We start from the raw sequence: 72,089 nt of genomic DNA, 5'->3' as shown, positions 1-72,089 counted from the left end.
CTGAAAGCAATGAGATGATACGACACATTGAAGATTAAAAAAATAATATGTATTGAACAGCAAATAAGAAAAAACACAAAGCAAATCAAACAAAACAAGATGAATGTCCAAGAAAAAATTCTGAAAATTTAAAATAAGCCAATTAAGAAGATCATCCTGGGTCCATGAGCCCTACCAAATTAAACCTAACTGACTACTAACTAAAAAGTGAACTATATACAAAAAAGTGGTGCATTGTCCAATCGCAACCAAAATAAAATCAAAAAAACAAAGGAAACCTAACCCTAACTATACAACTATATACAAAGGCAGCGGGCTATTCGGACGGCTCACTGGTTGTTGTCATGGGCCAGGGCATCATCGAACTCCTGGTCAATGGCTTGGAGGCGGGCATGTTCCCTGGCCCCGAGGTCCCGCAGGGATAACGCAGTGTCAAGCTCAAACTCCCTGCGAAGACCCTCGAGGCACTCAGCCCGCCTCAGCGCCCTCCACATGGAGTCCTCCGCCCTGACCATCGTGAGCCGTTCCTCCTCTGCCCGCTGCCGCTCCGCACCTATCCGCTGGCACAACCTCTCCCACACGGAAGCCACTCCCATTCCAGGGTTCTCCTGCCCTCCGGCCGATGCCTGCACCCCTGATGTTGATGGCCCCGAGCCATGATGCCTCCCACGTTGAGCCTGCTGCTGCCTCCGACGCAACTGCCTGTGCCAGCACGACGGCATCCAGGCTGATGGAAACCACCGACGCCGTCGTGCACGTGCCCTGCCCGATGATGCCGTCACATCCTCCATCTGCTGGGGTCCACTTGCTCTGGTGTCCACCCCTGCTGGATCTCTGACTCCCGACTGTGGCAGGGATGGGATCCCCACCGAGCTGGCTGCATTGGTCGGGGCAGGTCCACAGGGGGCCCTGGTGGCATCTGGGCTGGAAGACGGCAAGGAGAACGACTGGTGGATAGCCTGCACAGAGGAGGAGAGGGCCGCCACATTGGCCAACACATGCAGGAAACCCCCGAACATGGCCGATCCCAATTGGGCCACGTCGGCACGGTGCACTTCGTGATGACGTGCGTGCTCCTCCCGGGAAGCACGCACGGCATCACGAATCACAGCCGTGCGCATCGCGACCCCAATCAGGACCTTCTCCGCACGGCCAGGGGTTCCCACGTCCGCAGGTGGAGGGGAGTCAGGTGACATGGACATCCCCTCTACCTGCGGACAGGCCTGGGACGGGGCATCCCTGCTGGTGCATGGTGGTGCACTCACAGGGTCAGGGACAGCGACATGCACAGGCCCCTCCACGGTGACCTGTGCTGCCTCCTGCCCCTGGCCCTGGACTGCACCACTTGCACCAGCAGGGATGCCCCCACCAGGCCCCATGTGTGCCCCAGTGGCGGCCTCCTCCTCCTCTGTGCAAACCACCAACCTGGATGGCTCCTCACCGTCTCCCACCGTAGCAGGCCCCTGTGGGGGCTCACCCACCCCTTCCGCTGCAGCCGTGGGGGCATCCCCGCCGCCTTGCTCCACAGCACCGTCTCCGCCCTCTTCTTCACTAGCCGCTGCGTAGAGGGAGACAAAGAACACAAGCATCAGGGCACTGTACAATGGTCCCCTAGACAGGAAGCAATAGCAGATGAGCACCACTGTCAAAGTACACTTCCATCATGTCCCTCCACAACACATGGGTCAGTCCAGGCAAAACACACACAGTAACAGGCATGGTGCATGCCATGGACATTTCCATGCATGTCCAATGGACTCTTGAAACATTCAATGATATGTAACTCACATGCATCATGCCTCATGCCCATCACATGCACACACTTCACCTCAGTCACATCCATCTGGCCCCAAACACACCAAACACAGCGGATACAAGGGTAATTTGGCTGCTTTACTGAATCTCTGCATTGTCACACACATGTGTCATGCATCCATGGCATGCACAAGTCACAGACACGCAGGTCAGGCACACAGACATGGCTACCATATATGTACCTGGCATCAGCACCCATCCCTCACCCCCACCCATGTCCAGGTACAGAGACTGGCATGCTCTCATGTTCAAAATCTGAATAGGGCTCCCCATGCGGCATTTCAACACATGCAACAACCATGTGCATCACACATCACTGGTCGCACATGCATTACCATGATGTCCCTGCACACATACATGCATACATGGCCTATGGCACACATACAGGCAAGTATCATAGAACCAGCACACCGCAACATGCCCTGTCTCACACAGTAATGCATGGACACTTACCGCTCAACTCCAGACGGGCCTCCCTCTCAAGGATCTGGGCGTGGAGCGCTGGGCGTACGCGTTCCAGGACCCTCATCTGGATGGAACTCATGCGGCCCCGGCCCCCCTCCACGAGGCGCCGGGCCTTCACAAGGGTCCTGGACCTCAAGTCCTCCCAGCGCTTCTTGATCTTCAGGACGTCGCGGGTTGCCACCCCCTCCGCGTTGATGGCAACCACACAGTCGGCCCAGATCCTCTGCCGTCCTTCCTTGCTGGCGCGGGACGATCCAAAGAGGGCATCATACTGCCCCAGGACATGCTCCACCAGGACACCAACTTCGGTGACAGTGAAGCTGGTGCCCCTCTGCCCCTCTGGCCTGGGGTTGCCACTGGTGCCAGATGTGGAAGTGCCCGACATGGCAACCCCAGAGGCAGGTGTGGGTGGGCAACTGGGTCCTGGGGCTGGGCTGTGGAGCGATGTAATACCAGTCGGGAGTCTTCAGTTCCAGCAGGGGTGGACACAGCAACTGGACCCCTGCAGATGGCTGATGTGCAGGCACCAAATGGCAGGGCACGGTGGCAGCAGGCAGGCAGGCAGGCAGCAGCAGATGGCACATGGGAGGCTGCTCGGGGCACTGGGGGGCAGTAACTCGGCCTTCTGGGCAGGAGCGTGGGCTTCCGTGTGTTTTCGCGTGGCCAGCTTCATACGGAGTGATTTGGCACGTGAAAATCCTGCACGTCAGCGTGAAATCCGAGGAAAGGCCCTTAGCGCGTAAGCGCGTCAGCACGCATACGCGATTCTATTGGACCAGAGTCCCTCAGCGCGTAAGCGCGTCTGTGACATGACCCGCACGGGTGTTCCCCACTCAGCACGTGATGACGGGGCACACGTGGAGATACTGCACGTCAGAGTGTCATCGCGTGTAATTGGACAAAAGTGCGCGTACACGCGATTGGCCTATGTACGTGTATTTAATGGGTGCGCGGCCACTTACACACGCAAGTACGTCAGCGAACCTGTATCACGTGGTGCGTGTGAATTTCCGCACGCTATTGGACTGGGAACTGGATTCCAGGGGTGCGCGGGTCACACGCTGTATCCCGTGGTACGTGTGAATTTCCACACGCTATTGGACTGGGAACTGGATTCCAGGGGTGCGCGGGTCACACGCTGTATCCCGTGGTGCGTGTGAATTTCCACACGCTATTGGACTGGGAACTGGATTCCAGGGGTGCGCGGGTCACACGCTCGCCTAGAACACGCGCTAAGCATAAATTGCGGACTTTAACAATAACAAGCTCAGACGCCAGGATGAACATACCGTTCCTAGCAGCAGTGGCAGTGGGCTACCAAAGGAGGAGGAGGAGGATAGTCAGGGCCAGAATATTCACACCCAGAACCAGCCTTTTCGGGATGCCTGATGACCAGGTGTATGGGAGGTACAGGTTTCCACCACACATCATACTGGACCTGGTGAGTGAGTGGGAGGATGACCTAACATCACCCACCCTGTGCTCCCAAGCACTCAGCCCCCTGGAGAAGGTCCTCAATGTACTGCACTTCTTAGCCACTGGATCATTTCAGCGGACAAGTGCCATAGTGGGTGGGGTGTCACAGGCCACCCAGTCACGCTGCCTACACCAGGTCTTGAACATCATGACTGCACGCCCATCAGTCCGCAGGCACATATACCTGCCCAGAACACCTGCAGAAAGGCATGCTGCCGCCCTGGATTTTTACGCAGTGGCACGATTCCCCAAAGTGCTAGGTGCCATCGACTGCACCCATGTGGCTCTACGTCCCCCCAGGGCATCTGAGCACATCTATAGGAACCGCAAGCACTGGCATTCCATCAACGTGCAGGTAGCATGTAATGCCAAGGGAATCATCACCTCAGAATATGCCAACTATCCCGGCTCCACCCACGACAGCTTCATTTACCGAATGTCCACCCTAAGCCGGGACCTAGAAGCTGGGCGGCATGGCGATACATGGCTGCTTGGTGAGTATGTACGCCACTGCACATGCATGCATGTTGGATACTGAGCAAGGTCACAACCTCACCAATGATACCAATCCCCACCTCCACAGGGGACAGTGCCTACCCTCTCAGCCCCCACATGATGACGCCAATTCGGAACCCCACCACGCCACCCCAGGTAAGATTTAACACAGCCCACATTACAACCAGGGGCATAGTGGAGCGCACATTCGGAGTGCTAAAGTCACGCTTTCGCTCCCTTGACCGTTCTGGCGGGCAGCTGTTATACGCTCCCCCAGTAGTGTGCAGGATCATAGTGGCAGCATGTGTCCTGCACAACGTTGCAACACGCCGGGGCCTGGCCGTGGACATGGTGGTGGCCCCACATCCCCAACCACATGCACAGCCGCTGCGCATGGGAGGGGAAGGGCACGGGGGGAGGCAGCCCGTACACAGCTAGTGGCTAATTACTTCACATAGAAATCACACCCCTGTGGAGTGCACACTGCCCTGGCACATTCCATCTGACAATCAATGATGACTCAACCTGACACTGATCCTGAATGTGTGGAGAATGAACCGGGAATTCCATGTCAGCCTGAGATTGTTCACCTGGAAGTGTCACAATGTGTGCATCCCTACCCACACAGACACCACCAATGCAGTTTTGTGAAGTTACACATTGAAGCAGCTAAAATGAATACCCACTTGCAAAATGCAACAAGAGGACAGTGCCATGTCAGCCAACCCAACCCCAGCACTGCCACACGACACACCGTGCCATGTCATGCTAATTGCAGGTAAACAAAGTAATCCCCACAACATGACATCACTCTCACTATGTACAGTGGCACTATTAGAAACCTGCAACACCTGAAATGCACACAGCAATGCCGGACCAACAACATACTTGAGCACGTAGTACCATTAACATGACATCAAAAATGTTACATATTAGTAGTCTCACCACCTGGAAATGCCTGCACTCCCACCACTACCAACTCTGCAGTGTTGGCGCCATGTAGAGTTGTAGGTGCACTGCTGCCAACATGGTCCCCATCGCCAGACTAGAGGTCCTTGTGTGGACTTGAGGAAGGGACCTGCAAATTGGGAGGTAGACACATCAATGCAACATGCAGTGTACAACACAACAGCAATATGCACTATGAATGTATACACAGTATTGACTACAGACTGGCCACACAGCTCATGGGAGTCCAACGTCACTGTGTAATTCACTGTCACTTGGGCACACCCTTTGCAAGCCCATGGAAACGGGAAGCAGGAGGGGTGTGTGTGACTCAAACCCAAGCATCTGAACCAAATACATTACAAGCCTGCATGTGCCCAGCCACAATGCAGCGTATGCCCACAGGAACCACGGAAGCCAACACATCGAAGCCAACACATCGGAGCCAACACATCGGAGCCAACACATCGGAGCCAAGACATCGAAGCCAACAGATCGGAGCCAACAGATCGGAGCCAACAGATCGGAGCCAACAGATCGAAGCCAACAGATCGAAGCCAACAGATCGTCCCAAAAAAATTGGGAATAAAAGAAATCAAAATAAAAATAAAAATAAGAAACAATCAAAAATGGCCATTGATGGGCCCGGGGGGGTTGGGGAGGCCACCCAGGAGGTCCGGGGACAGGATGCACACCAGAACCCACCTGCGTGGATCCTGGGAAGATAAAACACCTCCATGGGCTCATGGCCCACACGGCTACCCTATTGTGGGAGTATCACTGCTGTCGCTATTATCACCCTGTGCAGCTGCATCCGGAGGTGGTTGCACTATGGGAGGCAGCCCACGCAAGGCCCTAGTCTGCTCCTCCATGGCTGCAAGCATGCGGGTGTGGTAGGTCTGGTTCTGGAGGATGAGTGTGCGGAGGTCCCCATGCAACAACTCACGGGATGCCCGGACCTCCGCCCTCGTTGCCTGCATCTCAGCTGAGAGCGTACGGGTGAGACGCTCCAGCTGCTGTTCTGTCCTTTGGTGTGTTGAAGCCTCAAGCTCAACAAGAGTCGTCCTGAGGTGTAGGAGCTCCTGCCTCAGGGCTTCCCTGTGGCCCTGGGACTCAATGGAGATGGCCTCCTGCAGAGTCGCCAGTGCCGCCCGCCTGTCCCTGTTGGACCCCAACATGTCCTCCCTGTGTGACTGGCAGATGGAGTCGGTTGCCTGCTCTAGTCGCTCCATCAGCCTTTCTGGGGGGACAATGGAAGTGGCCACCCTATCCATGGCCTGAGCCATCATCTCGGATGATGCAGCCTGTTGGGTAGCCATACCGTAAATGGATTGCTCCCATGCGGTATTGCCGGGTGGCGTACGGCCACCACGTCGGCGGGCACCACACCTGTCTGGGGCAAGGCGAACTGCGCCTTGCTGTGCCGGCACTGCCTGAGGCTGCAGGACTGCATTCCCCCTCTGATCTGCTGGCCCAGGAACAGGATCAGATGTCGCGGAGTGTGACCCTGCATCCGTAACCACCGAAGGCGTAGCTGCCAACACTGACATCCCCATGGAGGGTACTGACCCTGGTGCAGGTGGGTGAGACAGAACAGAATCCCTCCCTGGAACACTCACCTGCGACGGCACGTAGGTCTCATCCGAATCAACACCTGAGTACAGCTCGGGGGAGGTGCAGCCAGAGACACCCCTTGAGAGCACGACCTGCAGCACTTGTGGGTTCTCCCCCACCACCACACCACGTCCCTCACTGGTGGTTGGTCGGCCCTGGGACACCTCCTGGGTCTGCACCATCTCCACAACCCCAGCAGTATCAGGTGCGTCTTCCCCTGCAAAGACATGAAAACAAAGTAATGGAAACAGGCATTAGCACCATGGCACACATTGAGGGCTGAGAAGCAAGAGAACCAGTACTTGATTGACACATGTCCCACATGACTAAAACCCTCCCATGCATGCACCCTCACTGCGTATGAAGTGCAGGCAAATGGCACACACTGATGACACCAAGATGGAAGATGAACAAATTTTCTGCATGCTGCCTGGCAGTGGCATCACACATTGGCCTGTGATTGGCAGGTGAAACACACATGCCATCACACAGATGGCATGTACCATTGCTATTGAGTGAAGATGGAGAGGAGGGCAGCACCTATTCATTCAGTCCAGTTCCCGCATGTAATAGCTTTTCTGATTCTAACAGGTCAGATTTTTCACCTGGAGCTGCCAGTCTGAAATGGTCAAATTGCACAGGGACATGTGTGTACAAATGATATCCAGGTAACAAAGTCACTCCACTTTACCATACCCATGTCAGACATGTGACTAGTGGACAGCGACATGCCTAGTGAAAGTGGTGGAATGCAAACAAACTGACTGAATGAACAGTGAAAAATAAGCAAATATGTTGTGTCAAGGTGACACTTCAAGGGCAACTGGCGTGCAGTTGTGCTAGATGTCTACTGTTGGCAGAAGGGATACTGCTATGGCCAAATGCAGCTGCGCAGGAAGTATTGCATGAAGCACATGGCTGACCCATACGACTGAGGCGCACACACTCTCACCTGGCACCCAAACAGAAGCCCTCACACACACACCATGCACATGGATGACACACACATGCATGTGCACTCACCGGACAATGCCTCGTAATCAGCCAGATCTCCCACGCCTTGGATCTGTTCCTCCGTGACGTAGGTCCCAGCGACTGACTCATGTGGAGTGAGTTCCATGTCTACTACTGGAGACCCACCTCCAGTCACTAGAGTTGCGGCATGACTTGAGGCCAGCTTACTCTTTGCCCTGCGCTTTAGGTCATTCCAGCGCTTATAGCAATCATTGGCTGTGCGCCTCACGATTCCAAGGGCACTTACGATGTCCGCAACGGTCTGCCAGTGTGCCTGGCGTTGTGCAGGTGTGGTCTTGGATCCTGCAACAATGACCATCTCGTTGTCATGTCCGGACACATACTCGACAAGTGCATTCAGTTCGTCATCCGTGAAGCTGGGCTTCCTGGACGGGCCGGACTGTGTAGCCGTGTCTGGGGCATCAGCCTGTGCCGGACGAGCACTCTTCCTCTTCCGCTTGGAAGGTGGTGGTGATCCTGAGTGTCCTGCGCCGCTCTGGACACTAGGGGCAGGAGCCCTGGTGGACTCTGTATCAGGAGTGTGGGATTGCACACTCAGCATGGGAGTTGGTGCAGGCATTGGCTCTAGTGTGATGGTGTCAGGGGGAATGTCAGCAGCATGGACTAGGACCGACACTGTCCTGGCTGGGTGTGTGAGGGCTGGGGTGGATGGAGCCGCAGCTGCCCCTGCAGCCACTCCGCCCTGCCTCCTTGGTACAGCAGATGACCTTGCTGCCCCAGATCCACGTGGCATGATGGCATCAACGTGCACCAGCGCACGTGTCGTAGCCCTGCTGACCTGGAAGTCAGCCATGGAGTCAGCCAGGTCTGGTGCCACAATGGGCTGGTCCAACAAGGGCTGAGCATGGATGGTGTCAGCCACTTCAGCCTCAACGGGAGGGGGGAGGGGGGGGAGGGGGGGGATGATGGGTGCCCTTGACTGGTCCTCCACACATGGGGGGACAGGCTCACCCTGCAAGTTACGACCACGTCCCCTACCAGATCCACCACGGCCACCACTTGTGGCTCTTCCACCTTTGCCACCCTTACGGAATCCTCGCCTCCCAGCCATGGCACTGATATTAATGTGCGTATGGGAGTGGCTGTAGACAATTGTCCTGGGCAATTGGGGGTCAAAGGGGTTGGGTACCAGATGGTAATTGTACCCTAGTGCTCTAGCACGGCTGATTGTAACCCCTGGGGAAAGATGACGGGTCACGCAACGCACAGGAGGCCCAAAAAAGGGAGATGACGTGCACGCAACCCCTCCTAGACCACGTGTGCAGAAAGAAAAACCTGCACTACGCTGTGGCACCCAGTAACACAAGAATGAACCTATGCGTGTCACACGCAGCCTAGAATGACCTCTGAAGGGGTAGGCTACACACGGGGCAAGCACAGAAGTTGGATACGTGCGTGACTCACCGTCTGCCAGGTAAAAGAGCGTGAAGAATGAGCGCGTTTGGCTGGCTAAACCCCCGCCAAAAGAAGATGTGTACGCTGTCTGAGAAGACAGGACAACAGTAGAAGGGGACACTGTTTGAGGGAACAGGCCCAGGTAAACCAGTAAAAGAGAAAAAAGAGAAAAAGCTGTCAGAGGTAACAGGGAATACGAACTGGAAACGCCGTGAAGTAAATCGCGTGTGAAACGACAAGAAGTACAGAATTCACCCACTCGCTCTCCACGAAAAGCACGTACAAGGAAATGGTGTTCTACATGTACCTTATATACAGGCCCACACGTACAGCGTCACTTACGCGGCGTGTACGTTCACCAATCACACGCTTTGTCACTCCTGCGTGTAGATTCATTTTCACCAATCACACGCTTTGTCACTTCTGCGTGTAGATCCATTTTCACCATTCACACGCTTTGTCACTTCTGCGTGTAGATCCATTTTCACCAATCACACGTTTTGTCACTTCTGCGTGTACATCCATTTTCACCAATCACACGCTTTGACACTGGGACGTGTCACGCAACAATTTCCTGCACGTGCAGGTGACTATAGGCGCGCATATGCTGTTGACGGGTTTACGCGCTAAGGGCCTTTGCTGACGTGTGGGATTTCACTCCCTATCAGGCTGTCCACGCGTTCACACACGAGAGACCATGCTCCTGGCCAGGAGGCCAAATTACTGCCCCCCAGAGCCCTGAGCACGCTCCCACCTGCCATCTGCTGCTGCCTGACTGCCTGCTGGCCACGTGCCCCACAGTGCTGGTGGGTGGGGGTGTTGGGAGACATGGGTGGGGGCCTGGTGGAGGGTGCCCCTGCACTGGTGGGGGTGGTGGGAGACATGGGTGGGGGCTTGGTGGAGAGGGCCCCTGGTGGCGGGGGGGTGGGGGTGGTGGGAGACATGGGTGGGGGCCTGGTGGAGGCTGCCCCTGGTGGCGGGAGGGTGGGGGTGGTGGGAGACATGAGTGGGGGCCTGGTGGAGGCTGCCCCTGCACTGCTGGGGGGTGGGGGTGCAGGGGGACATGAGCAGGTGTGCAGGGTAGTCCCCTGTTTTGTAGGCTGCCTGCAGGGGCCGTGGAGGGTGTACAGGGAACACCTGTGAGGACCCACCCAGCCTAATCGCGTGTGATGATTCCCACGAACCCCTGTAATACACGTACCCTGGCCAATCGCGTGTTAATCTTCCCGCATACCCCTGTAATACACGTACCCTGGCTAATCGCGTGTTAAACTTCCCGCGTACCCCTGTAATACACTTACCCTGGCTAATCGCGTGTTAAACTTCCCGCGTACCCCTGTAATACACGTACCCTGGCCAATCGCGTGTTAAACTTCCCGAATACCCCTGTAATACACGTACCCTGGCCAATCGCGTGTTAAACTTCCCGCGTACCCCTGTAATACACGTACCCTGGCTAATCGCGTGTTAAACTTCCCGCATACCCCTGTAATACAGGTACCCTGGCCAATCGCGTGTTAAACTTCCCGCGTACCCCTGTAATACACGTACCCTGCCTAATCGCGTGTTAAACTTCCCGCGTACCCCTGTAATACACGTACCCTGGCCAATCGCGTGTTAAACTTCCCGCGTACCCCTGTAATACAGGTACCCTGGCTAATCGCGTGTATAACTTCACGCGTACCCCTGTAATACACGTACCCTGGCCAATCGCGTGTTAAACTTCCCGCGTACCCCTGTAATACACGTACCCTGGCCAATCGCGTGTTAAACTTCCCGCGTACCCCTGTAATACACGTACCCTGCCTAATCTCGTGTTAAACTTCCCGCGTACCCCTGTAATACACGTACCCTGGCCAATCGCGTGTTAAACTTCCCGCGTACCCCTGTAATACACGTACCCTGGCTAATCGCGTGTATAACTTCCCGCGTACCCCTGTAATACACGTACCCTGGCTAATCGCGTGTATAACTTCACGCGTACCCCTGATATGCACGTTACCCGCTTTGCGTTCCTTGTTTGGCAGCCCTGTAAACTGGTCCAGGGTTAGCGCAGCCCTTTGCGATGATTTAGCGATTTTGATGGCTTTTCCTTGCGCGAGGGCGTTCTTGGGGGCGTTACTGGCGCTGCTGCAGGGTCGCTGCGATACTCTGCGCCACGGCTGGTTTGGGAGCATGAAATCCATGAATACGCTGTGCGCGGAAATCGGTTTTAGCGCACCTGCCTGGCGCAGTCAATCGCACGCGGACACTCTGCGCCAGCCGCTTGCGACACTTTTCAGCGAAATTCTATGAATTACCCTGATAGTTTTTTCGACCAACAAGATGATCTCCGATTACGTAGAAAAAACGCGTGACATCTTTACGCAACGTAACGCATGACGCCATCGCGTTGCGCGGTGTGATGATGTCACGCGTAGCGGGCCCGCAAGTATAAATAAGAGGACTCAAAACACTTTTCATTATAACATGGATTGAGAAGGACTGAAGGCAATCGTACCGGGATACATAAGGTGAGGAGAGAAAACTAAGGGATACTGTATGTCACCGAAAAAATAGGGTTTACTTAAACTTAACCATAGCCTAAAAAATATTATTTTACTTCTGGTTTTTATAGGAATCCCAAAAAATTGGTTTGGAAGTTAAGAAAGGACAATTGTTTATTAAACTAAAGGGAAAGAAAAAATTGTAATAATTGGTGAGTATGATAAATGTATATTGGTGGCTTGCCTCGACCACCAAACTTGTTATATACAAACAATACATTGTAGTTTATATAGCTAAGGAAGAAAAAAATGTTTTTTTTGTTGTTTTGTAAATAGAAAACTCTCCTGATGAACCACGTGCGTTAAACGTGGAGAAACACGTGTTGAGAGACTGAATGGATATAATTATTTGAAGAAGATAATTCTGTTTGAAAGGAAATAAAAAATCAAAGATGTGTTTAATCGATCAAAGATGTTTCTCTGTTTGATTTAAAAAATTTTGAAAAGGAATACCGGAAGCGCACTCTAAGGAAGCGTACTAATAAAAACAAAAATGAAATGTCACTGTATTAATGAACTTTTTCTTCCGATGGATAGAAGTGGATGTTAGACATTTTTAGCAATGTTTTCTGGAGGGAAGTTTTTTCTGACACTATATTTATTGACAAAGGTGTACAATTGTATTCGGAAACCATGACTTGGTCTATGAGCGATTGTGCTATCAGGCATAACCAAGTTCTGCTTTACCATCCAAATTCCAATGGCTTCATGGAACATCACAACAAAGTCACCCAATAATGTGTGGGATGGGCTTTTGCCCATAAGACTAGCATGGCAGTGGCTAGTCAGAATAGACTCTGGGAACATCATACCACCATCCTTATGCTTATGGTGGTGAGACCATTTGGCTGATGAAAGGACAACAGGTAAAACCTTTTTTCTGCCCTGGATGGATGCAGATGGTATGGGGGGAAATATTTGGGCAATTTGGAGCTGCAACCCATGAAAGGATAATTCCAGGAACATTTGCTAAAAGGACAGCACTGAAAGGGTATATTGACAAGACAAAAAGAGGCAAAACATCAGGGTGATTGTTGAAGATTGAATTTAACACGTGGAATCCAAAAGAAATCTTCAAAGGCAATGCATTTTCCTTGCCCAATTTTGAATCATTGAAGTATTTTCCAGTTATCAAGTAGATTTCCTTAAATGTTGCAATCTGAGATTTCAGTCTTTGCTGAATGGTGGGGACAGGAATGAGGGTGCTGTGCATGGAGAAACCTTCAGAGATGAGTGGCAACGATGATTTAGGGGCGTATGAGTACAATGACAGACAAGTAGGTAATGCTGATGCTACTACTGATGTCAGGAACCAAGCAAGAGTGGGTCAAAGGTGAAGTGGTGCTAGTGTTCTGGAAGGTACCATTAGCTCTTTGGTGGCAGGCAGAAGGTTAGAGCATTTGCCACAACAAGGTAAATGTCAGGCTGTGAATGCAGGGGAAGAGTAGGGGTAGGAGACACCAACGGAGAGCAGTGGGGTTGAGAGCACAATAATTGAGCTCAAGGGGTAAGAATAGTGGGTTAAGTGAAAAGGAAGAAGAAACCCGTGTGAAGGGAGGGTTGCGGGCAACCACAATTGGAAGGATCATAGATCAGTTTGGCCACATCAGGGAACACAATGTTGGCGGACACATGTAGGCTAGCAGTGGGCACCAGAAGGATCGAAAACAGTGATGTGGGAGGGAGGAGGAAGTCTTACCGGCTCATTACGGTGCAGAGATCAGAATGCATGCTGCTATTAGCGATTGACAAATCCAGATCCAGGCAGCCTCCAGGCCCGGATAGGGCCAGACAGGGCACTCTCTGCTCTTTGTAGGAGACCCTCTGATGGGGGCCGGCATTCACCTGCCAACTCCTGAGCCTTGCAGTGATGTGTAGGTGCCAGCAATCAATCAGTCCACACAAGGGAGGCTGGTGAATGCCTCAGAGGACAGCATGTAGCCCTGCGGCCATGATGAAAAAGGCCCAGGCTGGTGACATTAATGCCAACCTCGAGGTCCCAAAGGACTTTGCAATACTCTGACCTGCCGGAAAGTTGAAAAGAAGGAAGCTGCAGACAGGACAGTCGCTGCCATTTGAAGGAGGCAAATACTTTGAGCATGAACATTGTTGCAGAGATTATTCCCAGTCATCCCCAGTTTTCAGACCCAGAGTGCCTATCTCATCCTACAGTATACATATTCTGTGTCTTCCCTTACAGGAATGGGTTATTGGGGTTTGTATTACTGTGTTTGTATTGTTAGTTTAATTGCAGTCTCCTTTTGTACAACCTTAAATGGGCCTTGCCTTTATTTTGGTATCACAGTACCATTGATGCTAGTTATTTCACCCCTCCTGAAGAGTAAAGCCTCCCGCCGGCGGTCCGAATTACCACAAAAGAAGGTATATTTGTAGGATTGTGCCTGTTAACTGCCATGATTGGGATCACTGCTGGTTTAGTAGAAGTGTGGGGTGAATAGCAGTTTTATCAACTAATCATCCCTATACTTCTGTAGCAAAGTAAAAAGCCCAGCATTTTATTGAAGCTTTGAGTCTGATCCACAGACTCAATACCTCTATCCAAGTAAGTACGGGGGCATGGGCATACGGGCAGGAAGGACGTTTGGAAAAGCAGATTTCTAGCCACGCCTTATGTATGATGTGGGTTGCATTATTTAAGGCCACACTTTATATATAATTGCAGGAATCAAAACGTGAGGCTGCACCTTACATGCCGTTCCTGTACCTCCAATGTGAGGAATTCACTTTCATTCAACAGCAGTTCTGAGAAATTTGAGGCTGCAGATGGCGTATGATGTGTTGGGAGGGACTCCCAGTTATGCCAGAGTATGGCTCGAGGTCCACCGACTTCAAGGGCCCAACACCCACCCCTGATCAAACGGAGGACTCAGCCAATGGCAAGTAATTCTGCGATTTATTGCAAATAAAACCAACAGGGACCAAAACAAGAAAAATGACCCTATAGGTGTTCTTCTACTGGTCCGTGCATGTCAGGTGGCTGGCCTGTCCCATCCCCAAGAAACTATATTATGAATTGTTGCAGAGTAGTGGGCTTGCCGTTGGTTCATGCCCCTTACCATCCACCCTCGGGTTTCCAGACTGTGATTGGTTAGAGCTGATCTCCCCAAGCCTCGGACTCGATCGAGTTCTCACCTTGCTGTGCACCTCTTCAAGGTAATGTGAACGATTATGTGTCTGTATTGTAACTTGTGTGTACCACCTTTGCTTATGAGAATGTGCTCCTTACCTCGCAAAACTTGTTGGAGTCTGTGTCTGGTTTGCGGGGATCAGCTCCCCTTTCCCACCATGGATGACTGTCCATTGTCTCATTTGGCTGTACCACTTGTTTAGGGCCCACACAATTGAGCTCTTCAGCTTGCAATTATGAGGATGTCTTCAGTTTCTCTGCAGCTTGTCCCCTTGTCCTCTGAGATTGGAATGTGTTTGCATATCTCTGACCTTGGCTGTGAGTCTGCTTCATGCTCCATGCAGCCTGAATCCGCTTTGCTCGTCTCATGCTCAGTGGCTTGAGGCCTGATGTAATTTTCCTAACCTTTATAATGAGGTTTCTACATTGTCCATGTTATGCTAGGTTCTTTATCTGTTAGTCACTTGGTCCTATCAGGTTCTATATATATCCCTGTAGTCCCATAGGATTATTCGCATTAAGAATCTGCAAGCTTGCTCAGGATCTCTTGTGTCTTGTGGTTCTGCATTACTGCATTTCTCTTTTTTAAAACTTTTTTTATTGGCAAGTAGCAGTAGCAGGCATACAATACAGTACATAAACAGTGGGTATTATACATTAGGAATTAGCAATATGTAGAGGGGGTGTCAGGAGAGGATGGGCTTGCAGCCCGTTAGACTTATTGCAGTTAAAGGTCATAGTTTAACCTGTGCATCAGGCAGGGGGGAAGAGAGCAGTTCTATGTCATATTTATTGTTCAGGTAACTACAGAAGTCACATTTTACGGGCGAGATTTCGCGGGAAGGGAATTGATGTAATCCTCCTCACAACTCTGTGTCCAAGTGAGGGCCTTCAACCACATCTCAAATGATGGGGGGAACGGCGCTTCCAGCACTGCTGTATACATTTTTTTGCCACCATAGCAGCGACATTAAAAACATTTAGACATTTTCTTTACGCCAGCCCCAGCCCAAAACCAAAACAGTATAGCCAGCGTATCGAGGCCCACTTGGGTCCTGATTATCTCTGATAGGACTTCAGTTACTGCTTTCCAGAATGCCCCCAGCGCGCTGCAGGACCAAAACATGTATATGTGGTCTGCTTCCTCAGATTTGCATCTCGGGCATGTGTGGGACTGGTTCTGTGCAAATTTCCCCACCCTGTGAGGTGTGTAATATAGCCAATTAAGGAGCTTATATTGCATACATCTAAATCTGGAGTTAAGGGAGAATTTGCGTGTGTGCAAGCACATTTTGCTCCACATAGCATCTGTAATTGGTAGTCCCAGTTCGTCACTCCATTCGTCCCGCAGTTTTGGAGGGGCGTCCTCCGATTTTCCGAGCAGGATCTTGTACAGAGAGGACGTTATACCCCTGCAACCAGTTGAATTGTCTATGTAGTGGATCTCGGGTGAAACAGGGGGCTCTTCTGGATAAGAGGGCCACATGGCGCAAACTGCCACTCTTAGTCTGAAGTATTGCAGCAGCTCCAGCGCCGAACCTGAGTGGCCAGGGCGCCATGTATGCGGGGTGATGAATTTTCCTTCAGGGTATAAATCTGACAGCGCCTGATATCCCAGGTCAAGCCATTGCTGCATGAGGAGTTAATCGTGGGTGGGGATGAGGCCCGGGAAATGCCAAATGGGTAACCACTTGTGGTATGGGTGATACTCAGGGTGGGACTGCAGCAGTCGACTCCATGCCATGGTCGTGGTGGCTACGGGATCTGCTGGGGCATCAGTGTGATATGGGCGACAAAGGATACGGGACATTATGTTTAACACCTCACTAGCTAGCTTTTGAAGTTTCACATGGGGGGGCGCATCCAGATGTTTTTACCAGTTTTTACTAGTATGTGGCATGTTGAGCCTGTGTGGCTATCCAGTACCGGGTCATATCGGGGGCAGTGAAGCCCCCTCTCTCGTAAGGGAGAGTCATATGTTGCCACTTCTTGCGAACCGCACCAGAGTGCCACAGGAATTTTGATTAGGGATAGTTTGCCCGATAGGGAAAGTGGGAGGTTGCGTCACCTTGACATTTTGGACTTTGCGCTGTAGCAGTGTAGTTGTTGGCCAGTAGGGAGGATCTAGATAGTGATACATGAACCCCAAGATATGTGATACCACCTTGGGACCAACGGAGAGGGAATTTGCATGCTGGCTGTTGGGTTGCCCCTGTGAGTGGGAATATTTCCGATTTGGAGTAGCTTAGGTAAAGCCCGAGAATTAGCCTATTTTTGTTATATTGCGGATAATCAGATCTAGATGCGCAGATGGGTCCCTAATATAGAGGAGTACATCATCAGCGTATAATGATATTATTTCCAGTGTGTCCCACAGTCATATACCCTTGCGGGTGTGTCTATCTCTGATGCTATCAGCCATGGGCTCAATAGCTAGCGCAAATAGTATAGGGGAGAATGGGGAATCCTGGCGGGTGCCCCTGTGGAGCGTGAAGGGTGATGACGTTAGGGAGTTGACCAGGACTTTGGCCACACGATCTGTGTATAGGAGTTTGATATAGGATATCATGCATGGGCCCATCTCCATCTTCTCCAACACTGCCCACATATATTGCCAGGACACCATGTCAAACGCCTTTTGAGCATCTAGGGTGACCACGACCGCTTTGGCTTTAGGATCAATTCTGGACATTACATTAAAGAGCCGATGGATATTGAGGGCTGTGGAGCGACCGGAGAGAACAGTTATGAGAGCTTCACGCAGGGATTGGGGCAGAGTGGCCAAGCGGAGTGACTCAGTCCAGACTTCGTGTAGTCTGGGTGCCAGGATGGTCACATGTTCATGGTATAATTCTGAGGTGAGCCCCCATCCGGACCAGGTGCCCTGCCCTTGGGAAGGCCCAAGATGGCCTCAGCAATCTCATCAAGAGTGATCGTGGCATCCAACAGCTCTCTGGTGGCTTGGGAGATGTAGGTCATGGGGATATGGTCAAGGAAATGATTTATGTCCCGGGCAGTGTGCTCCTGCTGGGGAGAATGCAGGGCAGCATAGAATTTCGTGAAGGTGTCCAGGATATGTTGATCAGACCAGTGTTGGACACCACTTGCGTCTCTAATGCTGTCAAAACGGGACCTACTCCCGTCTATGCACGCCAGTCTAGATAGGGTTCTCCCCGGTCTGTCCCCCTCAATGTACTTCCTGGCTTCCAGAGGTCAGGTGTAGTACTGTACCTCCCTGAGGGTTTGGGATTCGAAGGTTTCCAGCTCCGATCTTATCCGTGCAAGTTTTGCTGGGGAAGGTGCGGTAGCGTATTCCCGCTCGAGTTCCTTAAGTATGGTCTCAGAGTGTTGTAGACTATGCTTTATGTCCTTCAGTATGCCGGCTCCCCTTGAAATGCACATGCCTCTAATGAAGGCCTTGAATACCTCCCAGCTGGTCCCCTCTAGGGTGTTGTGTTGTTTGCTGCAGTCGAAAAAGGTATTAATGTCAGCCAGAATCTCTGCCTTGAAGAATATATCCCGCAGTGCCTCTGATTTGAAGCACCAGGCGGAGTGGGTAGGTAGGCCGGGCCCCAGCTTGATGTGTAGTGTTACTGGGGAGTGGTCTGAGAGTGTGCGTGCTAGTATCTGAGTATCTATGATCTTGCCCATTAGCTCACTCGATGTGAGGAACAGATCTATCCTAGATGAGTTGTTGTGTACAGATGAGTAATAGGTATATTCTCTCATGTGTGGGTAGAGTGCTCTCCATACATCACAAAGGCCCATTTAGTCCATTTGTGTGCATAACCGACTGGCAGCACGTGACGTGGCTCTGCGGGTTGTGCCAGTTCTGTCCAAGTCCATATCTAGGATCAGGTTCATGCCCCCCCCATATAATTGGGACTCCAATGTTTCTCATGAGTAGGGTGATGACTTTGTCAAAAAACTTGGGAGCATCAAAGTTCGGGACATATGTGTTCACAATCATACATTCCGTATTGGCTAACACACAATGGAGGATTACATATCTACCCCCCCGTGTCTATGTAACTAGTGTACAGTGAGAATTCCACTGATTTGTGGATCAGAGTTAGTACACCCCTGGACTGAGTGGAAAATTTTGTGTAGAACCTGTTAGGGCCCCAGGTCGGTGCAAGACATGATACGAGGTGCCCCAAGGCATGCGTTTCTTGCAAGAGGAGTATTTCTACACTGTGTCTCTGGGCATATGCGGTTATTCTGTGGGCTTTTGTGAAATTGCTTAACCCCCGGACATTCCATGTCATCAGTTTAACGGTCATGATGTAGCATTATGGAACATCCCAACAGTGGAATCCGACACCATTCAGCACTGTGCGCATCGCTGCGACACGGTCATACCACATCCCAGCCTCAACCACCGCTTCTTTGCCTTTTTTCTTATAACATTCCCCAACTTAGCCACCCCCTTCCCTCACTGCCCTCCCCCAACCAGCAGTGTAGTGATCCCCACCCAAATAGCGGGCTCCAGCATGCCATTCCCAACTTAGTAGCGCCAGCCCGCAGGCCCAATCGGGGCACAACTGAGAACAAACCTCCAGAAAAGGCATTGCAGCTGCAATGGGGGTCGCAGCTGCCATGTAACCAACTTTGCTAATATTTCGGTGCAGCAGACACCATAATTCGCTTGGCGGCAATGTATACCCAAGGTTGCGAGATAAGCTATGTGGTGCATCGTGAAAGATAAAAGGGTAAAAGCATAACAATTGAGGCATGCATATTAGGGGCCTGCCTGTGAGTCAGAAGGTGGGGGGAACATATTCAATGCGTATGATAGTGAAATTGAGGATCAGGGGTGTCCCCTGCATCAGGCGAGGGTAGCCAGAGGCTATTATCTTCAGGGCTCAGTTAGTGTACAATGGTGCCAACCTAGGGGAAGGAGGGCCGTGTGTCAATGAGCCAGGATTCGCCCGAGAGGCCCCTCTGCAAATGGCAAGTGTCATCATCCTCAGTCATTGTCCATAAGATCGTCTGCTGGATCCCTAAGCGGAATCTGTGATTCGATGAATTTCACTGCTTCATCTGGAACCGTAAAGAAGTAGAGTTTGTTGCGGTGGGTGAATTTCAGGCGGGCCGGAAAGTGCATCACGTATTAAATTTTCCTTTCCTTCAGCATCTTCTTCACTCCATTGAACTGTCGGTGCTCCATCTGGACCCCCACGGAGAAGTCTGGGAAGATTCTGATGACCTGTGAGTCTAGCCTTAATTCCCCAGTCTCACATGCCAGATGAAGTATGTGATCCCTATCTCTATAGCTAAGGATCTGAGCGATTATTGGCCTGGGAAAATTGCCCGGTTTAGGTTGGGGGGCAGCGCTCTGTGCGCACGCTCAACTGTGAAGAACGGGGAAAGTTGAAGATTATCAAGTAGGTCCTTGAGGAGATTTTCGACAACCAGTTCCACCAGGCCCTTGAGTGCGGACTCAGGGACACCCATGATGCGGATATTGTTCCTGCATGATCTAGACTCTAAGTCATCACACTTGGCCTTGACATGCTTCATGTCACGCACTAGTTCTGTGACCGTGGTTTGCAGGGCGTGCACTCCATCCTCGTTGGCCCCAATTTTGGTTTCTGCCTCGGCAATCCTAGTTCCGTGCTGGTCCAGCTTGGTTCTCAGTGAGGCCACATTTGCGTTCATGTCATCTAGCTCCTCATGGAAGGATGCAAAGATTTTAGCCATGGAGTCCATCATCACCGTTAGGTCAGGCTGAGGGGGATCTGGCGGAAGTTCCATGTCGTCCTGGCTCGTGGAAGAGCCCCCTTGCTCAGGTCTCGACGTCACCTTGGCAAACTTGTCCATGGCCCCAGCCTGGTTGGCTCTGCGTGATCTGTTCGACATCCTGGAGTTGGGTGGTAATCTAGGCTGGAGTGGCCAGTTGCCGCCTGTGTACCTGGGGGGGATCAAGCCCTCTCAGCACTCGTGTCGTGGACCAGATGATGGGGAGAGGAAGTATCAGCTGTGTGGATGAGTACAGCACTCTTGAGGTGACGCCATACCTAGGGAGCTATTGAGAGCGGATCTGCTGTGTTCAGTCGACAGGAGGACCCCTCTGTCGCACCCCGGTTACGCCCCAAGGAACGGGGCTGCAAAGGCAGACAGGATATGATATAGCAGCTGGAACTGGTGCGGGCTGTGTTGACAGCAATTCCTGGTACTCTGGGCAGTGGTGCTGGGTATGGGGTCTCAGAGAAGATCTGCGCCTACCTGGCCGCAGTCTAGTATGTGAGGAGCAGTACTCAGGCTTTTTGGCCCATCATGGACCTTTAGGTAGTTCGCTGGGAAGGAGGTGCAGTAGATAATGGGCAGAGGGAGAGGATGAGTCCAGGACGTCCGCTGCAGCAGAAACCAGAGGGGCTAATGTCCTTTGTCAGCGCCTGCGTGCAGCAGGTGCGTGGGCCATCCACGTGGCGTTGTCCCCTGGGATGTGATGGCAAATGGGGACCAGTAGAGCAGGCCAGCACCCGAGGGGGGAGCCAGTTCAGCACCTGAGTGGCGGCGTATTCAGATGTGGCAACTTAGCCAGTATTCAACACGGCCACTGAGGGGGGCTCCAGTCAGGCGGAGATGATTGCCGTAACACGGGCGGGGGCCAGAGGCACAGAGCATGTGTATGTGGTGTCTCCTAGGGTCCCAGAGGAGCAGGATGGTCCACAATGGGCAGCGTAGCCGGGCCACGCAGATGAAGTGCAGTGCCACGAGGCCGTGGCCGGCGCAGCAAGATTAGAATGTTTCAGGTTCTAGGAGCGAGCAGCCCCAGCCGGCAGGAGGCAGGCACTCGCAGCGGGAAGGAGCAGGGCCGCGCAGCAGTCATATTTTAGTCCAGGGCAGAGAGGGAGAAGCCTGCCACTATCAGCCTGCCGCTATCAGCCTGCCACCGGGGGAACGGGTGTGCATCAGTGGTCCTCCCCGTGGGCCAGCCTCAGCTAGGGCCTGCACTCGTCACGCGCTCTGGCATGTGAAGGTATAAAATGCATACGATCACTGTATTTTCAAATAGGAGTTATCACTTGGAATGTGATGTCAGTACACTGACATGACAGGTTGCACCGTACATATTGATATCACACATATCAAAGTGGCTATAACAGACATATGATGGCAATATCAGCATACAGAAGGCTATCCTTGATATATTCTGGCAGCAACTTGGTGCATTAGGCTGTATTTAGCATATGATTGTAATTGGTGTGTAAGGCTATACCTGAGAAAAGATGCTAAAGGCTGGGAACATCTGTCTGTACTGGTATATAAAGACAGAGCCCCTGCCTGTTTTTTAAAAAGTGTATGTTATGCCTGCCATATCATGAGCCAGCCATCGCATTTCAGGGCAGTATCATAGGTAAAATACAGTCAGCAGCTAAAATATTATTTTAGCTGCTTTATTAAGTAGTTGTTATACATAAGCCACTAAAGAGAAACACTTAGCATTCAAAAATAAATTGAAGAGAAGAGCACTTCTTTGTCGCTGCGTTGGCTCAACCAGGAAGTGCAAAGAAACAAGTATTTGCAATGTGATTCCTCCACAGCTCATTTTAAAAAATGCCTGCTTCAACAGACATTGGCGATCTTCACTTCGTTTCTGTTGCCCCTCTAACCCTGCCCTTGCGTGGTGGACACCCCTGCAACCCACTGTAGGCCCCTCGTCTCTGCCACCCCCATCCTCACCCTTCTCACGTTCATGGGACACCCCCACGCAAGAGCCTGCTCGGACCCCTGCGAGGGTCCACTCCTTACCCTCCCACAATGCTGCTCCCAGCAGCCTGTCCCTCTCCCTCCTGCATGGCGATTGTTACTTTCTCCTACCTCCCCCCTGCCCACTCCTTCACTTGTTTTCCCCACCCGCCACCGCTTCTGTTAGTGCATGAGCTGTTTCCAGCCTGGCCACCGCTCGGGAAAGGTGGACTGTCAGGATTTGTCTTTCGATTGAAGGCTACAGTTCGGAAGCAAGTAAGTGCATTATATTTCAGTATGCAATCATACTAAATCACCAATAAAGACTGTTTTGTCTTTTTGCTCTGTGCCTAACAAAAGAAGATTGGCCATCGTGGTACATTAAAAAACTTTTACGTAGGTCATATCCCTTTTAACTGTGTGCTATAAATACTTCTATGAGCAAAATAAATACACAATACGCTCTGTGCTAATAAAAAGCCACTCCTCACGAGTTAAACTAGGGAGCAGGTCCTGATCCTTTGTCTCTTTATTTTAACATACAACACAAACATTTCCCATTCAATTACAGTAACAAACGAGCCTAGGTAGTCATTATCATCCGTGCCCTTCCCCCATTCAACCCAAGTTGCGCCAATGACTGCATCTTTCACACAACCTTAGCATGCAAGGCTACCAAACATATGGCACCCTGGAGCCCGCAGGCACGCGTATAAAACCTATTTTATTTCCTGAGTGTGTGCTGCCAGAAAGCGCAGCGAGCTCTGAGTGAGTTATAGTTTGTAATTGATGCAGATGTTTTATGAGCCTTCTAGAAGCAAATTCTCTTTGTACATTGGAAACAACCATTTGTAGCCACCAGGCTCCAATGTCACATTGTCAGGCATTAAATATCAACGTGATGGATGGCCCGGAAAAACATTTGGAATGACGCTTAAAATAAGAAAAAGAGCGGCCGCAATGATTCTCAGTGTCCAAGGTCTATAAAATATAGACTCCCGGGCATTTGCTTTAGTTAAGGTTTATAATTGCAGAGGTGACAAAGAGTTGATACACCAGACCAATGCCTTGGCTATTTGTCCTGGTACTCTGATTCGTTGTCTTATTGTAAGGTCAGAATTGTGTTCAGAAAAATTAATTGCATTTCTTTCATTTACTTTTACATTTCATTTTCTCACAAAATTTCTACTGTAGTTAGCCATATTATTGTGAGAACTTTTGTGATCTCACAAAAACCTTAACGTGTTATTCACCTATGTGCTAGTGAAGTGTGTATGTGTCTATTGTAGAGTGTTTTTGAACGCTTATGATTCCTTGGAATGCCTTCTTGATGCTAGAGATGATTTGTCTGTGCTTTAGCACCTTGAAGGGTCTCATGTGCTAGATGGAATAATCATCTCGGACCAAAATAACCCATGCTGACTAAAAAAATAGGCCAAGTACTACTTTATTATTAGCATGAAAATAAGGTAGGGCGATCAGCTGAATAATAGGCAGTAATTCACGCACTCACACCCAAGTGTGATTATACAAAGGTTTTATACCTCGATATCTGTCATATATATATACTACAACCGATTGAAGGGACGGGTTGGTAAGGGAACATATGTGCCTATAGTATATATAAGTGTTAATAATTTTATTGGCTGCACCTTATCTAGTGGACAGGCCTTGAACCACCTCTTAATATGTATAATACTGATTATAGCGTGAAAAATTGCAGTGGGTTGGTCTTTGCGACATTGTATAGCATATTGCTATATAGACCCTCTGATTGGTTGGCATGCTTTCCCAACCTTCGACTTTTGGCTCGTTAGCAGCACATAAGCAAAACAAAACTCAGGTGCCACAAGCAACATCAGAATACTCCCCACTTTGCAAATTAGTCCATCGTCTGTCATTGGTCATGCCCCAAGCCAAGGCTTCTCCTTTGTAGTTGACCTCAGAGCGTGTTCTCTGTTCTGGCACATTCAAGGGAGTGTAGGCACACCGTTATCTTCATTTGGGCTTAATGAATAGCCCTTGTTTTACGACCTCTGAATGACGTGTGAGGAGACCACAAATGTATCCATCTCGACCACTATTTACTACTATTTGATTCAATTGAATTGGGTGGCATTACCCTTCTTGGTCTCTAGAGACTTGTTCAATCCATATTACTGTCACAACCTTAACCCCAAACCATGGGACTCGGGCACCATGTCCCCTGCCACAGTACTTAAACAAGGCTTGAAAGGCCCACGCCGGCCCGTTGCAGGTGCCTTGGACGTAATCCTGGCGCCGTTGGCACCAGGCTCACTTGGCAAGCATGAATTCCAATGGACAATGGGTGAAAATGGCTGCCCCCACGAGGATCATCGAGGAACTGCAACAAGCGGTCTAGCATCAGGGGCGGGGCCCGCCCCTAAGGCACCTGGGATACCTGCTGGGTATTTAAACCACACCTGACCCAAGGCACGTGCTTCGCGTTATTCTGCTCTTACAGCGTGACGTTCACCGGGTCCTGCTCTGCATCCTGGCCTACACGGGCGAGAGACTTCAAGAACATCGCCATCCTTACCTGTTCAGCTCTAGCTCTTACATCCAGTCGGAGCCTTCGGGGACTTCTCCATCGTCCTCCTGCTACCCTCCTAGGAAAATAGGGAGAAGAATCAGAAGCTACTTACTCAGTTCTTCTGAAGGGCCTCTGCCATTTCAAACATCTTCTTCGGCTTTTGGTCCCCATCTATCGCCACTTCCAGGAATCCTCAGCGACCTGTAAAAGAACAATAGCACAGGTCAGACCACTTGGAAGGACGCTTTCTGCGCCGCATCAGCGCATCCTTACCTTCTCGAACTCAGCCTTCAGCCTCGGCCCGCTCGCTCCATCAGCCTCTGCAAGACAAGAGAAGAAGGTTATTGGAGCATTCATCCATACAGACATTATTCTAAAACCTCTAAAAGACTTGCTGAAGGGTGGAGTGGCAGCCGGTCTGGACTCCGGGCAATCGCCAGTGAAGTAACTTGGCGGCCAAGCCAACAACGATGCACCCCTGCCCAGCACAGCAGGACGAAGAGCGCAACATTCCGAAAATCAAGGTGAGAGAAGACCCAAGGGAAGAACGCAAGGGGAACATGGGGAGGTGGGTCCCTGGAGGGAAGGAGAAGTCGCTAAAATCCACCTCCTGTCTTCTAGAACTGATTCCTGGCAGAACGAACGCCGGGGAAGGTGCGGTGTACCCAGAAGCGTCCCAGACCAGTCGAGAGGTGCCCCTGTGGATGCAAGGTGAGCGTTACAATTACATAGGTTTTCCATAGCTTTAATTGTGTAAAACTTGGCTCTTGCACACGTTTTTCTCCTATGCTTAATCTAAGAGAAATATGTATTACGCACATGGCTTATCCTTTTAACTCCACGTGTGCATTGCAATTGTTCCTTGAAAAAGCATCCTCGATCCCAGGCCAATAAACTCCTCTTTAGTCCTCACAATATGCTGTTATTCCAGCGTCTCCTGACTGCAGCCCTGGTCTGTCTCTGAGGTAGTCCGACGTCCATCTTTCCATCTACCTTGTATTTCTGCGTATGTACATGTATTAGTCAGCAGGTTATTTTATCTTCTTTGCATATATCATTTCTTCATATTTAATTACTTGTTTCTCTTGTTACTTCAGTTAAATATTTATTTTTTGAGTATCTGCATATCATTTAAGTGAGTCTCAATATTTTTCCTCTATGACATCACTTTGGTCTTGTCAGAGTTAATTTATAGGTCTATGATGTCCAATGGTGTGTGCATACATTCTTCCACCCTCTCAGTGCGAGGATACATTCAGTGCAAGGGTACATTTGATACAGTTGTCTGAGAGCATATTGTCTCTCATACACTCAATGTGGTATTGGGATGATACCTGGTGTCCCACATATGGCTCTTCTCCTACTGTTCCAGTATGACAGAGGTGAGGGGGCGGGAGCAAGGGATGACATGTCCACCTGCTCCTCTACAAGTCAGTTGACCTTAATTGAGAGAGCAGATGAGGGGCATTTTTAGCTTATTTTCGAATCTCACTGCATACTAAAATGGCGTGAAACTCAGCTGCAAGGTTTTTTCAAGGCAGGTAGTTCCCACACGGAAAAAGATCAGCCACCAGTTCAAACTCTTTTAGCCCTTTGACTGTCGTGGTGACAGATATACATATATACATAAAAAAGAAGTGGCATGTCCAAATTTGCAATGAGAATGATTGTATTCCTGGAAATGTGGTCCCCTGACCAGGGGATTGGTGGGGGGAGTTGGGGATATGTCGGACATTGAATAGGTTAACTCTTGAAATTATGATACTACTGGGAAGCCGATATCTGGGGAGGTTATCAAGCAGCCAGCAATAACAGATACCTATGTCAACAATGAAGTCAGTGCCCCACTCGTGAATTTGTAAATATCTTTTGTTGGCTGAGCCAACAAATGACATCATCTCATTTGCAGACTGACAGAGAGTCAATGGCATGGATGAAGGTGACACATGGCCCCTCCCTTTCAGCCTAAATCGGGAGAGATGCATCTTCAAATTATATTTGCTGGTGTCTCATTTGACTTTGGAGTGGCAAGGGTTAAGTTATCATAAATTATAACGGCACAACATGAATAATATCATGACTGCAACATTCTGATGGGGAAATACTATATAGGTAAAATATTTCCACAAGTGTTCGGTGGTGGAATCTAGACTTTCCCACAACAGAGACTTGATGGTCAGAGGTTAGAGCACTGGAATTAAGTGGACATCATGAGTTTGAATCTGCGCCCTCTATCAAAATCTGTGTTTTCGATGCAGCGATTGCGATTAGTTACTGATGTGCGTTTGAATGTCACATAGACCAAACAGAATTCCAATGAGATCTGGGCATCATTAGTATAGCTGTAAAATTAAAAGTCATAGGACATGATTACATGATGTGTAATCAATATAAAATCGAGCATCTAAGGGCAACTGTGTATGTATTTAGTTTTTTAAAATTGCTGATTGTAAAAGAAAATCTTTTCAAGGTACACACTGATGGGGAAGTTGAACAGGTTACGCTGGAATTTGGGTACAGACAAACTGCTTTGGCCTGTAGAGTTTGTACGGTTTGATCTCTTTGTTCGTTGTGATTGAAAGCCTTTTTGGAGAACCATCTTGAATTTTGGAGGGTCTTCTGGTAAAGTAAGTGACATATTGTTTTAATTGATTTCATGTCCCAAATGAGCCCATATTCTTCCTCCATTAGTTTTGTGGATGTATGAGACGAGACTTCTTTTGTGGGTGAAATGAGAATTCTCATGGGTTTGCTACATATATCTCCAGGCTACATTCCTATAGTGGCCTGTCCTCCAAGCTTCAAAGAGACCCTGCCTTGCAGTGGCGTGTGAATTGGGGAATACATTGAACAAGGGGGAAGGTCAGGGTGAATCCATCAACCTTTTCCCAAAGTTTACTCTCCCCCATATATGTATTAGCATTGTGATCAGGGTGCATACAGATACATTCTGGGGCTGTTCATCCACCCCCAGTAATGGAACTTCACACAGGTGCCTATGCATGGCCTCCTGTCCATATGGACTCACTGTCTATCTGATCCTTAGTTTTCCCATTAATACATTGCTTTCAGATGACCATCATGCCAGTATGTTAAGGTATCTGAATTCATACACTCCCTTCACTAGCTTGTTTTTTGGGGGTTATGTAAGTGCAGGTACAGTTTGTAATAAGTGCAGAAGGTAGGGTGCAATGTTCTTTCCAACCACACATACACTCCAAAGACAAGAATTGGAGATTGTGTGGTATTGAAATCTGTGAGAAATAAGCCTATCCGCATTGACATTTATGAGTGCATGTATTCCCAGGTAGAGAATGCTTTTAGAGGAGTCCTCAAACAAATATTTGCGATTTAGGGTCTGGACCTCATCACGGTCCTGGGAAAGATGATGCAAGTCTGATTTGGTTGCCTTTTTTTAAAGCCAGATACCTTACCAAAGTCATCTATCTCTGCTAGGAGGACTTCCATGTATTGCAAGGGGTCCTCTATGGAGATCAGGTTATCATCCATGAATAGGATACTTTTATGCCTTTTGCCCGCTGAATTATATACCCTTTATATCTCAACTAAGCCATATAATTTGTGCCAGTGGTTGTATTGTGAGTGTAAAGAGAAACATGGACATGGGTAACAATGTCCTGCTCCCCTCTAAAGAGAAACTCCAGTAGACTAATACCCCTTAAGGTTAATCTTAGCTGTCAGTGTTCTGTAATTGGCCAAAGTCTGGCCAGGGTATGCATACACAAACCCTGTTTTATCCAGCAATTTTTGCCAGGAAACAGCTCACTCAATCAAACAAATTCGTGGTGTCTGTAATGGACAAGCTGATACCAGGAGTAGAGCATCCCAATTACAGGGGATTGTCTAAGTCAAATATATGACCATTCCACACTGTTGTGGGCCTGAATCCCCTGAATAAACCCTGACTGGGTGAACTAATTGAGTTATGATGCATTTGATTCAGGCCACATCACCCCACCATGTTCTGCAAAAAGTATCCTTGAGTTTCAAGTGGGCTCACATGGCTGATGATGGTGTCTAATGGCCTTGGTATCCTGAGAAGCTGTATGCTTGCCTGCATGCAGGCTAGTGTATCTGCAACCAGATGGATGTGGAACTAGTTTGTCAAGCGCTGAATTCCATAAGAACCGGAAAGGCAAACCTGTATCTCGTCGCAGATGTCAGACAGAGAGTCAGACTATGTGAACAGAGAAATATTGAGCAAAAGAGGAATGTTTTTCGTTTTTTCTAAAGGATCAAAAGCGCATCCACCTTAAGAATCTCCCAGGGAAGCTTGTTCCCTCAATTTGCAACCAATAACCGCAAAGTATCTGTAGCCCGTGGAGCAGCAGTGCGTGCGAGGAACAACCAGAAGATTGCCATGCAGAGATTTCAGGAACCTCTCCGGCTGATACCATTTCAGCAAGGCAGTAAAGAATGGGTGGGGGGATCAAACCCACTTTGCACTTAAAGACCCAGCATAGGATTTTAAAATGTATCCTGTGCTGGTTCTTGAGCCAATGAACTTGTCGTCAAAACAGTGTTATAGCGGAGCCTTTAGGCAAGTGACAAAGCAGGCAGACTGATGAGTTTGAAATCCTTTGGAGTCTACCTAGTTGGTAGTTTAGTAGGCCAGAATAAAGCAGATTTCCATAATTGTTGTAACTATTCAGAGTCCCAGTGACCAACTGCCAATATTCTTTGGGGATGAAAGGCAGGGATCCTTTCAATAGCAGGAGGTGGAAGAAAGCTCCTCTAGAGACTTCATTTATCTGGGAGGAGAATGATAGCCCCAATCCCATCATATCCCCAAATGTCTTACCTTCAAACCAAAGGAAGTGGGATTGCGGAATGGTTGTGGAGGGCTACAGGTATGGGAGGGAATGTTTAACAATGATTAAGTTGAAGGTGGTTACTGGTCAGCTAATCACAGCCTCTTGCTAAACCTTTTTACCGAGGCAGTGAAGGTATCGGATGGGACGGAAACATTAACACAAATGTGCGTGTCATCTTCATATGCCTGATACTGCAGCAGAATCCCTGGAAACATTGTCATCAAAAGTTGTATATACAGATCAAACATAAATGGTTACAGGGGTGAACCCTGAGGCACTCTGCAACCTAATTTAAAAGGCTCTGAAGTAGAAGGAACAATGTTGAGCCTTTGTTCCCTATCAGTGAGGAAACCCCTTAACCAGTTAACAGTCCCATCAGACATTCCTGTCAAACTATGAAGATGAGTTAGCAAAGTTTTGTGATTCACTGTGTCAAAAGCTACATTTAAGTCAAATATATTTAATAGGAAGCTCCAGATACACTCCAGTTCAAAGTGTGGTTTGACATCCAAATTCACTTTGCACAGCGTGGGCGCGAAGGACTGCGACAATTACCACCAAATGCTTTTACTGTCATTGTAGATGAAAATGGCCACAAATATGCCAGCCTTACGTTCAATGAGATCACCAAAAATCATCATCCACTACTAGAACGACATCGCAGTAACTTTCGTGGGCGTATATATGCAATTCCTGATGCCCCCGACTGCCCAGTTCATTCCTTGCTCCAATACATTTTCTGCCTTCCATCAGATGCCCCTTGTTTCTTCGTCGCTACCCGCAACCTCACCAAGGAACAACTATGTACCGAACAAACATGGTACTCCAAAAAACCATTAGGAAAGAAAACACTTGGCACATTTATGGTTAAGATTAGTAGACGTGCTCATTTACAAAGTCACTATACAAATCATTCCATCCGTGCCACAGCAGTGCAACTTCTCTCCAATGCCGGGCTTGAAACATGACAGATTATGACTGTGACTGGACATCGCAACCCATCCTCTATTGAAAGTTATTGGAAACCCAATCTGCTGAAAAAATGAAGTGGTCCACCATCCTCCATCACGGATCAAGCAATATATCCTCTTCACCACCACCATCAACGAGTTCCGCCACAAACATTTTTCCTCCAATATCAAAGTGCATTCCCTATTATACCGCCACCTCATCTGTCACCTTCCAAAACTCTTTATGTTCCTCCAATTCCTTCCCCCAATTTTCAAATTGTTCATTTACTTTCCATGTGAATGCGCAATTCAATTCCAAGTAATACTGTTCCATGTTTTTTTTTCATCGGCTTTGATGTTATGGCTTGATAAAGCTCTCTTTTCTGAATATGCAATTCAATGCCAAGTAATACTTTTCCTTGTTTTTTTCATCAAAGTTGATGTTATTGCATGATAAAGCTCTCTTTTCTGTATGTGCAATTCAATGCCACGTAATACTTTTTCTTCTTGTTTTCATCCAATTTGATGGTATGGTTTGAAAAAGCTCTCTTTTCTGTTTTTGCTTTACTTCACATCGTCCCTCCCATGTATTCATCTGCCTGCCCCCTACCAATTCTATGGTTTCTTTGCACTATAGAACACTGCTCCTTATCTTACTTTAATGTCCCCCTACTGATATCTCTCCCTGTTTTCCAGTGGCAGGTCAGACATTTTATCCCCGTTATGCTGTTCTGAATGATTCTAAATGAAAGTAATTTTCCCAACCCCTATTTGTGTAATATGTCTTTTCTCAAATGCAACCATGCATGAGGGTACCATCTGGTGGGTTACCAAACTTGAGTGCAAATCAGTCGCTTATATGCATAACGAAAGGCTGCATAATTGTTCATGATTGTGAAAGCATTTTTTCTAGCAATTTCACTGTGCCTACACGGAGACAAAATCACTAATCTGGGGCAGTACATTGCCAATTGAACGCCTTGCCCCCTTCCCAACGTGTCCACCCGCCGTCCCGCGTCACGGAAGACAGGAAAGTGTGCAATTCTTCTGCCTCACCATACTCAGCGTTGTAACATCCCGAAGGCAGACACGCAGCTCCGATGGCGCGCGCAACGCTGGATGAAAAGGTACGTTTAAATAAAAGACAACATATTGCTTGAAATGTTCTGGACGTAAGTCCGGAATACTAATAGCAATATGCCCCTCGTGGCAGGGGCATTACCGACTCAGGGAAGGCCCCCGCCACTCGGTGCATACTGCTTTATTAGTGGTGGATGCCCTATCCATATTCTATTACAGGCAATCTACTTGCATTAACCCCCTTGCTTATGTCATGCATCATGTGACTGCTCTACCACTGTGATACTCTACCTCTTACATGCCATGGTGGGTCCTCAGTCAAGGGACCGCTCCACATGAATGGCATCTCAGGTTCAGACGTGTAATGGGAGTAAGGGGGCCTCCAACATTGCATTAACTGCGTGGTCTCGGGGGTGGCAGAACCAGCAGGGCTTCTCACTGTGCTTCAATGCCAAGCCAGTACATCATCACACCACTAGTTTCAGCAATGTTACATTTTTCTATGGCTATACGGAGCACAGAGGAGGTCCTGGGCCAGTCAGATCGGAACCACCAAGGAGGAGCTTAAGGGATCCACTTCTGCTAACCTGAAATGCAGCGCTATCTGACCTTTCATTTTCTAGCCTAGAATGATCTTTGCAGCTTTGCTTTACATGTATCGAAGTTGTTTGCTCATCTGCATTAAGTAACCTCTGAGTAGACTGTTATAATAGCTCAATGTAGAGATGTTGCAGACATCACAGAAGTGGGCTTCCGAGTTGTAATGTTTCAGATGTAGATATATTGATTACATAGTCCAAGTGCATACTGAACTAATCCAAAAGGAGAATATACCCTTGATAATGTGTGGGGTCTTAAGCAAAACACAATGAGTGATGGCTGCAAGGTTTCAAATTTATTTATTTATTTATTTATTTATTTATTTATTTCTGTATTATTTATAAAGTGCTGGGACAGAGGCAGATAGTCATAGAACCCCAGACAGGACACATGACAAATAAGAAAAAGGAGCTCAGAAAGCTTTAATCTTCATCTTAAGGAGTCTGGGAGAAGGATGATTCATTCAAACAAAAGAGTTTTGAGTTTGCGTTTGAAGGTGAACAGTGCGGCCCAGGACCTCGGGTCTGGGGGAAGTGAGCTCCAAAGGCGAGGTACAATCATCAGGAAGAAGCCTTCCGATACAAATGAAAGTTTAGCCTTATGAACTAGCCGGAGCCCAGAAATGTTGGACCGTTGGGTGCGTTTCACTGGGAGTCAGTCCAGCAGAGAAGAGAGATACTTCGGGCTATTCCCAAACAGACATGTGTGCGCTATGCAGAGAGTACGGAACAGGATTTGTTTCTTTATGGGCAGCCAGTGCAATGATTGACTGGATGTTGAAACGTGGTCACATTTCTGTGATCCACAGACCACACAAACTGCATTATTTTGCACCACGTGAAGGCGATTCAGCTCTCCTTGTTGCAGGCCTTGAAATAAGCTAGGGCAGTAGTCCAGACGGGACCCGAGAATGACTCAGGCCACTCTGGCACAACTGATATGGCAAAATAATAAACGAATTAGGGCAAGAAGCTTCAGAGAGTGAGAGGAACGTGACACGAATCGACATGCGCTTTCATGCTCAGTTCCGGGTCCAGGATGACACCCAAGGTCTTCACTTTGGGTAGCGTTTTAAGAACGCAATGAGCCACTTTAAAGGATTTATTAGCTGGGTCTAGATTGCAAAGCCTGTGTATTTTGCCCAAAACCATGATTTCAGTTTTTGAGTTGTTCAGTGCAATCCATCTGCGAATATGGCTATATGGCCCGGTTAATGTTAAAGAGTCCTTTGCATAATCACCTGTGAGAGGGATGAGACACTGGGTGTCATCTGCATACTTTGCAGACATTATTTCCATTAAGTCCAGCATCTCGAACAGGGGCAAAGTGAAGATGTTACACAAGGTAGGCAACATACACCACAGGGAAGCACACAGCCTCCTGTAGATGCCTCCTCACAGTGCACCTTGGCTGATCGGTCAGACAGAAATGACAAAACTCAACTTGCGGCTTCTTGGGAGAAGGCAGCAGATTCTTGAAGCCTGGTTAGTAGAGTGGCATGATCAACCAGGTGAAATGCCGCTGTTAAGTCAAAAAGCATCAGGCGGGTGGTCTGGCCTTTAACTAAGTGTTGCAAGATGCTAGATTTCAAATCCAACAGCATGGACTCAGTACTATGATGAGTTCTGAATCCTGACTGTTGAGGGCCTAAGATGTCATACTGGCCGCAAAAATCTTGGATTTGTCGGTGTGCAGTTTTGTCCACAATTTTCAACAGAAAAGGCATGTTGGTTATGGGGCAATAATTACCAGCCACTGTGCGATCCAAAGATGGTTTCTTTAGCAAAGGGGTTATCCAGGCCTGGTTAATGGATGGTGGAACGTAGCTTTCCTTCAAGAAAAGATTAACAAACTTAGTGATCAAAGGAGCAAGGAGGCTAGCGCAAGATATGACAATGCCAGCCAGGCAGAGGTCGTCTTTACAATTAGTAGGCTTCATATTATCTAATGTTTCTAAAACAACAGCATCCGTTACTTCAGAAAAAAAACAAATGGAGCTAAATGCACTGTTTGCTTTTTTGGACTACATGCAGACTTGTCGTCTGGCAGGGAAGACACATTTCTTGCAATGTCTGTCTTGATATCCTCAACCTTAAGATGCATAGACTTTTGGATGCTCAGACATCAATGTGCATCTTTCTTGAACGTAGAGGGAAGATGACATCGCTCCTTTAATTCTTGTAGTATTTTAAACAGCTCCCTAGAGTTTGAGGAGGCACCATTGACCCTTTTCTCATGGAACAACATCTTTGCCTCAAAGATAGCCTTTTTGTGGATTTTAAATCGTAACATCTGGCATTGCTCTGGACAGACATCCAGACCATTGCACTTTAGCCTACCAAGCCACTACAGTAATGGGAAACCCATATCCAAATAAGGTTTGGTCCCACCTGAACTGTTGCAATAATGAGAAGCCTATGTACAATGACGTTTATACAAATCATTTTAATTTTATAACAATAGCCCACATTTCAAAATACCAACAATACTTTTCCTCTACACGTTTTCAGATGAGAACATTCTGTCAGGCCCTTTCCACAAAGAAGGGGCAAAGTAAGACTAGGTAATGTAATGTTAGCTAATGTCATGTATTTTGGGTTTTATACTGCACTCTGCTGCTCTTTGCATAGTCTCCTGTCACTATGCTGGATCTGACCAAATGAGAGGGTGGATGGGGGTTTGGTGAATTGTGAAAGAGGGAGAATACAGGACAGGCAGGCTGCTTTGTTGATGCGTGCAGTTAGGAAGTATCTGGGTACTGCAAGAAGATCTGCTTCTAGGTGTTGAGGGAATGAAGGCAACTTTGTCCAGGGTGGAATACCATGTGCCCATAGTGTGAGGATGCAATGGCCAGGAATGTGGTGTGTAAGTGGGAGAGAGTAATGCAGTATTTTGGCGTTTGATGTCTGTAAAAAGGTATATTCAATTGCCATGTGTGGGTGGCTTAGTTGGTTTCAGTATTTGTGTTGGAATATAGACGTTGTGAGTTTTAATGCATACATCCATTCATAGAGTCCCTGAGGGATGCTCGGAGCATCAACTCACTCTGGCTGTGGAGGTATCCTGGCAGTGTTGCCAGAGACCTCAGCACTCATGCATCACAGGTGACTCTTGCAGAGATGGAGGATGGGTTCCACTGTCACAGAGAGCATGCTGAAACTCAACCTGGTGGTGGCTTTGCTGTTTGTGGGTCTCTATTTTCATGACTTGGCTTCATTGAGAGCTGCTAATAACAGTTCAGGTGGATACAGCCAGGCCTCTAACCTCAGTGGAGCCCATTCGAATTTCCTTCAAATACACGGGAGTCATTTTCCACGAAGCTGACCTGTACTTGTCTGCTCCAGATTGTAATGAGCCTTCTTGGCTGGGCCACAAAAAGAGCTGAGCACCATGGATGGGACTCCTGCCCCGATGCTGCAGATCTTGCCACGAGCATACCACACCACTGTAAATAAAATAATCCAAAATCCATCAAAGAGGTAGCAGGAATCCTCCCATTGGATTAGGTGGACCCATCTGTGCTCATCTGAATCGCACACGTACGGATGCAGTTCCCCATGGATGTTACTGGGGAAAAGTTGGAGGATCCAGGTGCAGCTCTATTTACCCCTCCCTGTTTACCTGCAGCCCCCCATCCACTTTGCAGACTGCCAGATACACATGCTAGATAAACCCCAAGACAGCAGAAGACCCCAGGTGCCAGAGGAGGCCTGGCTCACGTTCATTGGGATCCGCAAGCATTCACATTTTCAAGCGCACTTTCTTCACCTCTGATCTGTCTTACTTCTCAACTCCACTTCACTTCACCAACATCCCCTAGAATTTGAAATGTAAATGATGAAACAAGAATTATATGTGTGTGACTTAGGAAACTGTGGTCCCTGGCATGAAAAATCATTGCGTGAAAAATCAGGATTTGAAAGCTGTGCTATCATGCATGTGGCCTGATACTTTAAGCAGCTAACGACAGCCGTGGGAGATATGCTCTACTCTGCCTGTGGCATCCTCTGTTCTTTACAGTATTGGAACATTCATTGTATATGTTATGTCAGTTATTGGACGGGACAAACAACTCACCTGTCTAGTGGCAGTTCTGCCAATTATCATTTGGTGCTGTAGTATCATAGTTTGGGCAAATAATGTTCATTAGTATACAGGGCCATTAATGGACTTTGTGCAGCCCGATACATCTCATTATTGCCTCTCTAATGTATATTTGCCAAAGCTGCTCTTAAATGTCTTGGACCATTTATACTGTGGGGTATTTTCAGCACCAGGATACAAATGCGCTGCAGCTGGCTAGAGAGGCCCACAGGTGCAAGAATATGGGAAGGGCATTGTGAGCTGTCAGACTAAAAGGCCCCCATTTAACTTTCAACTGTCAAATATCCCAATATGGTCTACATAAAAATAAAAATTAAAAATATTAATTGCGCCCTGTGTGAGTGACAAGGCTGAAAGCTTGACGCCTAACTCCTTCTACATTACAGAGACACTGGAGTGCAGTTTTGCCAAAATAGAGCTGCCATGGAGAAATCTGTGAACTCTGGATCCCGGGAGCTTGAGGCCCCTTTTTCGCCCACGCTACCTTGTTTCCCTGGACCTGGAGGAAGAAGACGAGTCCAGGCAGCAGGTGATGTGGGTGAGTGGCTGGCTGGGCTTAAGTTATATTCCCGGCATTTTGTGCCACTTGGTTGAGGGTTGTTGTGGAGCGGCACATAGGGAGGAGAACTGATTAGTATGTCTGCTCCCCTCTATTGTGGATGGAGGAGTGGTGGGTGAACCATTGACACTACCCCTCAGCTTGGTATTGCCCAGTGTCTGGTACTGTTTGCAGCGATCACTCTCCTTGTGATACCTCAACTCTTAATCAACATGCCTGCTGCTAGAAAGACAAAGCTGTGCAGTACTGTGCATGCTGCTTGTAAACACGCTCTGTCTGGGAAAAAACAGTTTAAGACACCGGTGAAAACTGAGATCTGATTAGGCAGCAATAGGTATAATAATTAGTGTAAATGAAAAGAGTGGTACTGAAAGGAAATCACGGCATACCTTAAACCCCAGAAACATATGAGAAATTAAGCTATTCCCCTGGAAGAGAATGGTACTACTAGGGTAGCTACTGAGCAGAATTGTGAAGATATCTTGGCGGCACTTGATCCTATTGATAATAATTATCTTCTTAATCTTTGCCTCAGTTTGCAAAAAGAATCCACAAGTGTTTTGCCAGTAAACCCCACCAGACTGGGAATGTTGATAATGAGTGTGCCAAATGCTGAGGACCGTCACCTTTTCCAACTCTTTCAAAGTAACCTGGTACCTCCCTGCCCTTCTCAGACTTGAGCTGGAACTCCTTAAGTTCTGGAAATGTCTCAAAACTCTTCTTTTCTCTACCTCTTTCCCTCTCTTCTTGCCCTGCTAATTTTCCCCCTGTCGCTGAGACTGGTGGACTGGCCCTTCAGGCCTTCCACGCAGTGGACACCAGCGCCAACCACCCTCAGCGCTGCATTCCTGGCCCCCAGCCGAGCAGCAGTGCATCCCCCGAGGACGCTGCCGCCCAAGCACTTAGCCAGGGCCCTCCTCCCGTGGCACCACCTGGCACTTCCCCTTCTGGCCTCTCATCAGAACTTACCCATACCTTGCTCTCTCCTCCCACACCTTTCCCTCTCTCGTGCACTTCTCATCACTGCACTTGCACGCCCGAATGTCACTGGGCCTAGTAGGATCTTGATTATGTATCTACTGTTTTTGCTATTGTTTATTTACTCCCCTGTTCCCTCCCCATTTTTTGTCTTGTGATGCCTAGAAACACCTTTTGTGTTGTATAGGCACCTTACAAATACCCAATGAATACATGAATGAAATAAATATATTTGGAGTTGGTTGTGGAAAGCGTTTTTGCTTCCACACCAGCACAAGATACATCATTTCCGTCTTCTAAATCTTCAATTGATAAAGTTCATCCATACGTTGAGACTCTTATTTTGCTGAAAACCCTTTCATCCTTATGTAATAGCATGTATAGAGAACAGGAAGTGATAAAGAGTGGTCTGATGACACCCGTTGACATTGTATTAACTGCTGGCATACACAAGTAACATTCTGATTCTGTTTCTGATAACATTGAAGGATGTTATTTGGTGCACATAGAACAGGAATCGATTGTTGTAATCCCGGATACTGGAATATATCATGTGCAGAATAGTGCACAGCCAAACTATGGTACTCAAGCATTCTTGCCTGCTGAGAATAATCATATTACGGGAACAAAGTGACTGCCTTGTACAGCATCCTCCAAACTCCAAAGAAAGAGAGCTGCTAACAGCAGTCACATGGTGATGGCGAAAACACAATTACCAGCAGCGTCATCCCCACCCCTGGCTATAACAACTTCAAGCGATGTTGAATAAAGGGAAGGGACAGAAATTGCAGCCAGAAAAGTGGGTCCAAGAATAAACCCAATTCCATGGATTCATGGTTTACTAATAGGAACAAGATATCATATACAACTTCTAAAGATACCCAAAAAGAGGGAGAACCTCTGTCAACACCGGAGACTGAGAAAACAAAGGCCTTTTGGATGAATTCCTTGCCATTTGAGAATAAATGAATACACAGGTTTTTCAGCAAATCCTCTGCGTTGCCTATTGGAAGAACAGTGGAGTCATGCACATTTGGTTAAAAAAAAATCAAGATATTGGACCTATATGCCAATTCAGGTAGCCCTTTTCTATACCAGAGAAATGTGTTAGAACTTATACATCGTGTCTCAAGCCTATAAATAATATTTACTGGTGACATATCCCTTGTTGAAATTCCATATATGGCAACAGAAGCTATTTGGGCCTATGTCCATTTTACATCCCCTGTTATTACTGAATTAATCATTTCTTGTTCGCAGAAAGTTTTGCAGATGGGATATGAGTCTTAGAGAAGTCTGGAAGTGCCTAATTCTATGACAAAGCGGAGGCGGGCATTATGCTTATCTCTTTAATTTGCCACCAACATAGCAATTCAACTTTTAATAAACTTTTACAAAATAAATGTTTCTTTGCTTCCATGAAAAAAAGAAATCTTTAGTTTTAAAGTTTAGAGTCTTGGAGAGACTCTTTTCTGGTCTCCTACAAGTCCCATGAGCCTCCTGGTGCTCAGTAGTCCTTCCTCCATCAATCCGGAGTCTGACACCCCTATAAGGACTCTCCACACTAGGTCCTTTCCTCTTTCTTTTTGCTGCCAGCATACGGAGATAAGTGATTTATTTTCTCTCAGTATGAACATATTTTTAGGGTATTTCCCTTTCACGAATAAGAAAGTTATCTATATATAACGTGAGCGCAGTGCATATTTATAAAATAAAAAAAAAAATGTAGAGATTTATACTTAAGTAAACTTCATTATTATTACCTTGTAAGCGTTCGTCAAGCGGCGCTCCGCGTCCGCTTCAGTTCATTCTTAAGCAGTTCAGCTGACCCGCGTTTGTCATCCGCGTTCCAGTTAGTTCGAGAGCTGAGGAGGCGGAGCCAGAGCCGCAGGCGCTCTCGCCCGCGTTAGGCATCCGGCACGCTCCTCAAGGCTTCGCACGGCAGGCGTGCGTTAGGACCCTGAAGGAGCGGGAAGTTGTATGCCTTCCCGTCCCTCCCCAAGCCCTTCCGACATTCTCCTTTCATCGCGTACGCGAAGGGAGTGCTGCGTGTTATCTGTGCCCAATCTGCTTTTTCTACTGAAAAAAAAAAAAAAGAAAAGAAAGGGAAATTAGACTAGATTCCTGATTCGGAGCGCGTCTGCATTGAGAGGCAATTACAGCAGCACGTGTCTCCAGAAGGCCTTCACATTGAACTGCCTCATTTAGTGGGTCTCATTCAGTCGACTGTAAGGCACGTTAGCTTTGCTAACTCAAGGAAGTTATGGCCCATTATCAAGATGGAGAGCACTCCACATCTCCTGATTATTCTGAGGAAGAGTGGGAGGAAGAACCCTCTCATCAGGAAACAGAACTGTCACTCAGTTTTAAGAAAGTACTAGGGGAATCCCTATCTGTAGCAGTTTCCGAGGGCGTACAACCAATTGCCCAGAGATTAGACATGCTGGAGGCATGGATTTTATAAAAAGATCAAAAATCTCCTAATAAAAAGAGGGCGCTTAGCCCCGGCGAAGGCACGTCGACTGGACACCCCCATAGAGGGGTTGGACAGGGATGTAAGGCTCGGAAGAGCTCTGACTCTTTGACCCCCCCGAGCAAGGAAAGGAGGGTAGACCAAGACCCCCACAAGGCAGACGATCCCGTCGCAAGATTGAAGAAGGCCTTCCTGGCAAAATCAACAGATTGCCAACCCAGACCCCCTACCCCAGGGGTGAATATTCTCGGGGACATAGACCAGGGCTACTCGCCCGATGACGAAGCAGAAGAGGATGATGAACCCTCTGGGCACACAGCAGCAGATGAAGTAATTCTTGATCAAGAGGAAGACACAAACGATATGTTCGACCCGGATACTATTAGGCATCCGAAATCTAAGGAGTGGGTTCCTTCCCCAAAGGTAGCGCTGTACATGGCGCAGCATATACGCAAACCGCTCGACAGAGAAGTAAGGTCTCGCATGAGATCGGAATGCCCCCGCCCTGATCTCCCAGACAAGTTATCGGAAAGCCCAGATTTAGACCCAAAGATGGTTACTTTTGTGACAAAGTCTGCCAAAGATATCCGGAAAGGCGTAGACAGGGCCTGGCGAGGGTGCCAAGATAAAGTACTTGATTTAGCAGGCCCACTGGCAAAAATTATGGACCTGGCGGAGCAAGCCAAAGACACAGGATCCTCCATTGATCCTCTAGTCCTAGCGAACTGGGCACAGAGAGCAATGTGCTTCTTGGGGAATGCCAACTGCGCCCTCTCGTCAGAGAGGAGAAGAGGGGTGCTCCTGAAGATCGACTCAAAGCTAAGCGACTTATCGTCTTATGAAGCGGGCCAAGGGGAGCGAAAGGCCTCCTCTTTGGCGAGGCGTTCGTGAAAGAAATGTCCCAATTTGTGGGAACTTATTCAGCCCTCGAAAAGGCCCAGAACTCCATCAAAAGAATTTTTCCCGGGCGAGTTTTTGCTGAGACCGGACGCCAGAGGGGTCGGGCGTCCGGTCGATATTCCTATCATCGCAGACCCCAAGGAAACAGAGCACAATATTGGGAGGGAAGACAGCAAGATTCCTTCTTCCCCTCCCGGCCGAGGTTCCCAAGAGGTCGCAGACAAAGAGGAGCCTTCAAGCAGGCAGGCGCCACCGGCGGTGAGTACACCAAATATGCAAGTGGGGTGCAGGACCCTGATATTTCTGAACTCTTGGCGCGCGTTGTCCAGCGATGCTTGGGTTTTACAAGCCGTAGGAGGTTTGCGCATAGAGTTTCTAGGCGACCCCTTTCAAGCCCAAGAGCCGAAAGCTATTCACCTAGTAGCGCAGGAAGCAACGCTCCTTCAGAACGAGCTAGTAAAGCTTCGCCAGAAAAATGCGATAGAGCGCGAGTTGCAGTCTTCCCCGGGGTTTATAAGCAACATGTTCCTCGTGCACAGAAAAGAAAAAGTGCGCCCGGTTATCAACCTAAAGAGCCTAAACGAGTGGTTAAAATACAATCACTTCAAGATGGAGGGAATCCATCTTCTCAGAGACCTTCTGCGCGTGAGAGATTGGTTAGCACGTCTGGATTTGAAAGACGCATACCTCACAGTGCCCATAGCAGAAGACCACCGCCGATACCTTCGTTTCCGCTGGAACAAAGAGGTGTGGCGTTTCAAATGCCTTCCCTTCGGCCTCGCTTCAGCCCCATGGGCCTTCACCAAACTGATGAAGCCGGTGGCAGCGGCCATAAGAGAAAGAGGTATTCGGATCATAATTTATCTAGACGATATTCTGATCCTGAACCAGAGCAAAGATGCCCTGGCCACCGATATTAGTTGGGTTTGCACCTTACTATCTTCCCTGGGGTTTCTAGTGAACCTCGACAAGTCTCAATTGCTGCCACTTCAAAGAGTGGAATTCCTAGGTTTCACCATTGACACAGTAAAAGCAACTCTGGAACTTCCAAACCAGAAAGTAAAAGCAATAAGGAAGGAGATCAAGTTAGTCCTAGCGAAAAAGACCATCTCGCTACGATACCTAGCCAGAATAGTGGGACTTCTAGCAGCTTCTATCCAAGCGATTTTCCCAGGGCCCCTACATTACAGAGCCCTTCAGAGACTCAAGATCAGACACCTGCAAGGAGGTTTAGGATACCATCAGCTAGTTACCTTAGACAGCGAGGCAATTTCAGAGCTTCACTGGTGGCTGCAAAACATGGAAGCCTGGAACGGTCGAGCCATCTTCGGCGACGTTCCAGATATTGCTATAGAATCCGACGCGAGCAGAGCCGGATGGGGAGCAAGGTGTGGTCAATTAGAAACAGGAGGGAAATGGTCAGAGAACGAGTTACAGCTCCACATAAACTGTCTCGAGCTTCTAGCAGGCTCCTTTGCAGTCCAAACTTTCACCAAAGTCAGAGTCAAATGCTCTGGGCTGCTGAAGATGGACAACATCTCCGCAGTACGATACATAAACAAACTAGGAGGCACCAAATCGAGAATGCTAGCCGAACTAGCGAAAGATTTCTGGCACTACTGCCTTCAACACCAAATAGCAGTAGCGGCGGAGTATCTTCCAGGAGCCCAAAACGAAGTGGCAGACTGGAATTCCAGGTACCTGACAGATTCCAGCGACTGGAAGCTGCTCCCCCAAGTTTTCCTCAAATTAGATCAATTATGGGGTCCATTACACACAGATCTGTTCGCATCCAGACTGAATGCTCAGACAGCCAAATACTTCAGCTGGAGGATGGACCCAGGAGCAGCAGGGACAGATGCATTCCTCCAGTCATGGGCGGGAGCAGTGCACTACGCGTTTCCACCCTTCATAATGATCACGAGACTTCTAGCGAAGGTTCGCAGAGACCAGGCAGAGCTAGTTCTAGTGGTTCCCCTTTGGAAATCTCAGCCCTGGTTCCCAGTAGCGATGGAACTTTCCTCGGATTTCCCGAGGAAGATTCCTCATCGGCCAGATCTCCTCCTCAGCCCAACCGGCCAGAGCCATCCTCTGATAGAGACGGGCTCCCTGCAGTTCATAGCCTGCCGAATTTCAGGGAGAGATGGGAACTGCCAGGAATTTCGCAGATCGCTGCGGACTGTATCAGAGATTCCTGGGCGCCTTCCACCTTTAGAAGCTATAGTTCGGCATGGGATGCCTGGGTTAGATGGTGCTCAACCTTACAGTTGGATCCAGTTTCTGCACCTATAGTACACGTCCTAAATTTCTTAGCAGACAAATTTCTCGAAGGGTGCGCGTAAAGGACCTTGGGAGTATATAGGTCCGCGCTATCTGCAGGACATGTGAAAGTGGAAGGAGCACCAGTAGGTGAACACCCGGCAGTCCACAGGCTTTTGAGAGGAATCAAGATGAAGAGGCCGCCAGAGCCCAAGTATTCTTCTCTATGGGACGTCCGTGACGTTCTCAGATTGTTTTCTAGCTGGCCAGAAAACAGCCATCTGTCCAGATCCCAGCTTTCTGGGAAGTTAGCGATGTTACTTTGCCTAACAGCATGCAGGAGAGTTTCAGACGTGAAAGCCTTGGAGATAGATAGAAAGATCTTTTATCCGGAGGGTATAGCCTTTACCATAGTGCAAAGGACTAAATCAGATTCCAGGGTGATCTCTTACCCTTATTTCCCGAAAACTCAAAACTATGCATAGCGAAATGCATTAAAGATTATGACACCGCGACTATGCTGATTAGGCCGCAAGGCGTTACCCAATTACTAATAGCGCGCAGGAAACCTCACCATGCAGTGGCTACTGCGACAATTGCTAGATGGGTGAGGGAAGTTATGCAGTGGGCTGGCATAGATTTAACGATATTTGGAGCACATTCTGTTAGAGGCGCCATGGCTTCTAGAGCTTTCTCCGTAGGTGTGTCCTTGCAAGACATTATGAAAGCAGCAGATTGGTCTTCAGAATCCACCTTTAAGACTTTCTATTTTAAGCCAGTTTCAGAGATGGCTAGTAGGGTGGTTCAAAGCTTTGAACAAGCATAATGCTCGCCTCCGTCTTGTCATAGATGAATGAAGATTGCCCATGCTAACTGCACTGGTCAGTCTTGATTCTATTAAAGACAAGGAGGCGAGCATTATGCTTATTTCTTTAATTTGCCACCAACATAGCAATTCAACTTTTAATAAACTTTTACAAAATAAATGTTTCTTTGCTTCCATGAAAAAAAGAAATCTTTAGTTTTAAAGTTTAGAGTCTTGGAGAGACTCTTTTCTGGTCTCCTACAAGTCCCATGAGCCTCCTGGTGCTCAGTAGTCCTTCCTCCACCAATCCGGAGTCTGACACCCCTATAAGGACTCTCCACACTAGGTCCTTTCCTCTTTCTTTGCTTGCCGCGACAACTGAGTCTGTATAACTGTCCAACATCAACTTTCTCCTTGAGACAACTGGGGACGCAGCTTGCTATCCAAAAGGTCCAACGGGACAACTGATTTCGCTTTCATTAGATCCCGGCATCTTCATGCGGGCTTCTGTTCGTCTCCTACGAGAAACAGAGAAATAACAATGAGGGAGGGAATGTAATGTACTGATAAACAGCTCTGGTATCAAATACTTTCAATAGCATAATAACTTCATTGCATTCATCTGGGTAGGATATAATGCTCGCCTCCTTGTCTTTAATAGAATCAAGACTGACCAGTGCAGTTAGCATGGGCAATCTTCATTCTGCTACCCTGTGGAAAACTGATAAAACCATAGCTAACCGGTCGAACATTAATGCTAAGGTAATTCATGAGTTTGCTCAGAGAGTTATTATCACACTAAATTTGCGGAATCAGCAGAGTCTTGGGAGTTTTAGGAGGAGTGGTGGAGAGGCCTGCGCTAATGGGAGACTCGCAGCCCCCAATCCACCCCAGAGGAAGAGTCCTCCAACACCCTTTGACACGATTACAGCTGCGTCGAGGAGCAAGTGACACATCGCATATTTCTGAAGCGGCTCCTCCCTCCTCTCAAGTAAGGTTGCCTCCTGATGTTAATACTAACTCTAACACAAACATTGAGAACAGTTTGAACGTAAGCTGTGTCTCGTCCTCTATGTGCACTCTTACTGACAGCATGAGTCCTCATACGCCCACTCCCACATTAACCACATTAAGTACCTTCAACACGTCATCAACCGGCGTGACTAACCTTGCATTGCCCGTTCCCCGGAGTGCGCCCACGCCCCGTGCAACCAATGCCAGTGTCCAGTGAATGGGACTGCCCAGCCAACAAACGCTTGTGGCGAGCTGGCACAACGTGCGTCCTTCTTGGGTTGCTGGGCGGCTGGAGGACCGGGACGAGGTGGACGCCTCGGGTTGTGTGGGCGCCTCGGACGGGTGCAGTGTTGTTCCATCTCTGCATGTCCTGGTCACGTGTGCGCTCGACGCCTGGGAGGTGCTGCAGTCTGGGAAGCAGTTGGTCGAATGGGGAATGGAGTGCCCTCTGCATGCCATACCTTTCTCCGCGTCAGATGCTTTTGAAGATCTACAAGACCCAAATGCCACAGCGTGTAAAATATTTGAGAAACTGAATGAGAGTCCAAAGAGCTTGTCTAAGCTCAAAATGAAAACAACACACTTCACGTTTGTGGACAAAACGCCTCAGGTGTCTGTGAACGAGCAGACCCATAAATATTGTTGTCCATCGACACTACATGATGAAGTGTTTGTCTCCTGTGGCTCTCAATTAATCTCAAAGGAGGTTACAACGATCACAGACGCAACATGCCCCAAAATACGGGATCTTGTCCCCGAAGCATCAACTGTCGACATCCCACATGCTTCTAGTGGGGGCCCAAGCCTTGGGGAAAGTGACCCTAGTGGGCAAGTTAAGGAAATTAGACTGTTGACTGCTATATCTCCTCCACATCCCACAAGTTCTGAAGTCCCCTGGAGCAATGGCTTGATAGAAGAAGAAGAAGAAGAAGAAGAAGAAGAAGGCCAATGCGTATTGGAAATTCTCCTTGTCGGCCGACAAGGAAAAACTCACTTGAGGTAGTGAATAAACTTTTACAAGATCTAACTAAGATCAATCTATTGCTCAACGGAGCGAAATCTGACGAGCTGACAACATCTTTTAGCTCTAAATCCTCGGCTAGATATGATCTATCGCTAAGAAAAACAAAGCCCACAATAGACAACATGGGATGGAGTGCCCCGTCAAAACGCATAAGGATTGAAGATAGTGATTCTCCAGTCTTTTACTGCTCTCAACAAAGAGCATGGAAGGACTTGAAACAAAACTGTGGGATGTATTTACCCATGCATCCGAGCCCTACCTCAAAACTGTGCAGTACTGACATGGAAAACATCATGATGGCCAGAGCTTCCCAGAAAATGCACAGGGAAATGCATGAAGAATAGGCTGCCACTCATTTTGCCGATGTTATGGGCACAGAAGGGCACTGCCTAAAACCACCATTGGACTACCCGCACAGTAGTCTGAAACCATTGGGAATGGCAATGCTGATTGCCAAAAGCCACCTAGAATTGTGGGGAATTCATTTTTCTTGAATGTCAAATATGGCAAAATCATGGGCACAGAATTACTTTACTTCAGAAACACACCAATGCCATGTCCTGAACATGGACAATATACTCCATGTAATATCACTTGCTGAAATGAATCAATCTAAAAAAAATCCCAAGGAGGGATGCAGTAACCGCAAAATCCTGAGGGTGGCGCTGGCGGTCTAAACTCTGACAGGAGAGCTGTCTTGCAAAACTGTCTAGTGCAAAGAAAGGGGTCTCATTTCATCAAAATTTCAAAGGGGTTGCCTGTCCTGAGAACTCTTGACACTTCAGAACTCAACACAAGAAGCCAGGAAATCACAGGGTTCTGTTAATTAAATGCAAAGTGGCTCCCTGGCCTCCTGATGTCAGCTTCCCAGAGACCACACAATGGCCCCTCTCCTCTGAAAGGAATATGTTGATTTTTACTGTTTTACTGTCAACAAAGGCCTGCCTGCCAGAAGACATGTGACTGACCCACCCAAGTCTTGGAGGCGGACTCCAACACTCTGAGGACTGAATTGAAAGTAAAATATATATTTTACAAAAACACTGATAACTCTTTGTAATCAAATGACAGAAATGTATAACTTTGAGAGACTTAATTTAAAAAATGTACCTTTAATTCAAGCCCAAACTCCAAATTGTGGGATATTCTGGGACAAAACCCTGCTGTTTATTAATATTACAGACTCCCTGTTTCAGCTAGACAAACGAAAATGCATTGGTATGTGGGTAGATATGTGAGGAACAGTTGTATAAAATTTAATGAAGATCCAATGTTGTTTAGCACATTAAAAAGTGCTAAAAGTTGCCATTTTTGAATGCAAGCTCTTAGAAACAGCAGATTTGGGACAGAGTATACCTCATGTGATATGTGACATGGGTATGTAATTTCAAACAACTGTGTAACTGTGAAATATGTATTTTGATCATATATAGATTTGGGTGCACAGATGACAGGGGAGTTTTTTCAAGAGATCATAAATGGCTGACATCACTCTGACACAACTTAGCTCCCCCAATCAGGGGAGAAATGAAAGCTGGACCAATGACAAGTGAGAGGGGCAAGTTTAGTTATGACCAACACACACACCCACTTGCAGAACATATAAATGGACCACTGAAACTTAGGTAGAGACATTCATTTCCATCTGTAGCGGGACGCTGTGCCGGAAAAATCCATACTTACCTCCATCAACCTTCAAGGAGCCAACACTTAGACTCCAAGATAAACAGAGACTACAGAACCTTAACCAAAAAGGCCACTGCCAGCAAGAGTATTTGTCAACAGGCCTGAAAATCTTTTTGCAACTGAACTCTTCAGACAGCCGGCTGACGCCGTCTGAATTTTGCCAAGAACTTTTGCAAGAACCCGGTGACAGAAATATCCAAAGAGAAGGCAGGACCCGACCCAGAGAACCGGTGCCTAGCAGAGACCAGGCCATTGTATCCAGAGTGCTGACCCCGATGCTGTGAGCAGTTCCAGAGGCCAGGCGCTGTGAGCGGAACTCGGGAAGACCTGACCAGACTGAAGTCCGTGACCAAGTCGCTTTCCGGTTCAAAATCTCTTGTGAGTACTCAGCAAAACTCAGAACACATCTCTTAGTTAAAATCATATAATTCAATCCATTTTTAATCTAAGTAGAACTGCAGCTTAGCAATTGTGTTATTCTGCCATCATTTTTAAAGCTGAAAAAGTGTTGCGTTTAAAATTTGCAAAACCAAAAACGACCTTCACTAAATCGCTCATATCTCCGCGACCGTTTGTCTTAGAGACTTGCAGTAACTTTCATCTGAAAGCTTAGAATCTTAGCTTTTAATCGCACCAAGAACCACCCACATTCCTACCCCTTATAGTTTTACCGCAATCGCGGAACACGCATTCGCGAATTTTGCCGCGATTTGCAAATTTCTTCACGTGTAAAAATCTGCTGCTGCTTGCTTGCCAAAAATTCGTTTAACCTGCTAGTTACACCCTAGATCCTTGCTAAAGTGAGCCTGGACTAATATTAACTTGATTTCACTCACCCTGAACCTCTAGAGGGAATTAAAAGCATTTTAGCATATTTTTTTTCTTCATTTCCAGCACATTTAAAAGCATTTGGGCCTGTGTTTTCAACTTCCGTAGTCTAAGTTGCTGGGGTGAACTGAATTACATTTGAATTGCATTTCTGAGAATTGTGTGCCTTCCTTCCACTTCCTTGCATTGCATAAAAGGGGGGGGTGAATTGTCCAAGAAAGTGATTACATTGTCTTTTGCTGAAATCCTATCAAGTTATTTTCTGTACTGCATTTCATTCCACATTGCATCCATTGGAAACCATAAAAGTATTGTTGCTATCTTATCCATTTCATGTCAACTCCTTAGTGATTATCAAGAAGTGTGCTAGTGCCAGATTCTCCGTTGTTAATCTTTATCATATCAGATTAAGTGTGATATTCAATTATTAATTTATTATAAAGTGTGATAGATATATATTGCTTTACTTCTCAAATAAACCTTTTAACTTGCAAAACAGAACTACTTCTTGGCTCAGTGGGGTCAGGGGGATTCTGAGAGAGGGGTGTTATATAGGGGTAGTCATCCAGAACGCATGAACTGGACATAAAGATATATCAATAAGGGTTTTCATTCAGGATTCTAGACTAGGCGTTGACTTGGCTGTAGTGCTGAATTGAATCCTCTTACAAAACACAACACATTCAAGACAACGCAACGAAAGACCGATGCACAGCATCGCAGCAGCAGTTTTGTGTATGCTCCCAGTGGACAATGTAAATGAGCTTAGCTCTGATGACTCTTCCTCCGAATCATCGATCATGGAACGGGGGTATTGTAAGAGGATTCAATTCAACACTACAGCTAAGTCAATGCCTAGTCTGGGATACTGAATGGAAACCCTTATTGATATATCTTTATGTCCAGTTCATGAGTTCTGGATGACTACCCCTATATAACACCCCTCTCTTGGAATCCCCCTGACCCCACTGAGCCAAGAAGTAGTTCTGTTTTGCAAGTTAAAAGGTTTATTTGAGAATTTAAACAATATATATAAATATATATCACACTTTATAATAAATTAATAATTGAATATCGCACTTAATCTGAGCAGTAATCAATAATGGATAGTCTGGCACGAGCACACTTCTTTATAATCAATGATGAGTGGTTATAGGATGGATAAGATAGCAACAATACTTTTATGGTTTCAAATGGATGCAGGGTGGAATGAAAATGCAGTACAGAAAATAACTTGATAGGGTTTCAGCAAAAGACAATGTAATCACTTTCTTGGACAATTCACCCCCCCCTTTTATGCAATGTAAGGAGATGAAGATGAAGATGACACAGTTCTTAGGAATGCAATCAAATAGAATTCAGTTCAATTCCCCCCCAGCAGCTTATACAACAGATAGGAGTTTTGAAACACAGGCAAAATGCTTTGAATATGGTGACAATGCAGTGAGAAATATGCTGAAAATGCTTTTAATTCCCTTCAGGAGGTTCAGGGTGAGTGGTATCTAGTTAATATGAGTTCAGGCTCACTCTAGCAATGATTCAGGGATGGTTCTTAAGAGGCAAACGAAATTTAGCAGTTCAGGCAAAAGCAGCTATCTTTTTACAAGTAAAGAAAGCGGGCCAAATCGCAAATCGCGGCAAAATTCGCGAATGCGTGAATCGTGATTGCGGAGAAAGTATAAGGAGTAGGAAGTCGGTTCTAGGCTTGTTGGAAAGGTAAGATTTTTCAGAGGAAAGTTAAACCAAGTTCCTAGCTCAAACGGTTACGGAGTTATGAACGATTTTGTGAAGGTTGTTTTTTGGACTTGAAATTTTAAAAGTTCAAAGCAACAGGTTACAGCTTGCAGCTAGAAAATGACAGGTGACAGCTTTGCAAATGACAGGTGACAGTTAGGAGGCAGTTCTGGTTAGATTTAAAATAGATTGAATTATATTATTTTAACTAAGAGATTGGTTCTGCACAGTTCTGCTAGGTACTCACAATATATTTTGAAATAGGCCTCCCCACGGATCTGGTCAGGTTTTGGACTGGACTCCGGTTCTGGTCTCGGCACTTCACAGTGATCTGGGTCAGCTCTCTGGTTCTGCTAACAGCGGTCTGGGTCACTCTGGATCTCTGGCCTCTGGTTCTGGATACTACTCTGCTTTCTCTGGGTACAGCACTGCTTCTGGATCTTTCTGCACAGCTTTCTCTGGACCCAGCGCTGATCTGCATGGCTCCTGGATGCTGCTACCGCTGTTAGGTTTGCTGGATGCTGAGGCCTACTGAGAAGAGTTCTCAGTTTGTGGGTTTAGGCCCTTGCTTTGAGTTCTGAATCAAGTTCTTTGGAGTTTTAAAGACTAAGTGTTGAATCTCGTATCTTCTGGATGTTGTATGGTCCAGCAGAGCGCGTTGCGGCAACTGGATTTGAATGTCCTCTCTAGCTTCCAGTGGCTATTTTTATGTCTTTTGAAAGTGGGTGTGTGTGCAGCATCACTAGCCAGCCCCTCTTTCAACTGCCCATTGGTCAAGCTTTCCGCACTGCTTTGATTGGGGGAAGGAAATGTGTGTCATGGTGATGCTGTAGGTTTTATGGGTCAGAGGATCCTCCCCTGGTCAGTTTGCCCACAAATCTATATTTGACCTAAAGACATATTTCATAGATACACAGTGGTTTGAAATTACATGCACCCATCAAGTATCACATGAGGTATACTCTGTTCAAACTCTGATGTTTCTAAGAGCTTGCATTCAGAAACGGCAACATTTTGTGTTTTTTAACTGGTTTTGCAATATTGGTTTTTCATTAAAAATTATACACATATACACGGCCTGTCCATACATACTCCAGTAAATTCCCATGTCTCTAGCTTAAACACAGAGTCTGTAGTATACATAAATAGCAGGGTTTTGCCCCAGAACATCACACAAATTGGAGTTTGGGCTTGAATCGAAGGTACATTTTTTAAATGAAGGCTCTCAAAGTTATACATTCCTGTCATTTAATTACAAAGAGTTATCAGTGTTTCTGTCAAATATATATTTTGCTTTCAATTCAGTTCTCAGAGTGTTGGAGTCCGCCTCCAAGACTTGGGTGGGTCAGTGATCACATGTGTCTTCTGGCAGGCAGGCCTTTGTTGACAGGAAACAGTCAAAATCAACATATTCTATTCAAGTGCGAGAGCCTATTGTGTGGTCTCCAGGAGGCCCCCAGCCAGTCTGCCTTCTATCAATCAAGAGGTCATGTGAGATTCTAACTCCTGGTGTGAATCTCTGGAGGTGAGAGGTTTCCCAGCCTTTGGCCTGTTAATTAAATCAGATTGTCTTCTGGGAACAGCATGTGGTTAAGATTTTAATTAACTCCCAGCCTTTGATGTAAAGGCCTCTCCTGCAACTCCTGACATGCAGTTTCCCTGTCAGAGTTTAGACCGCTAGCGCCGCCCTCAGTCAAAAGCAGGTACTGCATGCAATTTTTTTGGATCAGTCTTGAATTCAAGCATTTCAAACAAGAGATATTACATGGAAGTATATTGTCCAGGTTCAACAAATGGCATTGGTGTAGTTCTGCAGTAAAATAATTTTGTGCCCATAAATTAGCCATGTTTGACCTGAAGAAAACGAATTCCCACCAGTTATGGGTTGCTTTTGGCAATCAGCATTGCCCCTTTTACAATGGTTTTAGGCTCTGTGCCCTTCTGTGCTCCCAACATAGGCAAACATGGGTGGCAGCCTATTCTTCATGCATTTCCCTGTGCATTTTCTGGGAAGTTTTGGCCATCATGATGTTTTCCATGCCAGTACTGCACAGTTTTTGTGGTAGGGCTCGGATGCATGGGGAAAAACATCCCACAGTATCCCAAAATTTGAATATTACAACATAGAGCGAAACTGAGAAGGTCTGAAGGATATCTTAACCAGGATGAACTAATTACAAAAATTGCGCGAGAACTGCAACCAATTTTAACATCCACAATGTCAATGACCCTGTTCCCGTTCATTAAATTATATGAACAAATGAATGACAGCTTGAATGATCTAACCACATTTGTCACAAAATTGATTCTTCTCTCTCCTCACTAGCAGACCAAAAACAAAACAATAGTGACGACAAAAAACTGCTGGCCGAGGTGGCGAAGGAAGCTCTTGGCTTATGTCAACAAAAACGCCATTCTTGTGAGAGTAGTTGTAAACAGGGTAGGACAAATTATGTGCAACCTGAAAATAGGAACGCAACGAAAAGCACAGTTAGCAAAGATGCAGTCATGGACCCAATGGACGAAGAAATGGTTGCTAATCAGAAAGCACCCGGAATTCTTCCTGGAATTCATCAATCGCCCAAGGATGTGGATACACCACAAGTCCAAACGGACATAACACACCTCATTGTTACTACACCCAAAAGCATACCACATAGCGGTAATTCGGCATCCAGAAAATTACAATTACTCCCAACAACCTTAGATCATGGCAAAAGTGTGGAAATTGTGCAAGTGCCGGTAGCAGAAATTACGTCCTTTGCTAGTGCTTTGGAAAGTGCTCAACATAGTGGAAACATTGCAAATGTTGATCTACAACTTCCGTCCACATCTATGGACCTCAGCGGCCATAACATTGACCCTCAGGGTCCTGCAATGCCTGTGATTGTGATCACAGATCCTACAGAAGATGTGTTTTTTCGAGCTTTAAATCACCCCAAAAAGAAGTCGGAAAAACTGCACATCCAAAACCAGCGCAAATTAAAAAAACAAAAAAATCTAAAGGGAAATAAAGTGCAGATGACAAATAATTCAATTTGTATTCTAATTCTTCAATGGAAAGTAGAAATGTGCAACATGAAGGTGGAACATTTGATGAAGTACCATGCCATCAATTAGAACTTGATAATACTCTAGGTTTTATTTAATTTAATACTTGAGGGTTTAGTTAATTTACTTGTAGATATTTGGGGAAATCTATTCTGTTAGAATCTGATTTGATTTTGCTTCAAGAATCATGGTTAATCAGTAAATATTCTCTTGATGGATACAAGATAATACAGCGATTTGCTAAGAGCAAAACCCTTGGAAGACGTTTTGGTGGTCTTCTGATAGCTGCAAATAACTACCTGACATTGGTAGAGGTTCTTCCTTTTCAGCAGAATCAAAATGTTTGAAGTGCAATTGTAACTATACATTTGGCTAACCGTCATGGGAATATACTTCTTAGTAATGTGTATAACCCTCGTGGTCATTTTTTAACCTGCTCCATAATAATATCTTATATAGAGTCAATTTTAAATGATTGGTCTAATATTGATAACCAGGGTTTTTTGCTTCAGAAAGCCGGGATTGGCAGGCTTGTCTCAACTTAACTAAAAACAAATATAGAGTTCTGGATATTTTTCCTATGGGTGAAGAATTGATGGAAACAGGTGAATGGTCAATTTTCTATTACAAATTATTGCTTAATGCAATTATATAGGTTCAATAGCCCTCGTTGTTCAATCCTTTATACATGATCAAATATTGATGCCTACAGTGTTGTTTAACTATGTGACAAAGTTTCAGCTGGTGTCCACAGATTTGAGTGATCATGTTGTAGTTAGATTTTCATATCAATGTGAGATAAATATAGATCACAAGGTACTTGCAGGTAATTATTTAAAAGGATTGAGTAAAATTCAACTTTTGCTAATGGTTTGAAATTGAAGAATTTCATCTCTGAGGGGACACCTTTTCATAACATTGGTGAATTCTATAATATGCTGCAAGAGACCTTTAATATTGGAAATAAAATGCAAAAGAAATGTAATAGTCATTCTAAAGGAAGTGAACAAATCTATGATGTTGTTATTGCCACTAAAATACAATTAAGGACTGATATTGAAGATGTCAGAACTGGGGAGTTAACATTTGTGAAAAAACACAAAACTATCAAAAAACTTGATATGAAGTATATAAATTGAATTTAAATGTATATATGATCAATGGCATCTGTCCAATGGCAGATTATGTTCAACACCCTATGAAATTCTGATTCTTGTAAATGTTGAGCAATATTCAAAAATCATTCTGGTTCTGCCATTGGGAAAAATAGGTAAATTGGATTGCTGAAAAGGACTGGTATAAACATGTTAGTAAATTGTTCTATAGGGAGGAATCTCTTGATGTATATGGAAGGAATTATAAATTGGTATATAAGGTGGGTTCCTTTGTGATCATAATCGAGGATAGTGTGAATCTTATTGGAAAATGAAAACCCTCTAGAGCACCCGGACCAGATGGGATAGCAAATATCTTTATACAAAAAGACCATTAAGCATGGGCAATTATAGTTGCAATAATGTTTTAATAATAATAATTACTGGTATAATCCCCAAAAGCTGGAAAAGAGGTATTTTGCTTGCAGTCTTAAAAAAAGAAATAGGGAGATGCCAAATAATTATCGTTTTTTATTGATAACGGATTCAATTTCAAAAATATTTTCTTATTTGCTTTTAGAGAACGTGAACCAATGGATTACAGATTGATAATGTATTTGAAAACCAACAGTCGGGTTTTAGAAAACAAGGCTAATACCCTATCAAACTTATGGACATTAATATATTTGATTTGTTCTATGCTAAAGACGAAGGGTAATGCGTTATATATGTTTGTCGATTTTGCGGGTGCATTTGACAATGTCAATCGAGCTATCCTTTGGGAGAAAATGGAAAAGTGTGGAACACATCTGAAAATACTGCATTTAATTAAATCCCTTTATGCAGACACAAAGGTACAACTAAGGTTAAATAAAGAGGGTCTTCTTAGTTGTCTGAAACAAACTAATTTCGGACTTAAGCACGGCTGGATAATCTATATGTTGCTGACCTTGACGAGGAACTCCAGAAATGTAATAATTCCCCTCCTTGTATTGGACATAAACATGTTGTGTGGCAGTCATATGCAGATGGCACAAATATTTTACATAATTCAACCATTGGACTCCAGCGTAGTCTTATAGTATCACAAACCTTCTCTAAGGCAAATAATTTCACTATTAATGACAAGAAAACTAAAATTATGATTGTTAAAGCTGCCAAAAAGTCCAATAATTATGCTTGGAAAATCAATGGGGAGTAGGTTGAAGTATTGTTAAATAAACATAGTTGCATGTTACCATTTTTAACTGCGTTGGTATAGCCTTGATAGCTAAAGAAGTTATGTTCGAAGTCCTGAAAAGATTTGGTTCAGTTAAAGGTTTCGTGTTTTACGAGGGAGGGATTTGATTGAGGGACTTCTTCAAATGTATCAAATATGTTATGTTACATGTCACTTTATTGTTTGGAGATATCTTTAGATATTTAGATAAAGAAACTCATTGATTGTGCAGATTAGAAGATAGACTAAGCAAGCACAGCTTTAGGTCACTCTAATTCCCCCCCTGTGAAAGAAATCAGCAGTAAATTGGGATTAAAGACTTTGACTACTCTGAAATAAGTTACCACTAGTGTATTTTTATTAACAATGATTGCCAAGAAAGATAATGGAGCATCACTGTTTTCAAACATTAATAAGTTATTGAATATCAAAGAAGTTAAAGTTGATACAAATTATTTATTGTATGTATTATATATTTTACTTTGATTAAAATAAATATAAATATATGAAACTTCATTGCAGAGTAATTTGAATACATATTATAATGCAAGGATGGACAACTATGGAATGGTGCAGGAGAAATGTTTATATTTATTAGGTGAGATTTTGGTATAGGTCTCATGTGTAAAGAAAATGCAACAAGTTGTTGGCTTTGGGCAGGCAATAAGTGGCAGTCTTCATATTCTACCATGGTGTGACTTGCTTTGCTGACACAGGCTGCCAACCCACACCCCCTTCGGGCGATGGGGGCTGCGACTAGTGAAGTGACACCATCTGACCCCGGTGAAGTTTGCTTGGGAGAATCTGAGCAGGGGCACAGTAAGTACAAGTGGATTGAATAAATAAGACGGGTGGGCGACATTAGAGTGGTGCTGCCCGCTGGCCTAGGGGAAATTGAAGTTTGGTGAGCCCCGGATATAGCCTGGTATAGAGGGGGCATTCTCTGACTGTGGTGGATCCCTCTTGGTGCAGTCAGGGTGTCCCTGACACCTTGTGTTGGAGCTGACAGGGGGCAATTGTTTCTGGGTACTGATCCGCACTGGTGTGGATATCGGAGCACATTTGGGGTAAACCACACATTGCATCTTCTGAGCTGTGTTAAGCTTGCCAGCAATGCAGTACAGCATGGGTAAGGCCAAAAAGAATCAATCCAAACTCCAGTTGATACCCCTGCTTATAGTAAGAAATCCAAAATGCCAAAAATGCTTCATGGAGGAAAGTTGGCTCTGGGGACGGCAGGCCTGAGTGATGCTCTGAATGTTATTAGGGCAAAGCTCACGTAGGTACAGGAAGGGATCCAATCGCTTGATGGCAAAATGGATACCTTGACCTACAAGGTGGACCACATGCAGATAAGTCCGGACAAACACAGTGAGAGGCTTGATGAGGCTGAGACGAGATCATCCACAGTAGAGGACGAGTCATCCGCAACAGAGCGGGAGCTAACTCAGGTCAAAAGGGCCCACAAGGAGCTGGCGGACAAGCAGGATGACCTGGAATCCAGGTCAAGGAGGAACAATCGGAGAATGATTGGGGAGCCTGAGTCAGCAAATCAGTAATCAATGGAGCTCCTAGTGAAAACCATCATACAGGAGTCCCCTGGCTTAGAGGGCTTTTCCTCAGAGTTCAATGTGGAACATGCACATGGGATCCCGAGTGCAGGGAGGCTGGTCCCCAGCATGCAGGTTCATCCAATCATAGTCAAGCTGCTGAACTCCTGGGATAGAGACCTGGCACTTTGTAAGGCAAGGGAAAAGGGTACCCTGACATTTAAAGGTAACGATATAAAGTTCTTCCCAGATTTTATCAATAAAGTGTAGGCAGAGTGAAAGACGTACGTAGATGTTAAGAAAAGTCTCAGAGATAGGGACCTAAGATACTCTAAGATGTTCTGGGCAAAGTTAACCCTTTAAGTGCCAAGGACGAGTATACTCGTCCTTTTTACATAGACTTCAATAATAGCCTGGCACTTAAGAGTAAGGGTAGGGCACAATGTAAACGGAGCAATGTAGTCACTCACAGTGGGCAGATGGGCTTACCATGGAATTTAATAAGGCTTATGTGGCTGTCCTTGTCCCACACTTGTTTGATATGTATCAACATGCTGTGGAGTATGAGAGGCACCTCGACACAGTACAGGAGGCAGTAGTCACTTTACTATTAAAGCTGGGCGGATGACTGAGCATCTTATCAACCCATCTCGTTAATTAATCTAAATAATAACATTTTAGCTAAGATCCTTGCTGACAGGTTGGCTCCTTTAATGTGTTGTTGTGTTGAGTTGGACAAATCTGGCTTTATTCCGGGCAGGTCGACCTCTTATGGTATGAGGCATATGAGGATCCTCCCTTAGTGGCAGCACTATTAGACACCGAGAAAGCATTTGACTTGGTTGAATGGCCCTTATTTTTTACGGTGTTGAAACGGTTGCGGATAGGAAAGGGCTTCATACCACTGGTATCCCTATTATACATCTAACCAATTGCACGAATTTGAGTTAATGGTCAATTTACCAAATAAGTGTCTATGGGGAGGGGCATGTGGCAGTGGTGCCTTCTTCCCCCCTCTTATTAGCCATTGCTATAGAGCCACTCACAGAATTAATAGGGGACAGGCACCTACACAGGAGGGTGCTGCAGTAGTATACACATCAGTTGGTGATATCACTCTATGCTGACAATTGTGATGTTGTATGTGAAGGACCCAGACTCCAACCTGGCCCCTATCATGTTGGATGACATGGATTCTGGTAAACTGTCAGGTTTGAAGGTTAACCCAAATAAATAAGTACTCTTTAAACTTACGGACATGGACATTCAAATTTCATGATGGGCTGGGATTCCAGTGACACATGGTAAGCACCTGGAATCTAGGGGTTGAGGTGGCCCACTTCTGGATGTTCTTTATTAGGAACATTGCATGAGGGTGTTTGAACATTCTAGGGAGCCAATGTAAAAGTGGATGAGACTTCCCTTGTCTCTTTATGATAGAATATCTATGATTAAGATGGTTTTGTTGCTGCAGATTTTCTACATTTTTTTAATGTGACCCTAGCAGTGTCCAAAACATTCTTTAAGGAAGTCAAAGCGGTATTGTCGAATCCAGGGCTCAGTGGGAGACCCTTACGGCACAGCTCAAGCAGGGAGGGCATGTACAAATAGAAAGAGCATTGGCAGCCCCCTCTATACTGCGAGCTTTGATACTTACTGCCCCATAGAACCTGATGAGCCCCAGGAACACGGTGGACCGGACCTGCAGGACATGGTTACATATAGAGAAAAAAGGGAAGACTGAGTTGCTGTACTTGCCGAGTCTTCCAGTGATACACATACCGGGAGTCCCACTGACGAGTGAGAAAGGGTATGCTCGATGTATGACTAGCCTGGGCATCACTCTGATTCAACACTTGATTCCACTGGGGCAATTCATCTACGTTAATGAATTTAAGGAAAGGGGAGGCAGCTCTGCACTAGAATTGTTCTTGTATTTCCAACTGAGGAAAACGTTCTGTGCTACATTCCGGGGCCCACTGGCAGTGGCCCCAATACTCCATGTGATAATAACATGTGCGGATGAGAGGAGGCTGGTATCTAGGTTATACACAAAGATAATGGATGCCAGGATGGATATGGAACGTGCAAGGTGTGAAAGGTCATTGGGCCAGCCAATTTTGGATGAAATATGACAGTACTGCAGTAAGCAAATCAAAGGGATGGCAATTTACAGCCGGTATAAATATACTTTAAGTTTCTTCATCAGTATCACACTCCAGCGACTTTACATGGTTTTATCAGGATATTCCCGATGCACGTAAGAGATGCTTATTCTCTCTGGCAGACTTTGTCCACCTAGCGTGGAGGTGCCCACATATCATGGAGTTTTGGAAGGCAGTGTTTAAAGCAGTATCAGAGATAATTGGGGAACATGTCAAGCCTTCCCCATTGCTGACTTTGATAGGGTACACAGGGTGTGTTATTAGTCACATAAGGAGTCTGTTGGGGTTATTGTTGATATTGGCAAGATGAAGGCGTGCCATGGTATGGGGTGGAAGAGGGGTACCTGATGTAGATCAATGGGAGAAAGATGTGCTGCATTGTAATTGTATGGAGACTGAATATAGTGCTCTGGCACATCTGTGTGCTCGGCTCAAGGACATTTGGAGGTCATGCAAACATTATTTGATTTCTAAAGTGCAGATGTATCCTCCAATGCCTAAATAAGGGGTGCAGGAGTGCCTCCTATGTTCTTGTTACTTGGGGCAGGACAGAGGAGGCAGGATCAGTGACAAGGAATCTACAACTTGTACTTAGGGTTTGGGCGGACTAACTTGGAATGTAAGAAAATGCATTAAATTATGGCTGGTCAGGGGTCAATTGCTTGATAATCTTAAGGACGTTGATATATGTACTAGTGTGATGTGTTCAGAGTGGTGAACAGTTTTTTGTTTGTAAAACAATAAAAGAAACGAGAAAAAAATACAACAAGTTAAAAAGTATAATTTCTGATCATATGAACTGACTTCAGGCTGTGATAGCACAACCAAGAAAACCTCCCCCATCAGATTCAAAGGTCAACCACTCCTTCACCTCTCAATTTGGCCAACTCTTTAAAGCCCAACAGAGCCATGAAGGGGGCAGCTTGTGCAAGTGGCAGAGGTTTGTTGGGGTCGATTAATGACGACTGAGTAAACAAAGATACAGCCCATGAATTCTGAACTTTAAAATACTCAACATTGAATTCAGTTTTTGGTGGAGTTCTGGGCTGATTGACAGATGCCAGGCACCAGAGTATGTTGTATGAGTCAGGCGGTGCAGTTACACCCCTCTGCCCAAGGAGGTAAGGAAACATATGCTCAAGTCTTAGCCTTGAAAGAATGTTAAGTGATTTTACTGCAGACTAAGTCAACAAACAACAGAGGGCCAGGCCACATACAGGTTTTGGGGACCAAAAGGGTTTATTAATTATGTGAAAATGTATACATGCAATTAAAAGGGTCTCATTGGATTATATGCAGAATCATATTTTGCTCATAAATGGGGGAACCATAACAGATACAGATATGGTTCAGACCATTACGGAAAGCATAGAAAAAGACCTATGTTGACAGGAATCCCCTCATAATTCAACTATGGGAACCAGAATTATATGCTAAAATGGGATGGTAGCTTCCCAGAAAATGTTACGCATTGGAGAATCATCAATATTGTAGAATGTTGAATGAGATACCCTTCTTAAGAATGTCAAGATTTTTACTGAAATGTGTTCTAGCGTAATCGCAAAAATCTGTCATTCGAACATGCAATCAATCACGTGCTGGGACCAGACTGTAACGCTCACCTGGCTCCCACAGAGGCGCTGGTCTGGTCTGGGTTGCTGTGGCCTCTTCAAGCGTGATGCGCAGAATTTGGACCACCGATTGAACAGGACCTCCAAAACTTGCTTGTCTGGCCCGTAGGAATATCCTTCTGCAGATGAGAAAGGGGATTAACTGTCTGCTGAATAATGTGCTTGCAACCCCCCTTTCCGCCTTCGTTCTCCTCTGACTTCCTCCAAAACCCCCGGTTTAAGCTCACCTTATGGTTTGGAAGGATGAACTCTCCATCCTGCTTCTGGTGCAGGGGCGCGCGTTCGTCCAGTTACTTCACTGGTTTTCAAAATGGCGCTGGCGAATCCACTTGACTTTACTGAGCGATATGCCGTAAGTATGAAGATGCAAAAGTTCAAGTGTGAGTCTCCTTTTATGTTGTCTTTTTCTGTCCTTTATTTCAGGTGCAGAACAAAGGCGATGCGTTGAGGGGTTAAATTGCCGGGGTAAAATCAGGTGAGTCAGTGATGAGGGCGACCCCTCTAAATGTCTTTATAATTCCCCAGTAATGTCTTTTGTCCTTTCCCCATAGGGGCCAGGGTGCGGTGCCTGCCAGAGATGAGGCGCCGACCCGAGATGTGGAATGGCTCACCAAGAATAGCCGGTAAGTAATATGGCTGAAAATCCGGCTTTCCTCTTGTGTTCCCTTGCTCACCTTTTGTATCTTCTTCTCTCCCTTAGGTGCGGTGCAGTGATGTGGCGACCGGCACTGAGAGCCACGATGGAGCCGGGCGGCGTCTCGGGAACAGGTGAGTGAAGCGCGGCGCTGCAGCGAGCAACGGGGTGCTTTTAAATGGAAGTCTTCCTTCAGGAATGCTGGCGTGAAGATTCCGGATGCAGGTAAGAAGGTTGAAATAGTTCTTGGTTTTCACCTTTCTCTTCTCTTATTCCCTTACAGGTGTTCCAGGTTCGAGGCGGGCGTGGCTGGAGTCCAGGTGCATGAGCAGACACGGTGAGCGTTCATCTGCTGGGATGCAGAACAACGCGAAGCACGTGTGGCTGTCCGGGTGTGGCTTAAATAGCCTTGGAAGAAGTTCCAGGTGAGTATTCTTACACAGCCCCACCCAAGTAACAAAATAGTTCCTTCAGAAAAATAGTCCCTCCTAAGCCTCATTTGGCTTGGTTCTTCATGCAGCATGGTCTGCATCAGGTGAGTGTGCAGCATGGTCTGCTTCAGGTAAGTGCACCAAACACTTCCCTTTATGAGCCTGGCGCCTATGGCGCCAGGACTGATGTCCAACATGAGCCTGGCGCCAATGGCGCCAGGACAGAGTCCAAAGAGCCCCTATAAAGGGCCACTGGGCTTTTACCCGGGGGCGTGATGCCTGCTCCCGGGGGTGCTGGGCCTGGCCTGGTGCTCCGGGGGTAGGCATCATGACACAGACACAGGTCATTGCGAATGGCATGATCAGGCCAATGGATTGACCCTTATTTGTAAATTCAAAAGAACATTGTCATGTAGAAGAATATAAATTCAGATCTGAGTTGTTCAGAAATCAATGTCAGATGGGTGAAGCAAAAGCTCCCAGGAATGGGGCCTGGAGACATGGGAACCAATCGCATTGAAGTGACTAGGCCTTGTTAGGGGGAAGCACAAGAGATACCTAATGAGGAGTATCTACCAATGAGCCAGGACCTCATAATTTAGACATTTTTGCTCTGTGGTAGGAGATTTTGAAATTGGAATTACAGTGGGAAAAAAGGACTTGCTGACTTATGGAGAAAAGAAGGCAAGACGGAAGGTGGAACTAAAATATGGACAGAACAAGAAGAAGGGCTGGGGACATCCATGAACAAAGGCAGCCAGAAGGATCGAGTCTTGGGACATCCAGGACATAGACAGAAGGGTGGAACCTGGATTGCCATCCATCACCATATCCCATTGCTTCTAATGAGATGACCCAGGATGCCTGTTGACTTCTCCTGTGCACAAACCCAGAGATATTCAAAGTGAGTAGATTAGTCCAACTGAACAAACCATTGGTGGGGATCTGTGTGAATTAATGTTGTCCTCCTTTAATGGGGTGGGCACACAGTAGTAGATCCCTAGCATTTCTAATTAATGAATAATGTCATTAATTCCCACATAGTCAACGGACACTGGGGAAATTGTGGGGAAATTTGAATCTTGAACATCTATCCAAGTGTGAATAATGATATAGTGTTAAAGCAAGTGTAGATCCCTTATTACCCTTATCCAACCCCAAAAATCCCCTAGATGGGAGGGGGCATATAAAAACAAAATTCTGAATTGTTCAACATTCCATGAACCCTACTTTCAAGCAGAGGAGGTTGTGAAGAATCCTGTGATGTTGTCCCTTCTCCCCCAGTGGGGGGCCTTTCCATGAGGAAAAGGAGGTGAGGCTGCTACCCAATAGTCCCCCTGGGGGTGGTACTCAGCAGGAGGATCTCATGGGGAGGGATTCCCCCTCTGGGATATGAGATGAGGAAGAGTAGGGATTAACCATGTGAAATAAACCTGAAGACTGAGATGAAGAAGAGGCACAGAGCAATGGAGATTGCCCTGCCTCATCCATCCCTCAAGGAGTGTAAGCAATGTGGTGGTACCGCATAGGTAATCCCGGGGAACCGAGACACGAGGAGAGAAGCAGAAGCCTCCATGCAGGGTCAGAACTGGACGTAACCAGATTGTGGTTGGAAGCAAGCTGCTAACCCCATCGGAAGAAAAGGGACAGAGTGGTCCATGTCGGAAAGGCACACCAGCGGGAAGCAGCAGCTGCAGAGTCACCATAGCTGAAACGGACCAAACGCAGAGCATGCAAAGAAGGACACTGAGTTCCTGGACCATCCGGAGCCCAAACAGAAGCCGCCTGAAGGTAGGGGATTACCGGGGATAGTTTATGGGGCCCGAAGAAGGACTGAGGGCCCCATAACGAAAAGATACCATGAAGACAAGGGCTGAAAGGAGAGTCTATGAGAAAGATTGTGAAAAGATGATTAAATGTGGAATAAGGGTCGGGCTACCTAAACGACACAAGTGTGTAAACATTGTATGGATAATTGCAGTACCTGGCAGGTTAGTGAACCAGTTCTGCTATATAACCAACAAAGAAGCACAAGCATCTGTGACCCACACTCAAAAGGCTTGATGCCAAATCTAACGTGGGGATGTGTCACGGTATTGGTTTTATGGCGGTATGATAACCTTCTTGCCAAATTACAGTATATCATGGCTATCGCGGTATAGCAGGTAGAGTTAACTATTCTTAATAAATAGTTTCTTAAAGGTCATAAATTGTCAGCATTTTGAAACTTGTCTCTGCACATTTTTAGCTGATCCTCCAGGAATCTAAGGCGGCTGCAGACTGGGTCTTTCATGGCGCTCACTCGTTGATTGCCTTGAATGAAAAAGTGGCTAGTGGAAGTGTTCAAATGCAAATTTTGAGCAATTATTTTGGAACCACATGGCATGGGCATTATGACCGCTTGTTGCGATCAGTCATAAAAGTTTGTTTTGATAACGCTTTATCCCATTAAAGGGAGGAAAGTCACTCATGTGAGGTCTGAAAGCCTATGTCATTGTGTTTATTTTGTCAAAATATCATAGCCAACATACACTCACCGAAAGGTTGCATATTGATCAAATCACAATAGCTTGTTTAACATTTGCCTGGTGTATTACAAAGGTCTGATGTTGGAGTCACCACTGACCATGTAACCCTAACAGGACAGCGGTCAGTGGGAGCAGTTGATTTCTTTCTTGATTCTTGCAACACATGTTCATTTACCTTCTTAAAGATGGTGGCACAAAAACATTTTGAAAATGACAGTTAAAATACATATTGGCACAAATATGGCCTAGACCACCACATCACCACGCCACATCATTACCATTTTCCCCAGGTCTGAGCGTATTAGGACCCTTGTCATGTGAGTTGAGACGAAGGAATGCTTTCATGGGTGGTGTCAAAAATCGAGGATAGACCTGAGAAATATCTCATCCACATTGCTCTAGATACTTCAAATTGAATGTAGAATCTGTCCTGCCAGCTTGAGTCCAGTGCCAAATGCAGAAGGCAGGTGAAGGATCAAGCAAAGCAACAACTCAAGTGCCAATGTGTACATCTACACAGAGGACAGTGTGGGGGGGCACAGTTTATATGCTAGCACAATGCACTGATAGGCCCAGTGTTCATACAGTCTACAGAGCTAACGTTTTTTGTGGACATGCATCAGAAGGGCATCCAGTTCATTCCCCCCTTTGAATTCTGAAATGTGTAGTTCCCCCATCTTTTAAATTGGTGGGGAAACTACAAATCGGCTGATCTTTAACCCGACTCTACTGAGCACGGAGAAAGAGCGGTCACAGCACCAAAGCCGCATTTACTAATGTGACCTCACTTCCACTATGCTCTTGTCTGCCAAACGCCACATCCCACAGTGCAAGATCCAGAATGCGCAGCACTTGCTTACTGTAGTCTTTCCAAGTCAGATTGAAAAGCTCACTTAATAGCTGCAGGCCCTAAAATGGTATAACGGTATAAACAACGTGATGGTTATTATAGTTCAATTAAGCTGTTCACGGTATCTATAACAGTATACCATTATAACATTGTACCCCTAGTGGGAAGAAAGTAATGTGAACCTAAGGAAGACAAGGGGAAGGGAGTCAGTCCCCCCCACCTCCCGCCCCCTGGTATTGTGGACATTGTGAGAAACCTGAGGAAGGGAGTTATTCCTCTGGCATTGCAAGAAAGCTAAGAGAGGCCAGGGGAAGGGGATCATTACCCCTGCTATTGTGAAAAGCCTAAAACAGACCAGGGCAATGGATTAATTTTCCATGGTATTTCAGGAAATTTTAAGTAAAGAAGGCAGCTTGAATAAAGCTAAGGGAAGGGAGGCATTCCCTCTGATGTTATGAACTGTACTTAAGAAGGCCAGAAGAAGGTCTTCCTGGAAATAGAAACAAGGCACCTGGAGAAGGGAGCCATTCTCCAGGGCACGCATGGTGAAGAACCACGAGGAGCAATATGGAATGTTGATGTTTTAGAATTGGAACACTGTTTTATAAGTGAATTGAGACTTTTAATTTGGAACTTTGGGTTGTACCTCAAAAAGGGATTGCAACCTGGGGAAGGGAGCACTTGGCTCAGGAAACAGTTCCTCTGGACCACTGCAACCATAGTCTGCTCTCCAGAAGAAGAGAGACACTCTTCTGCACCAAGAAGATTCGCCAATCCTTTAGTGTAGTTATAAGTGGAAGGGAAGGAAATAGGATTTTGACACAGGATTGCAGACTCTTTATTTGTGGACATCCTGACCAAATCCTTAGTGTTTTAGTTAAGGCAGGGAAACCCCTCTGAGACATAGGGATAGCGAAGTTTTCATTTCTTTTAATTCCAATAAGAGTCTTCAGCCACAGTCATGCCACCACTGTGGCCATCTCAAACTTCTGGCCCCTTACAGGGTCCAAATAGTAAACTGAATCTTTGGGTTTGTGCTGTGCATACAAGTGTCTCCAGGTTCAAGTAAAGTGAAAATGACTGATTTAAAAGCACACTCTATCTCTGCATAGCGGCAAAGGAAAGGATTTCATCATCTGTTCAGAAGAATCTGTTATTAAAAGTTTGTTGTGCTATAACATTGCTAGAAATGTAAAGTGCACAGGGCGGACAGAAATAAAGAGTGCTGCTCCTGTCTATTTTTTTGCCCAACAGAAAAGCGCTACATGTATTTAATTTAAGCCACCTACAAATTAAACCGTAAAATAAAATTGCCATGTCATGTTCTAGGGTACAAAATTGATTATCCACACTTTAGGGGAATTCTTGTGAGTGATCCAATCATCAGAAGTACTCTCTAGAGCTGTGTGTCTCGTTACAAGTGACCAGGATGGACTAGCGATCTGATTGAAAACTGTGCATGTTGTGTGTTAGAGATTCTGTTATCTTTCATTACCAAAGATGACCTGTATTTTCAAACTGTATTTTCAACTTGTGTGTAATGTGGAGTTTTGACAGGAAGGAAAGGTTTTGAGCCATGGAGTAAGATGACGTACCTCTTGATGATTATTGTGGATATAAGGACTAGGTGTATTGAGTAAAGGAAAATAAATAATTTTCTTTCTGCGCACTGGCCTGGTGCTTGACTTGCCTTTTGAAAAAGGGGAGAGGGAGAACTGGGGTGTTATATGTTTCAAATGCAGAATTAGTTAAGAATTTAGCTCATGGCTCAATTGGTGTGGCGCTCTTGATTGGGGCGGGAAATGTACTCCCTACATTAAGTGTTGCCCAATAAATATATCCTACACAAATGGGGTTCATGCCAGGATCTAGTTTTCTGATTTGATTAATGACAATTGCATGCGTAATAGGCTATTCATTTTAGTGCAATGTCAGAGATTTGCATGTCAGGTTGTTGATGTGGCTTTTAAAGTACTAATGTTTGCTTGACCCCTGAGAATCAGGGCATTGTCCAGAATTAGAAAATTGCACAGAATTAACGCAAAGATAATTTGGTTTTGTACTGTTGAAATATAACAGGAGTAAAGCGCAGTCTATTTGTTCCTGTGGAATACAAATTTCTAGGTTTGAGTGACATTGAGTTAGAAGAAGCCATGAAATATCTCCTAGGCAAAGCTCTTCATTTGGGCAGACTGGCCTGAGCAGGAGGCTGGGTGTTGGCAAGTCAGAATGGTAGAGGAAGTCCCATTAGTAGGCAATGAAATTTGGCATGATGGTGGAATTTTACATAAAGCCCTGGAGCAATTGTATGTGACACAAAAGGCCTGTGAGGAACAAATTAAAATGGCCCAACCCTTGGCTCAGCTGTATTTCCATTTACTATTAATTGAAGAGTGATTGCAAAATAAAAAGATCAGTATGCTGAAACAGACTGGTACCTGAAACAGGTCAATAAGTCGGCTTATCAGTCCCAGAAATGACTCAGGCAGTTAGAGGATAAACTACAGCAAAGACACATTCTTGAACTCAAATATGAAAACATTGTGGTAAAAACCCTTTAACAAGCCAGTGTAAAATGAGAAATTGAGTTCTCTGCAATGCAGGACACACATAAAGAGAGTGTAGAACCCTTAAACCAACTTCAACATAAGTTGAACGAACAGGCTATATCAAATAGTGCATTGCTGATGAAATTGTGGCTTTCAAACAGTCCATTAGTGAGCTAAAATGAGAAAAAGGTCAGTTAATTATAAAGATTGGGAGTCATTATGAGTTTGGAGGTAAAAAACAGTTTGTACCGGCATGGAGCAAATACCATGTCCGTGTAGGATTGAGGGCGCTAACAGCTGCGTATTACGAGTTCGCGTGCACGAGCGTAGCGGCATGGAGGTATCAACATTACCAGCATGTTGCTAAAGTCCCCAAAAAGCCCCTTAGTGGCATCATCGGAAGCTCAGATAGCACTACCGCCGCTGTCTACCTCTAAATAAGAAGCCCGGCATAAATGGATACGGCAATAGCAGGCACCGCTATATTATTAAGCAGAACCGGAAGTAACGTCATCGTGCCAGAACGGGAAAGGGCACGGCGGCCATCTTTAAAAACACAATCCATTGCTATCCTCACAACACAGCACCTGGAGACTCATATCCACAGCAGAAAAACATCATCACCACCAGCATCATGCCAAAGGCAGTGAAAAAGGGGCATCATGTCAGCGTAAAGAGTGCTTCATGAGGACGAGCTCACAAGGCTCGCAGACACGTTGGCAGAAAATGCTGAGGTTGTCTTTGCCAATAACCTCAAGAGAGAAGCTCAGATCAAGAAAAAGGAGATCTGGCAACTAGTTGCACAGAAAGTGAGTTCAGTTGGGAACACCCCCGCACAGTCATGGAAGTGCGCCAACGATGGGATGACCTGCGCCTCAGAGTCCGAAACATCATGTCGGCCAACCGGAGCCAGGGCCTGGCTACTGGTGGTGGGCCTAGCTCCCCAATTAAACTAAGCCGCTGGGAGGAAACCTGCGCCTGCACTATTGGCATTGAGGCGATTAAAGGTGTTGACGACATGGAACGTGGCACCACCTCACCGACTGATGGAGGTGAGTGTCCTAAGAAAACACTGTAATGCAAAGTATGATGATAGTCCACCAATTTGACCGTGCCATGAGGCAATGCATGGCCCATTACAGACGGGACACATCCCTGCCGATATAACGTCCTCAGCACTGACACATCCACATGCATGCAGCATGCCAATGCCATACCTGAGACACACCCCACAAACATGGAAACGGCATTAGTCACACTGCACTCAGTCCACAACAGAAATGCATGTCACACAGCATACACCACCTCAAACATGTATGACCATGACGTATGCCTCCCCCCATATAGCAAGCAACCTGATTGTCAAAACTCCAATACCTAATCACCTCTAATGTGTAGAACAGCGTTAATAGCAATGTTGGGGAGGCGGCAGCCACGGCACCCCAGACCGACGAGGATGTGCAGAGCCAAGGCCAGGTGTGTGTCCCTGTGGAGGATGACTCATCTGACTTACCTGCCACACCTAGTCCCCCACCATCACCCCAGATCACACCATTGTACTCCAACAATGACAGCACACCGGAGCAGTCTGGAGGCGAGACAGGGCAAGGGAGCAGGAGCCCCACGGAGGAGCCACACAGGGGGAGAGGGTGTGTGGGGGAGTTGTGGGGTGAGGCGGAGGGGGTAGAGGGTGTGTTTGAGGTGGAGGGCATGAGCACTGTTCACTATTTTACTGTTTAATACACCCATTGTGTACCAGAAAAAATACTTGAGTGGACATTCATTATTGTATGTGTCATTTATTGGTCTACAGTGCATAGTGTACATGTAATCCCACACCCAGTGCCCTCAGTCCCAGGTTCATGGCACCCTCTGCACCCATGTGCCTTAGAAATATTGGCCAATTACAGACTGGCGCACAGAACATCCCTCCTGTGCATCTGCGCCGCGATGATGTGCGCCCACATCTTCTTCAGGGGACAGGGGCAGGGGCACGTTCCGTCGGATACACATGTTGTGCAGAATGACACATGCCATGATGATCTTGGCCACCTTCTCATGCCTGTAGAGGAGTGCCCCACTCGACCGGCTGAGGCAGCGAAAACGTGCCTTCAACACGCCAAAGGTCTGCTCGATGACCACGCGGGTACGGGTATCGGAATGATTGTAGTCCTCTTCGTGCCTGTTCTGCGGGTTGTGGACAGGGGTGAGGAGCCACGTCTTCAAGGGATAGCCACTATAACCTGCATGGATGCAAAATAAGGTATGTGTAAGTCAATTCATGATGGCCTGCTGTAGTTATCACACATGCCTGCAGATATTTGTCTATACATGTTCCTGGTTGTATGCACACATTTGACCTTGCCTCAATGTGTGCTGTGCCATCGTCTTATGGTGTGGATTGTGTCTTCAAGATGATACAAAGTGTACACTGCCTTGATGTTGCTCATGCATTGTGGACGTATACTGCCGTGTTTGTTTTATATATGTGATGTGTAGTGTTCTGTATGATTTGCTTACTGGCAGCGTTGGCAGTAGTCTCTGCATTATTTGGCATTCAGTGCTGATTATTCCCATGGTGACATGCTGCACTACTGTGGTGGTGGCCCTGTGACGAGCAGTGGATTCCCTCTGTGATTTTGTTTAGTGCACTCTCATGGATGCTTGTCCTGTGTAGTGATTTGATGCTGACATTTACACTGTGTATACTCACAGCATGTTGCTGGATTGTGTTACGGAGGGTGAGGTCTGATGATGGGTGGTGCTCGTGTTGTGGGATGTGGGCTGTTTGAAAGTTTGGCATGTTGTGATTGGTGTTCATCTTCCTTCATTGCTATGGGGATTGGTTGTCAGTTTCAGTTAGGGATGTTTGGGGCACAGTGTTGTGGGATGTGGACATAGTGAAGTCACCACAACAATGACACCATGATGGTGTGTGCATCTCTCCCCCCATTTCACTTCCATGTGCCTGTCATGCAACTTACCAAGCAGCCAGGCACGTGTTCCTGCATGTCGCTCCATGTAGCATGGTAGCGTGGAGTTCCGCAGGACCATTGAGTCATGAGTTTATCTGGGAAATCGGGCACAACAATGTGTGATGATCTTGCTGGAATCACATACCATCTGTACATTGATTGAGTGAGTGATATAGCTTACGATTGCGGTACACCACCTCCATTGCATGCGGAACCACCAATTCCACATGGGTGCAGTCAAGTGCACCAATACGATTTGGCATGCCTGCCAGTGCATGGAAGCCAACTTTCGTGTCAAATATCTCCTGGGCAGTCCATGGTAAGGATATGTAGTTACTTGCATGCTTCAGGAGGGCATCCAGCACTTGGATCAGCATGCGAGAAAATAAGGGTTGTG

The sequence above is a fragment of the Ambystoma mexicanum genome, chromosome 4p, assembly GCF_040938575.1.
Source record: "Ambystoma mexicanum isolate Mex_15411 chromosome 4p, UKY_AmexF1_1, whole genome shotgun sequence".
In the NCBI taxonomy this organism is placed as follows: domain Eukaryota; kingdom Metazoa; phylum Chordata; class Amphibia; order Caudata; family Ambystomatidae; genus Ambystoma; species Ambystoma mexicanum.
This window is presented reverse-complemented; position numbering follows the sequence as displayed.